Source organism: Anastrepha obliqua, chromosome 5 (assembly GCF_027943255.1).
Source record: "Anastrepha obliqua isolate idAnaObli1 chromosome 5, idAnaObli1_1.0, whole genome shotgun sequence".
Classification (NCBI taxonomy): domain Eukaryota; kingdom Metazoa; phylum Arthropoda; class Insecta; order Diptera; family Tephritidae; genus Anastrepha; species Anastrepha obliqua.
In genome coordinates this window covers 50,417,203-50,489,291 of record NC_072896.1, presented here as the reverse complement: position 1 = coordinate 50,489,291, position 72,089 = coordinate 50,417,203, and the positions used below count along the sequence as shown (strand labels likewise).

The following is a 72,089-nucleotide window of genomic DNA, read 5'->3' as shown; positions in this document are numbered from 1 at the left end:
CTACTTGCAAAAAACTTAGTTAGTGTAAAGATGACTTGAATTATCTTAAGAAGTTCGCAATGACTACGTAGGTTAGGAGAAGTAGTGCTGACTGACCTGTATTCATCACTTGTACTTCTAGGGCCCATTGGGTTCCCAGTGATAAATATTTGGAGTCCAAGATATTCTTTTATGTAATTTTTAATGCCATCAGCAATGCCCTTCAAGGATGGAACCTTTTTTGATCTTAGGCACATTTTCCGAGTGCTACAAAGAGCAGGGCAGAGGCAAAGTGGGTGTTCTAAAGTACCCCTAACATTCGCTTCGATCCATGTGCTACGCGCATCGCTCTGGACTAATCGCATTTTGGCTGCGTGATGTGGGGTGAGACAGTGTCCCGCCAGTACTCCAACCAATATTTTGCAGTATTTCTTTGACAGTGATAAAATAAAGTTTGCAGTTTTCGTATTCCAAGTCCTTAGCATAATTTTGGCAGTTTTGTACGAGATTGAGTGTCCCCATATCAACTGCGTTTTCAGAGCTAGTTCCTCATTTAGTTCCGTTTTTAGAAAGGAGAGTGATGGGTATATGTCTGACGTGCTCAATCACGACAAGTGAGTACTTGCCTTTGTGGGGTATCCAATAAATAGTGACCTGCCCATTTCCGCAGAGTTCATCCATTTTGGATTTGGACTGTTGAACACATAGTGCAAGGAGCCATAATTGCTGTATAGCCGCTTGGCGATAAATGAAAAGGTTTGTCCCATATTAAATGGAGTTAATTTCAGAGCTAACCCAGCTGCTTTTGTGCTGGCATAGATTTTAGCTTGAAATACACTACAGTAATTAGGGATTCTGAAAGACTTTTAGATATCAAATTGCGGACAAAAGACATCACATTTTGGGCCCATCTGTAAAGAAATTGAAGGAAATTGTAGAAATGGTATGTGGATTCTAGACCGTTCTATCATCCATATTACTTTATAATGACACTATCTTTTTGCCAAATTTAACTTGTGGAATTATGTAACCTGGCCTTACGTTTTTAAAGCTTAAGCTGCTTAAGTTTTTAAAGTAAATTTAAAGTTTAGCTAGCCGCTGTGTTGGCTTGCAATATAAGAGGTTGTACAAAATACTAGTTCTCTAAGTCAAAATAGCGGTAAACGACCACTCAATGCATTGGAAATAATTTATTTTAAATAAAATAAGCTAATTTTACTATGCAACTTTTTTGGCATGGAATCGTATTTTCATTTCGACGGCTGAATAACAAATAAAATTTGTCGAGGAACAGTCCGGAGTTTTTAGTATTCGCTTCGTAAGCTCATTTTTTAAATCGATAATGCTTCAGAAACAATTCCTCCTTTGAGGCAAATATCGGCTGAGGCATTTGTAAGAGAAGCCAAAAATCTCCAAATAAAGTTTTGCCAAGTAGGATTGGCGGAATGCGCTATTGGGAAGGCAAGTGAGACAGCCAAATGAATTTCCGGGGGCTGATATGCTCTTTCTAATAAAACCAAAATTATAGAAATAAAAATATATTTTCTTGTATTTTATTAATTTTATTTAAATATATTTTGAAAATTAAATTTCCAAGTGGACCATTCGTATATACCACTTGGACTACTGTAATATAGTCTATTAATGATATAAAGTATTCGTACATACTTGGGAAAATTAAAGTGACTGCCATTACCAGTGAATTACAGTTTCAATTGTAATGGAATGATGTGCAGAGGGCAAAAAAAATTTTAAAGCCGCAAAGGTTGGTAACCGAAAAACACTGTATACAAATACTTAAAGGCGTTGCAAGTAGAATAAGACAAAAATCATTCACTTAGAGGGTCTTTGAGATTAAGGTCCAATTAACCTATTATTATTATTTTATTTTTTGCTGGGTTTATAGAGTTACATAAGAGAAAGGAAATTCACTAAAAAAAATTTGGTTTACATATATATAAATATTTGAAGTGAATATGAAGTTTATTAATATGATGTGATTTTTTCCAACTCCTTGTTGATAAAAAAAACTATTGCAATTTTATATAGCTGCTCGAAGCTTTTTTCTTAGTGGGTTTTAAAATATTTAGAACAAATATAGGCTACAGAAATAGATTGTATTTTGATTTAAAAAATATTCACAATTTACTATTTTTATGACCTGGTTAGGAGAGTAAGGGGTTTTTTAATGAGCGTGTCCTATTTATTAACTGCAATCAAAACAGACGAAGTTTAAAACGTGGAATCTTTTATGATTGAAATTTGGTTATAGGATTTTTTCCATTACGTTATTGAGCATACGATTCCTTCCATATGCACTTCGTGCACTCTCTCGAAAAACTTTGTCCAATGAACCTCTTATCTGTTAATTTTTTCTAATACAGGGTGGCTGATGAAAGCCGCTACCAAAAAAAAATTGAATAACTTTTTTTCTTTTTAAGTTATCTGTTCCATTTTTGTTTTAATTTGCAGATTGATCTTCAAAATTTATTAAAATGGATACGCAAACAAGAATTTGGATAGTCCGCCGCTATCACGCACTGGAGTCCGTAGTTTTGGTACAGAGAGAGTACAGGCGGATGTTTGGCGGCGATCCCCCGAGCAGATGGACCATAATGAGACTGGTGAATAATTTTGCTGAGCAAGGAACAGTCGCAAGAAGGCCTTATCATCGAAACCCACCAGTTCGGACGGAGGAAACGATCGCTGCTGTAGCTGCAGCTATACAAAGCAATCCAAGGGTTTCAACAAGAAGCTTATCTGCTCAACTTGGTGTCAGCCGACAGTCTTTGCAAACAATAATGTACAAAGATTTAGACTTATTTCCCTACAAAATTCAAATGGTTAACAAACTGAATGCAGCAGACTTGCCGATTCACTTGGAATTTTGCCAGAAGATCCTGCAAATGGTGGAAGAAGACCAAAACATGTTAAACTGCCTTTTCATGTCTGATGAGGCCCATTTCGATTTAAACGGCAATGTGAACAAACAAAATTGTCGAATATGGAGTACTTCTAACCCACAGATACTCCACGAGCCGGAATTGCATCCTCTTCGCGTGACAGTGTGGTGTGCGGTTTCTTCACGCTGTATTGTCGGGCCTTATTTTTTTGAAGAAAATGGTCACACCGTTACGGTTACTGGAGACCGTTATTTGAAAATGCTGAAAGAATTTTTCTATCCAGAACTACGCCGAAAGAGAATTCCTTTCAACTCTGTGTGGTTTCAACAAGATGGGGCAACGTCTCACATAGCCCAGACTGTTATGACAGAGTTGCGACGAAAATTTCCCAATAAACTGATTTGAAGAAACTCCGAATTTCGTTGGCCCTCCAGGTCGCCTGACCTTACTGCACCTGACTTTTTCTTGTGGGGTTTATGTAAACAAGAAGTTTATAAAACAAAGCCAACAAATTTGGATGAACTAAAACAAACCATTCGGGCAACAATTGCGGCTATTCCTGTCGCAACTCTCAAAGCAGCAATGAACAACTTTTTACTAAGATGCCGCACTTGTGTCAACGAGCATGGGGGCATTTAAATTCAATTATTTTTAAAACTAGTTAAGCTACATAAAATAAAAATAAATAAAATTTAATGACCTTCAACTTGAAAAAAAAATAAATGAATTCCATACACTAAAAAAAAAGTTATTTGAGTTTCTTAATGTGGCAAAATTCATCAGCCACCCTGTACTTGTGATCTCATTTGTGGCGGTAATAATACAAATATCTCCTATGTTGCTGATTTGTCGGCAAATCCTACCAACCTTCTCCGTTACATCAACAGCTCTGGTTGGCTATAGATATCTGCCCGTTGGAGGTCTCATAAGGGTATCAAAATGACCAGTCTGGTACTTAAATCATTTCACTACCTACCTACCAAAGTACCGATATTTATTTAGTACACGATACTTTGTTCCCACGCCAAAAGCAAGTAGAAGTATCGATATCTAGGTGGCATCAACAAGTACTAATTTGGATGCTGAAAACAGACCGGTATGCGGCTCTGATGGAATTTGACAGAATCTGCTGATGGGCTGACGTGACTTGGGATGTGTTTGCAAAAGAACTGAGATAGTGTTGGTGATATATGAAAAAGTATGACACTGAGTGCCGTCTGAACAACGACTAATTGGACGAGTGTGTGAATACTTGTGAAATGATGGTGCAGACTTCGGCTGCAGGATCGTGACGTGACAATCGAAGCTCCCTCACAATTTTCTTTTTCACCATATTTAAAGGGCAAACCTTGTAAATCTATCATCCTTGCTAGTGGACTAAGTAGAGAGTTTGCTCCCGGCGAAGAAAAGTATACACCTCATGCACATCCCGCACAGATTCCGATGAGATGGGCTATAAAGCTTGAAAGATGCTAAAGAAAAAATATTAAATTTTACGCATAAGCGGCTGCGAATATCGCAGAGGATGCAAGAACGAACGCAAGAATAAGAAGAAGATCACGAACGAGCAGCGTTATTAAAATTCTTTTAAAGAGGTTCTAAGTCGTCGATCGCCACTTTAAGTCGATGGCAATAATCGGCAAATCGGAGTAGTCACTTGTGCAATAGTGGATAAATTAAAGTAAGTCAGTATTCACAACAAAAATATCGCAGGCGTGAATGCGGCATCTCTTTCTTTTTCTTCTTCTTATGTGGTGTACAATTGTGTGTCTTGTTTGGTCGAATCCAAAGTAGCGCTCGTTGGTGCCAGTTGGAAATCTCGAGTTACGACAGGTCCTGCAGCACTTGGTCTTTCCAACGGAGATGTGGTCTTTCTCTTCCACATATTCCACTTTGAAATACCGTGTCGTAAATTCTCCTTGCTGGAGCGTCTTCTTTCACACACCGTACACTGTTGCACCGTACATCGTAGCCCTCACTAACACGGAAGGAGGCCAAAGATCTTATGTAGAATTTTTCTCTCAAAGGCTCCCAAAACTTTTTCATCTGCTCTTGACATCGTCCATACTACTGCCCCATATAGCAGGACGGGAATGATGCGCGATTTGTAGAGTGCCAGTTTGGTCCTTCGAGAGAGAGAGCTCTACTTCTCAGTTGCCTATTGAGCTCAAATGAACATCTGTTGTTACATAAAGTAACGCCAATAGTTATTCCCCGCTTGATCTCCAGGCTGACGTCATTTCTGTTGGTCCCAAGTAGACAAAGTCCTTCACAACATCGAATTGTTGGTTGTCAACACTAATATATTTTCCAATACGCGAAGAATCCCTGTGTGTTGTCAGCAGGTATTTTGTTTGTATGTCGAGTATACGGCGTGTTTGGTTTCGCCGAAAATATCGATGCCATCGGCATATGCTAGTAGTATGGTATTCTTATGAAAGAAAGTGTCAGTGCGGTTTTGCTCGGCAGCGCGAGAGATTTTTTCGAGCAAGAGGTGGGAAAAGCCACAAGATAGAGAATTACCTTGTCTGAAACCTCGGTTGGTATCGAACGGCTCCTTACCGGATCAAATTAAATCAAAAATAAAAAAAATATGAGGCCTCCTAATCTTTGGAAATATCAGAACTGCTTGGATTAGGCTGTGCAAAATTATGTTAAACCACTATTTAAAAACCGCGTATGTATGGCTGATATGGCATTTTAAAGATGGGACATCTCTATTGGAAAATTCCTTATTTTTCTTTTCTTTTCTAATTCTACTCTATTCTATTCTACTTCTACTTCCACTTCCACTTTGTTTCGACGATGGCTTTACACTATTCGACTGACTATAAAATAAATTCCTTCCATTACCGAACCTCGAGTACTTTGCTCCCACCTAAACTTTCTGGGTACAGTATTTTGAAAAAAAAAAAACAACAACATTTTTGTTAAAACAATTTAAATTCTTAACTATTCTAATTATTAAAATTTAATAAGCTATTGCATATATTTACCGTTTTCGATGACGAACGAAAATTAAAAACAGCCCTGGGAGGTAGGAAGTGCGACTGGTTGCAGGGTTGCATTTCCCTTGTTACGCATATTAGTATTGGTACGCTTTCTTTAATCATTCTATGATTAAGGGGGGTTGTGAAAATAAAATAAAAATAAAAAACTGCAATGTGTCTACGCACACAGATATGTACCTAAACTTGTTATTCTTAAGCCATTTATTCATTCTAACATTTAAAAATAGTATTTGATAGCTGTTTAAATGCATACGTAGATATATCTTTTCATAGTTTAAGATATGTAAGTAATAATTTAGTTAATAAATGTGTACGAGTATATTTGCGTATTTATCCAAAAATTATTAACTTCCGAAAAAGTGATGTCTGTTAAAAATTTAAAAACTCATTGTTGAATAAAATTATGTATTTCCAAAGTCTTCCTAAGAATTAGACCGAAATTTCAAAATATGTAATATTACTTGCTTCCATTAAAAAGTCACGAGCTTCAAGTAGAAAGACTTTTTATACTTGAAAATGATTTGTAAATTAATTTAATTAAAAAATGAAATTTAAAGAGATTTCTGAAGCTAATTGCGATAAACAAACCAAACGTTTTTTTCTGTTAAGTATTGAAAATTCTTAAATGTTTAATACTAGTTTAAGTGCGGCAAGGTTTTGAAATCCTCACTCGCCACTTCTCCATCGCCAGCTGATGAAAATTTAGTACTTTAAACTTGACTTATAACTACCATTACTTTTGTATGCATATATATGTATGTACATATAGATACTCGCTAATACAAACCATTTGAGAAATCGACTGTTGAAAATTTGTCAAATTATTGTATGTAGTAAAAGTAGTTGTGCTCCAATGGCTTATGACCAGCACCCGGAAAAAAATTTTGCGCGTGATCTTGAAAGAGATCTGATTAGATCAGCTCTTGAAAAATCATATTACTCTGATAATAATATCGTTGTCTTGAAAATTTGTATTACTTGCAGGTTCTTCATCTTCCATTAATCTTCATTACTGTCATCTTCCCAACAGAAAATGTTGTGCAGAACACATCCACATATAATTATTATAATGGTTGAGTCCAAGTCTGTATTTTCCTTGAGATTAAGTAATGGTCTGAATCTTGTTTAAGTATACCGAATGCGTGAAGAATGCAACATATGGTTTAAGTTCCTTCTTCTTTATATTACCAGAACCAAAGTTTTATATCAGTGTTGCCAAAGCCCATACAAATGATCCGGATCGTTCTCGTGATAGCTGATCGGAATACTGAGCTGGATTACTCAAGAAAATACGTTAACTGATCATCGGTTGGTATCCACTTACATATATTGCAATTTTTTTTGTTTCTATTTGCTTTCATAAAATATTACCCCTGTCGTGTCGACAATAATTGGTCAAGATTTCTTTAGCTTTCGAACGATGTTAGCACCGTGTATAAATAATTTTTAAAACTTAAAAAGAAGGTGTTGACGTATTTGGTTGAATTAGCATCGCTAAAATGACTCGAAAAACTCGAGCTCATGCTTGAAAATTTTCTAAAGAGCATCAGACAGGTGTGCGGATACTTGTTGCTCATACGCCCGGGCTGTTCGAGAATTTGGGAACAAAATTGAGAACTGTCGTCTGAACTAAGAAATGTAGCTTTGTGAGAAAAAAAGGAATGAGTTAGAGCGCTCTTTAAAGGTTATATTTCATATTTTACATTTTATATTTTATATTGGGTATGGCAATAAGTTTCCGTCCTTTCTTAGCCAAAGTTACGAATTATTTAAATTATTAAATGTTATCTGGCATTAGAGGCTACAACTTTACTCCATCTTTCAGGCAGCATACGGATTCTTTTCACAAAAAAATCGAGTTCTTTTGACTTGATTCATTCATTGGGCCAGTTGGCAATGCTCTCGTAAGAAGTGAACCGCTCTCCAATAAGGGCTGACTGCATTGATCGGAACATATGATAATCCGAATGTGCAATGTCTGGGGAATACGGCGGGTGGGACAACATTTCCCTATTCAGTACCTTTAAATATTTTTGTACCGATTTAGCAACATGTGACCTGGCATTGTCATGCAGCAAAATCAGTTTGTCATGTTTAGCTTACCATTCCAGCCGCTTTTCTTTCAGAGCTCGATTCAAACGCATTAGCTACAGTCTGTAACGATCGCCAGTGATGGTTTCAGGTGGTTTAAAGAGTTCATAATAGATGACATCCTTCTGATCCGCCATATCAGGCGAATACGGTGCTTGCGGAACGATATTAACATTATTTTTGTTCAAATAATCGCGAACAAGAGGTGATGTGTGAGCTGGTGCATTATCGTGATGCAAGAACCATTACTTGTTGTCCCACAATTCCTTCCTTTTAAGACGAATGTTCTCGCGCAAACGCTTTAAAACGTCTAAATAATATTCAGCGTTAACCGATCAGCTTGACTTATTTACAGTAGCACAGAAAACAAACTATGTGACATATCACGCTGAAATTTGCCATGTAAGCTTATAACAGTCCTACCAAAAAAAAAAATTTATTTTTGCCATATGTCATCCGCGGACCGTTTTATTGATAACGTCTCGTTCATATTTGAGTAGAAGGTATATACCTTCAAATCTCCAATATATTACATTACCAGAGCTGATACTATTCAGCAGCGACCCCTCTTTTACGAGGGCAAAAACTTATTTCCATATTTTGTATTTCATATTTTATATTTTACATTCTATATTTTATATTATTTAAGAACCTACTTGTTATACTAATAATCATAAGAAAGGTAATTTGATCATTTAGAGTATTATTTGGCCAAAACTGATAAGGGCAACAATGAAAGAAAAAACTAAGCTAAGAGCGAATTTTCAGTTCATTGCATATAAGGGTTTCACATTTATAGGTTAAAACGTGAGCTTAAATTTTTTCTACTCATTTGGTGTTGGTGGAGATGGAGTTGGAGGAGAGGGGCTGCACTAGTTAGAAAACTATGGCCACCATCACTTTTTTGTCATTTCCAGTGGCTCAGCTTTATTTTCGAAGGATATTTTGCAATCAAAGCGTTTGCTTGCATCGTTTAGAGTTTTACAAGTAAAGTTTTTCTTGTTTATCCTTCTATGATAATTAAAGGCTAGTGCTAACTTTACAGCCATGAAATTTCACTAGCAACATGCATTTGGCTTGCCGTGAAATGTTGTTAGCAACATTGATTGTGAAATGAAAAGAAACGTTGAATTTAGGCGCATCGCCCCAGTTGAAACTGGCAAATTTTGATAAGAAAAGTGTTTTTAAACTAATTAATATACCTACAGATACATATATTGACACAAAAAATATATAAAAAAGATTTACTTACGCTCTGTTCGAAGTCAACCGTATAACTCGCACTTTTCGCTCAATTTTAAATGACATGTGCATTTGACATGTTGTTAGCATCATGTTGCTGGAATGTTGCGCAAAGTTTTCCCGGCGTGAATTGAGTGTTATGTACTTTGCCGCGACATACATACGAAATTTCCGCACATTTCACGACAATGCAGTTTGTATGGAATTTGACAGATATTTCACGTGAAATGCGAACTTAGTACTCTGCTTAAGTGGTGAATGATGGATGAAGTCTAATTTTTTTGAACATAGGATTTTTAGTCATAGAATAAGAATATAACTGTGGTGTGTATCCATTTAATGAAGCATCTTTTAAGTAGCCATTGACAGGCTTTATGCAACCAAATTTCCATTTATAGAGCACTACGAAAAGGGTTTAGTATTTTATTAAAAGTGGAGTCGGTATATACCATATACCGACGGTTCTACGCTCAAGGATCAAGTTATGGCGGTGTCGATCCGGATACTATAGGCAGCAGAATTTCGCATACCTGATTGCAGCGAATTCCCAGCTGAAGTTTTGGCGATTAAAGAAGATCTTTTAGCGCTAAATAAAGACGCATCTACAGACAGAAATATCTACATATATTCCGATAGTCAGGCAGGAACACTCTTCGAAAACAGTGGTAGTGTGTTATGAACAATTAAGAATACTCGCACAGTTTTTCTCTATAACTCTACTCTGGGTACCGGGCCACAGGAACATTGAGGGTAACTGTAAGTCGGATGAATTAGCTAGACCGGGCACCAAGCTCCAAATCACTCAAGACAAAGTTGATATATGGATGTATGCACCTATGCCCTTGGCAACATGTAAGTTGCAAATAGATAGATACACCTTAAGTATTGCCAATAATCGCTGGAGACAGTTGCAACTTGTAGCATTAGTAGACAAACATGGCCAGAATGGAATATGGGCCGCACTAACATTTTACTTAAATGTAATAGGAAAGAGTTAAGAATATTAGTAGGTGTCCTATCTGGACACTGTCTTATAGGAAGGCATGCCAGTATTATTGGGGCACCATATTTTGAGTCTTTGCGTGTATCTGTCAGGATGTATGTGGGTACATGGCTCTATGTAGAAAAATATTGAATTTATTCGGAATCGTTTTTCCGAGCAGCATCGTGGATGTTGCGGAGTAAGGAAGGGATAGTTCCGCTGATATCACAAAGCCCCTCTATATGGCCTAGGTGCACCGTAAGACAGCCATTTTACCTCGTCTAACCTAGCAATACCCCTTCTTAGCAGATCCCCTTGCACGTTTGTCATATAAACTAATCGTATCTAAAGCTACCTTAAAGCACTGGCAGATAATAATTGAGTTGATTAGTCAAATGTTTGATTCGTTGGGCTTCAATTAGTTAACGCTAATTTTAACACAATGAAAAATTATAATCAGTTTTACTTCGTTGAATTAAAGGCTTGAAATAAACACTTTGTTTAGAAATTTTTTGGTGAATAAAATGGAAACATTGCAAGTACACAAATATGTATATTGTGTGTAGGTAAAATGTATTTGTTGTGATTTTGAGATGTTCTAATGATATATAGAACCATAAAAAATCGTTATCGTGTAGCGTAATTATAAATATTCTAGTCAAATGGTTGTGAAAATCGCAATTAGAGCTTAGGGTTCAACAACATAAGACAAATGAAAGAAAAAAAAATAAAATAGAAAATACTAAATTGAAAAATTGTGAGGTGCAAAATTTAATTAACATATAAAACAACCACGTTTAATAAATTATAATTAAAAAATTCAAAATTGTATTTAAACTAGAATTGTATTTATACAGTAAAAACATGATAATATTGTGCAAATCAGTTTTGTTTTAGTCAAAATTTTAATTAACATTTACATAAGAATGCTTCAAAGTAATTAAATAAATCTACTTACATTGATGCATAAAACGAGTGGATTTTCATTGGTGCGCTATAAAAATCATACTGCAGACATGCCCATATCTTTTATTATCGTTTGGGGAAATAGAAATCCGTTATTGATTTGTTGATGGACTTTTAATTGTTTAAAATATTAGTTTGCTGAAAAAAATCCATTATTTTCTCGGTAGATGGCTGTAGTAATCGATATTTGGTAAAGTATCGAACAAGCAATTTAAATTTTATGCTCGTTGTCAAGGTGCCATTTCACACTAAAAAAAATATTCCGCTGTTTTTTTGTTTGTTCCATTCCGTTGTGAGTTACAGGGTGTTAACAATGGAAGTCAAACAAAAAAAACGGTGAATTTAACATTTATTCTTTGATAAAGGCGGAAATACAAGCCAGGTCGCTGAAATTGTACAGTCTGTGTCAGAAAAAAAGAACCGCGATTATTCATGAAGTATAAAAGATATATATTTAAAATTTTATTTACATGAAAGTATGTACAAAACTACGAGTCGCAATTACTCACTAAACCGTGTAGTCTCATCGTTGTCGAGTATAGCCTGACATCTTCTTCATGCTTTGAACCAGCTTTTCTGCGTACCTCGTCGACAAACAGTGCTAGATTTTGCGAAATTGACACACGAGTTGCTTTAAATCGTAGACTATCTTTTCTGCAAGATGCGTTTTCATAATTTCCCACACATTTTCAATGGGTTGGCATCTGGGGACTGAGAAGGCCAGTCCAATACCGTGATGCCATTTTCTTGTTTTGTTGTTTCTCAATGTGTTTTTCTGAGAGCAGTGGTTTTGATAATGTGGGCTGGTGGGATATGTTCGCCTCCTTCTGTCGACATTCGATGGTGTTAATACTCACATCTATTCACGTTTTAGCAAGAACTGATCGGGCTTGGCGTAGCCACAAAGGAGGGTCCTGCTTAAAAAGTTGAACGATCACTTTATCCAGCTTTTTTGTCGTCACTCGCTTCAAGCCGCCCTCGGAAAAGTCATCAACATTTTTGTGCACCTGATACCGCTGATTCCACTTCACAACAAACTGTTTTGATTTTTTGATTACTTTTGCAGCAAAAAGCAGAACGAAATATGTCTTGAAATTACAAGAAAAAAACGGTTCTTACTCTTCTGACACAGACTGTAAATGGTGTTTTGGTACCGATTCTGTAACAACTAATAATTACCAGCAATTTTGATTTCATCGATTCCATGCAGGCATTTTTGATGTTAAAGGAAATGTCGATGACGTCGAAAATGTCAATAAAATCACAGAAATAATCGAAGTTGACCGGTTTTAGTTGTCGCAGCATAAAGCAGAATAAAACAGTTTTAAGCCATTTGCGCAAAAATTTTACGCAAAATAAGTGGATTTCCTTTTCCCCAAACTATGTTTTTTTAAACAAATTAAATATTTACAAAAAAGCGTAGATTTCCAAGTTAAGGTTAAGCTATGCAGTATACAACGAGCGGTTGTTGTAATACACAAAACAAAAAAAAAATATTTTAAGTTTCAGGTCAGTTTCAGTTTGAGGTCAGTTTTGAAATGTCATCGTTAAACAACTCAAAATACTATTTTTGGTGTTGTTATACTAATAATATATTCTATATATAATTTGAAATTCATTCGAAAAAATATATTTATATGTAAAATAATTTTGAATAAATCTGTATATAAAATATATAAAAAATGCTATTTAGATAAATATTATAAATTATATATTAATGTATATGTATATGTATATCAATCAATCAATCAAACAATGCCTTGCTAGTTAGTATATACATATATGAAAAATATTATTATCAACCAAATTTGGAACTGGTGTATTCGTATTCGTATTCGTCAATGTATTATATAGTACTCGTATATTTGTTCGTATGTATAAGTATGTAATTCGCTGTTCTACATATACTAGTACATGCAATACGAAATTTGAAGAACTAAAAATTAAAGTAAAAGAAGACAAAAAATTCAAAATATGCTCCATAAACAAGGCATGAAATGAACTTATCATACAAAAACTAAAAGGTTAGAATATCTTGAAATATAATTGAGCGCTTAGCTCAGCAAAACGCTTATTAGTCGATCTAAAAATCAATTGACGCTTTATTAACAACGTAATATATGTAAATGTAAATATAATTATGGTTTTTTTGTCATTTTTATAATTCACTTCTTTATTATGTACATATTTTTGTTTTCATATTATTTCAGTAATTACACAAATGAGAAGCGTGTATTTGCAATGGGCACTCATACGTATGTATGAATGTATGTACGTATATATGAGTGTATGTGTGTATGTACGCTTTTAGACTTTTTGTCACAGTGGACAATAGGTGAGCTAATTCCAAGTAATAAAGGCCTATCTCCTACGTTCAATCTGTAAAACCGTTAGTTTCAACAAGAAAAATGTAAAACAGAGAATTAATCAGCCCTATCATGCAATTCATCGTAGACTCTCTTTCGTAGAAAATAAGAAATTGTAATGATACAATTCGAATACCTCCGAATGTACATTCGAAATTCATAGAGTAGCATTCATCGCATACACTCGTGACTCTTAGAGTTTCGTACAATTTTTTTACGACGACGTTAGACTAACGGACAAAATACGAGATTAGAACGAGAAATAAAAAAAGGCTGTAAAATATAAGTCCTATATTACCTAAACTATAAATAAAAAATTTTTTTTGAAGTAAATGCACTTTTATGTGACCTCCACGGGTGTAAAGTTGTAACAACACGGCAGCAGTATGCCTTTTGTTGGAGCTAATAAAGGAAAAATCAGTCATGGCATTGATACTGTAGTAGGGCTTCCGCTTGTAGTAGAGGAATTTTTCTTTAGTGGGCGAAATCTTTCTGCGTCCCATCCACTCACAAAATGATGCCAGGAAATCTAAATTTTTGAAAAAATTCCACTTTGCTTTGCCGTTTTTCATTGCCACTCATGTGGAGATTTGCCCACTGAGGACATAATGGTGTTTATAGTGACGCCAATACGTCTTTTAATATAGTACATACCTACATAGCTAAATGTCGACTAGCCCATTGGTACCTGGAAATTTTTGCCAACTCCGTGCTGGTAGTCGGAGAACTGGAGTTTGGAGGACGACCTCGTTTCAATGTAAGTGCAGCTTTATTTAACCGGTAATTTTTGATAAACCTATTTTAAACCGTATGTAAGTCAACTTTTTCTTAAAAAACAAAGGCAAGCACTTTCATTGGTTCGTCCATATCGAGAAGGTTGCTAGCATCTCTCAATATTTTCCGCTCAATTCTGAGACTCCGGTTGCTTCTCTCACGTTCCTTCTCCATTAACACAACCGCACATGTCAACGAATACATTTTAATTTGAAAATTCAGCAAACTTGACAAAAAACTTAAAGATTATTTGCTAAATTGTCTTGTTTACATTGAAGTGAGCTGTTGTCACAATATCAAAATTTGACATTTGAGTTTGGCAGCACTTTTTTCGTGCTCACATGGAACTCACGACTACGTCGGCTATTTTTTTCGGGGGTAAAATATTTAGATTCATTTCTATTTTTCCCGCCGCATTGAAGAGTCAGGGTTGTTTTTCTGAGCGCTTTGTTTGTTTTCAAGCAACAGCAGGTAAATAACAAGTAAATAATCTTCGATTTGCACAAGAAAACCCGCAAAATATCAATAATGTAGAAAGAAGTTGTTCTTTGTAACAATGAGCCTCAAAGAGTTACTTCACAAAAACAAAAAACAAAAAAAAAAACTAACGACGAGATTTCACTACAAAATTACAAATGTAACCAGCTGAAATCCGTCGCGTCGCAATTGAGTTTAACCAATCGAATTTTCCGACAGCAGTAGATCAGCTGTTCATCACTCGTCAAACTGTTAGCCGCTGCCCGCGGCAATTCTGTTTCGGTCATGATTACCTCAAAAAGGCTGGATGAACCAAGAATTTCCTGAATGTTATCTGAGTTCCGGGCTGAGCTCATTTGTGACTTTATTTATTGAAGCTTGACTGCTCGTAAGGCTAGCTACTGCACACTAAAGTGGTACAGCTAAATACCTTTCATTACTTTGTGCCGCGATTGACTCTTGTAATGAGTCCTACGCTTAGTTGTAGTAGAATGCACAAATTTTTGTTTATTATTTGCATAAGGATGTATTCTTCTCTTTTTTTATGGTCTCTGATATGTTAGCGCGACACTGTTCTTTTAACACGTACACTCTTGCTCGTTTTTCCGCCAGTATATTGCTGGGCATCGTGCCTGCTTCATCCGAGGCGGTTTTGTCTGCGCTTAGTGCGCAAAGTCTGTACAAGGCCTCGTATGGTTTTCTATATGCTTTTACCTCCAAGACTTTTTCCATACTGGAGCTGCATATAGCAGAGTGCATCTGGTGTTAGTATGTAGTTAGTACCCACCCACATTCGAGAGCATTTTAGAGAGCGCATCGAAGATTATTGATGCTTTATGAGTTTTTATTCCGCATGTGGCCGAAAACTGTGCCAGTCGTCAATTATAACACCCAGATATTTAAGCTGACGAGACGATTTAAATTCATGTTTGCCTATGATGAAAGAGGCTCTCTCTGGTTTCTCACGGTTACTAATGAGGGCTGCTTCAGTTTTCTCTGCTGCAATGGATAAACCAACGCTATCCAGCCAGTTTGTTACTTACGTACATACATACATAGTACATACATACATATGCACATACTCGAAAGTATGTACGTGCATATAATTTTTATCCTTAATTTTTTTACATAACATATTTATATATAATTTCACTTCATATGCTAATATATCAATTGAATCAAAATCTTTAGCAATAAATCTGTACCTAATCGTAATTTAAAAAAATTACAAAAATAAAAAGTGTGCTAAAATTAAGAAATTAAAGTAATAAAACTTGTACTTTCAACTACACACACACTCATAGGTTCCCTTTTTTTTAATTTTTATAAAGTTTTGTTATGTATGTATTATTTTTTTTTTATCCTATGGTAATATTTTTTCGAAAATTAAAGTAGAAAATATGCATATTTTTAAAACAGAAATTTATCCTTTTCCAAATATTGACCGATTTCTAAAACAAATTGTGTTGCGAGTGAAAGATATTTAAAAAGATTGGATTTGACAGTGCTCTCATAAGAAAAGTACTGCAATGTCGAATTGAAAAAAATGTTGGCCTTTTTAATTCGTTTGTTTATAGTTTTTGATGTTGTAGTTCCGCGCCGAGTTGTAGTTCACTCTTTAATTAGTGTACCTTTGTTGCGATATTCAAAATGAAATCGTCGAATTTATAATACAAGACGGCGTATGATGATTAATTTTGCGCGAGCTAAATGGACGCCCTTTGCGCCAGATAGGGGTTGGTGGAGTAGATAGGAGTCTAAATATATATGCGAGTATGTATTATAGATGCTTTTTTTTCTATGGCAACGAGGTTCAGTTACGTCAAGGCGAATTCATTTACTCGTAAACTGGTGTTACTATCACAGCTGATTTGACCCATTGCGAGCTTGCTTTGCTGCGACAACTGTCATTAAAGATTAAAAATGTACTGCCATAATATTTGGAAGTTGCCCAAGTTGGCATCTTTGCTTCACGCACATGAAGCGGTTCAATGTTTCGAATCTCGCGTCCCTTCGTTTGTTGCCGGTTATTCTGACAGCGTTCTAAGCTACCATTCGGCCATAATTGCTTTCAGAGTAAAGCAAAACAAAAAAAAGTGAGCAAGGCCAGTAGAGACAGCCTCCATTAGGCTAGCACTTTGAATATCAAAGTCATTTGTTTGGTTTACAATCTGATTGCAATCCGTGGAATTAGGCGTCTAATTTTATTTCCACAAATAAATCTCCATGGCAGCAATCAGCTAATTTTGACATTCAAATTGCAGAGACGAAGTACATCTAATTACCTACCTAATGACTTCACTTTGAATGACGTTTTATTTTATTTATTGCAGTATTGCTCTGAAATTCTAGAGGCTAGTCAAACATCACAATTTTTTCAAATGTTTTTTCTTTGCTAAATATTAAAATTCGATTTTTCATTTCTAAGATATTTTTTTTAAGATACAAAATTGAATGCTTAAATAGCGTTGAGAAAAAAATACATAATTAAATACTTATATAATCGTATTGTAAGTGCTTTAGTTTTAACCTGTGTAAATTAGAATTATTAGCATAAATAACACCAATTAATTAAGTATAAAAATAAGTAACTGTTGTCTCCAATAACAATAAAAAAGTTTTTAAACATTCAATAAAAAAAAATACAAAAATGCGCATGATAATTAAGCAAACGTCAAAACGTCTTCTGTATAAATCAATAAAAAACTTAAAAACAAAAAAGAGCGTTCGTTTTCTTAGAAGTATTCAACCCTGGTGAGGTAACAATAATGGGCAAAGAGTTTTAAAAAAATTTAAAAATTTGCTACCTCTTTTTGCTTTAGTCTATTTTTACCATGCTTTTTTATATCATTAAATTTATGGGCAGCAACGATTTGTAACATGATTCAATACTAAAGGATGGTGTAAAGTTTGTCAATTGATTTCAAATGCGACTTAATCCATTGGTGCAATTTGGAAGTAAGGAGAAAAGAGCAAAAGTTTATCCCCTTTCGGAAAAGGTAGTAAAAAATTTAAAAAAGATCGATGTAAACCATAGAATAATTTTATGTCATTTTGTGATATTATGATATATTTTTAACTTAACCATTTCCGTGGATTTGTCACACATGTATACATTGATTATACATGAGCCTAAAACCAAAAAACCACGTCAAAGTCGATCAAAAGTCATATTACTCGTTTCCTTTGATTATCATGGCACAACACTCGGAATACGTTTTAAATGGTTCTGCGGCCAATAAAGAATATTACTTGGAAGTTATGCTACGTTTAAGAGAGAGAATGTGGATCTTGCACCATGATAACGCCCCGTCTCACAAGGCGCATATACTGAACACTTTTTTTGACCAAAAACTCGACAAACATCATGGAACAACCACCGTATTCAACAGATTTAACCCCCTGAGACTTTTTCCTTTTCCCAAAACTTGAATTGCCACTCCGCGGACGCCGCTTTGAGTCGATAGAGGCCATTAAGAAGAACTCGATGGAGGAGCTGAAGAAGATCTCTTCAAAGGCGCTGAAAAGGTGCTTTGCTGACGGACTAAATGTTGGCATTTGGCGTTGGTTTATTGTTTCGAATGGAGCCTATTTTGAAGGCGACAAAATAAATTTTGATGATTAAACAATTATTTTGCGTTTTATTAAACAACTAGCATCACCCAGTGGGCTTCGCACCACCATACATAAAATGTTTGTTTTATATCGCAAGTAATTTTTCATATTAAGTTTTCTTTATAGAACTCGTAAAATGTTTAAACAGTTGAATTAGTTGATTTTTTTCATTCAACATACTTTCTAAAGATGTCACAATAGCCTTTTTTGTACTTTTTTAAAATTTGATTGTGGTGGTCACCTATATACAGGTAAGGTACCGGTTCAAACACATCCTAGGGTTATCCAGGTCCACGTTTTGGATTATATCTCGAGACCCTAGTCACGGAACGGTATGAAAAATACTCTATACTATAGAAATCATCAACAGCTTCCATTTGCTACCCATATTGTACGAACACATCCTTAAGTTATCGGGGTCCACATTTTGGGCGATATCTCGAGACCCTAGCCACGGAGCGGCATCAAAAATACTCTATACTATAGAATCATCAGCAGCTTCCATTGGGTACCCATATTGTACAAACACATCCTAGGGTTACCCGGTTCCACGTTTTGGATTATATCTCGAGACCCTAGTCACGGAACGGTATGAAAAATACTCTATACTATAGAAATCATCAACAGCTCCCATTTGCTACCCATATTGTACGAACACATCCTTAAGTTATCGGGGTCCACATTTTGGGCGATATCTCGAGACCCTAGTTACTGAGCGGGATAAAAAATACTCTATACTATAGAATCATCAACAGCTTCCATTTGCTATCCATATTGTACAAACACATCCTAGGGTTACCCGGGTTCACGTTTTGGCCTATTTCTCGAGACCCTGGTATCCGATTCTTAAAATTTTAAAACACAAACCATCTACTGAATAGTCCAAACAGGTGAGCCCGTTCGCGAGTTTTAAGCGAATATAGGGACAGATTTTCACATTTATATATATAGATTCCCGGTACTTTTTTGATAGAATTTATATTGACATGCATGTGATTGGCATCTATATTTAGTAATGTTTCCCTAATTTGTTATACTTTTTTCAGGTTTTAGAAGGAGTAATATCGCAAGTCCAAAAGCCCGTAGTTTGACAACCCGTGGTATATCTTAAAAACTATAAATTTCGCACAAAAAAAAAAGATATTTTTCCATTCTCAAAATACCCATGTTCATCCGTTTGCGAATTTTGAGGACATCGTTTGCTCGCTAAAAAATTTAATTCCATTTCTAAACCTACACCGAAGTAATAAACAAAACCTCATTAGATTAATTGCAAAGTTCCAAGTTTAAAATCCGTGCTAGAAAAAGGTAAATAAATGTAGATATACGCAAAAATATATGTAAGGAGACGCCGAGAGCAATACATAGTTGACTTACAACTATCTTATCGTCTGTTCATTACAGGGTCCGGCAGTCGAAGTGTAACAAATTAAAAAGGTTATAAATTTAGTTTGACATATTACTTTTATTTAATTCAAAGCAAAAAATGTGTGAAAATAATACAGAATTAAGGCCTTGACTATGGCGTTGAGATGGTCCAGAAACAAATCGCAAGCTGCCCGAATGAGTAAAGGTGCAATAAACAAAGACTTTATTTATGTTAAGGGGCTGATTCCGATTTTCCAGTCAAATATAATGCAATCACACTATTACGTTTAAAATCCATTGCTGATTTTCTTTTTTCGCGTTTACTCTCCCCAAAATGCTTCCGGGCGCTTGTAATCAATACTCTGGACTGTAATTTAGCCAACTAACAGACAGCTGATGCACGGGCAACAGCGCGAGCGCTCTGAAGTTGGTTACATTTCGAGTGCCGGACCCTGTATTTTCTTTTTTGGCTTATTTACTGGGAATGTAGGCTCATTGCACAAACAATCGGTCAACTTCAATTTTCGTATTATGCATCCGACAATGTACTCAAGGGTATCTTTATATGAACTGTCAAAGTCGTCGACCTCACGTAAACAAAGCAGAATGGGCAAACAGTATTGCCTGTTAACTTTTGTAGCAAAAGTTTTAATTTCTATGGTTTTTCTTTGGAATTTGCTCTCAAATAAAAAGTAGTAGTAGAGGATATGACGGATTTATTCTAGACCTAGAAGCTCAAGATGGCCGACACAGGTTGAAAATTAGGCATCCTAATCACCTTTAAATTGTGGTTCATAGATTTGCAAATAACTATTACGAAAAAAATGTGCCAACGCAAAACAGAATTGTTCAGCCTATGCGAAATTATTTTATGAAGAGGCTATATTTTCGAAAGTGTATTCACAGAGTAAATAGCTTCAGTAGGCATTTTCAAATTGTGTAATTATAAAAGATGTTAGTTATGTAAATTATATATAAATGCAGCGGTAGCTGATCGGAAAACTGGGTTGGGCATAGTGCACTAAATAATGAGTGAAATAAGCGGATTTAGTGAATTGAAGATTTAGTGATAATGAAACCCCTATTTTAACTACCACTAAAAAATTAGTGATAGCGCCATTTAGTGGTAGTGCAAAATGCCCAACCCTGTCGGAATGTTATTTCTTACGCAAATACACTGCTTTTCGCCATCGAAGCGAATGCCGTAATTTATTTCTTAGGCAAATTTTTCTAATTTTTCCAGTTCCAGCCATAATGCAGATTAAGTCGAACAAAATGCCAAGTTGTCTGTACAGGTAGTTTAGAAAGGATCCCACGCCTGCTCATCATCTAAATATTCCCAGAAATACAAAATTTAATGCGAGGTGGTAAACAGGCCGTGGCTGCAGGATCAAATTGATTGTATATTCAAGAAAGAGTGCTTCTCTCAATTTTGCCGCGTTATTTCTCTTCTAGCTTGCTACTATAGCTGTTTAACTGAATTCTTCGTTCCGGAAATAAATAAATAACACGCAAGGGTCTATGCATTTTATCCTGTACAACCATTTTATTGAACATTAAAGAAATATGGTACAACTATATTAGAAGGGTTCACGTCTTGTAATACGAGGGCATAATGAGTGACAATTACACACTTGGGTTTGGTACATTCGGGAGTGCGTAGATTCGAAACTCCAAGCATGAAACAGCAAAGCAATTGAAAATATTTTTTCTAATAGCGATCTCACTTCGATAAGCAATGGCAAACCTCCGAGTGTATTTCTTCCATGAAAAAGTTCTTCATAAAAAACCATCTGCCATTCGGAGTCCGCTTAAAATTGTAGGTCCCTCCATTTGTAGAACAACATCAGGAGCTCGGCCAAAGACCTAACAGAAGTGTATTTCTTTTTATATTCTAGTCGAGCTGGGGTTGTCGAAAGCTCTTAAAAGTGATTACGGTAATATCGTCTAATGATATTTTTCGAATTTATTTTTGTTGCAATCGATGCATGAAAGAGCTTGTAAGAATATTTTCACCTACAGCCGGGTCATCTATATGAGAGAAGAAATTATTTTAATGATTCACCCCATATTGGCGTGGAACTTACAACACCGAGTATAAATGTGTACCAGTGAAATGATTACAAAGTTACGACCTGGTTTTCTTTCCTTAAAAATCAAAAATTAAAATTAAGTGCAAGGCTTCACTAATCTAACAGGACTTTATAAAAATATTTTTTTCAGACAAGTTTTGTAAGAAAGTATATTTGATGTGTTCTTAAAATTATTCGAAATACTTTTCTTTTATTTTCAACCCCATGTCCCACCATTTAAATTCAATATTCTTAAGTCTTATTAGGGATTCAACTCAATTTAATTGTATTTTTTTAATCTCAAAACATTCCAAATATCATTATCAACGTACTTTATTAATAACTTGAAGTATTGTAGCAACAATACGTGTTTGTGTGACTGCCAAACTAAGAGATCTTTAAGCTGTAAAATATTTGAAATCAATTCCTCGTGCGGAAAGTTTCTCGTTGATCCAGTTACGCAGGTAAGGCACATTGGCGTAAACTCCGGGAACATTCTCTACGCCACAACCTACACCCCAAGCAACAATACCGGCTTGATAGTAACGATTGGGATTCATTGGATCTGGACAAACTAACGGTGAGCCACCATCACCCTTGCAAGTGTCTTTGCCTTTTTCACCACCAGCACACATGAAACTCTTGTCCAAATTGAAGAATTTACCCAGACGAGTTTTGCGTAGATTGGCTTCACAAGTATCTCGTGGTACAGCAGGTAAATCGATTTTCTTTAAAATCAGTTGATAAGTGCCATCTTTGCCGAACTTGTCCTTACCCCAGCCAGTGGCATAACAACGCGAGTGATCGAAATTAGCATCCGGTTCAGGTAAACATATAGGACGCACATTTTCTTCCCAATAGTATGGCGTTTCTAAGATGAGCAGTGCTACGTCATTATAAAGTGAACCCTTATTGTATTGTTCATGACGGATGATCTCTTTTACGCGCGCATCTTGATGTGGGAGTACTTCTGTTTTGGTTTGTGTGTCCCATTCACCAGCACGTGCCACCAATACACTTGGGTCCAGATTCAGCACGCAATGTGTAGCTGTCAAGACTACATTTGGTGCGATTACTGCGCCACCGCATTCATAAATGTTTAAAGTTTCTCCGCCAATCACTTCGTCACGCAAGATTGCTACCATCCAAGGGAACTCGCCAAACTGTGATTCGCCTTCTTTGTCGCCTGTAATTCTGAATCCGACACCATCTGGGTTACGATAGCCACAACCATCATGTGTCACGTCTGGCTTGATGGGTACCTTCGGTTTCTCCAACTGAAATGAAAATAATAGTTATATTTTCTCATATCTATAGATTTCACATTGAAATGGCAGGCGCATACTTTGTCTGGTGTATTACAGCACACTTCCAAATAAGTGCACTGCTCTTCGCCATCAAAACGAATGTCAATCAGGGTCGAACCATCCGTGTTGACTGCGCCATCTTCGTTACATAGGAAACGCGCAACGCACTCTTTGTTTACTCCACAAATTTTGCCACTGCCAGGATCCGGTTGCGGTTGAGGTTGAGGTTCCGGCTGAAGAACGGTGGTTTTGGTAGGTGTTGGTTGGAACGGTGGTGGTTCTGTGGTGAAGATTTTATTTAATAAATCATCTAGATTTGGCGTTGATTGACCGTCGGAAGTGACTATCCACAGAGATAGCATACACACAGCAAAAACCGCCAAGTTAGAAGCCATTTTGGATATGCGGCTGAAATTAAGATATAAGAAAATTGAATTATTGAATACCGGCAAGAAAGAAAAGAGCAGACATTTTATAAATTAAAAGCATGGATTTTTAAACTGATGCCGCATTATAAACGAGTTCACCAAGCACACATATGTAGATATGTCTGCTTTAGAAGAAGTGGCTAGCTATAGAAATGTTTACAACTTCAGTTTACCCAAACTTTGAGTAATGAATGTGAATGTTTGGCAAAGGAAGGCAAGGCAAACCAATTATATTCACATTTCCACGATAGAAAAAATGGAGACCATCAGAAAATTTATTATACTTGTTTATTTTAGACTAAGGTCTTATGCTGGGAGCGATTATTTATTACACTTTCCCCGACACTCACGGCGCGGATTTATATCCAACCAAGTACTTCAACAGTATTCTCCAGAATTGGATAGGGAATTTTTTATACTGACACAACTACAACAAAACCTACTAAATTTGGACACCTGTGGATACAACCTGAGTAAATTTGTATAACTTCATCAATTTATTTTCAGTAAAATATGGTACTTGCCAATTTCTCGTCGTTTATGGGAAGTTTTGCTTTCTGCTTCCATTCGAAGAAAAGTACGGCTTATCGAATATTCTTAAATGCTAAGGCTAAGGCTGTAATTAGTGGAAGAACGTCTTGAGAGTTGTTTTTTTTTATTCAGGACAAGAAGTGCAAGTACAGCATTCAGACAACATTAAGCCCATTCTACTGCACTCGGGTTCCCTTTTTGATTTTCTTTAAATCTACCCGACCTCCGAAGAAATCTGAGTAGAGCTTGTGGTGCCAACGAGCCAAGGTGTTTGCTTCTGAACACATTAGTGCCAAAGACCTCAAGCCTGGTTCGAGCGAAGGCTGGGCAGACGCACCGTCTCATCCTTCTTCCCACATGCTGGGCAGAGAGCATTATCTGAGATGCCTACTTTTTCATCAGTTCAACCAGGTGCCTACAGTCCCTTTTTTCTTAATGACATGAGGATCAGCGGCAGTCAGTCGGATCTGACAAGTAACATCAGGTTTGTCCATCTGTAGCCCCTCTCAGCCTGCCAGGCTCGGTTGTGGGTTAGAGTAACCCGTTTGCTAACCGTGGCTTTGATGGAGAATGGATGGAGATGGATGCAGAAGGGAGTGACAACTTCTTTGGCTCGGAGCCCAACCTAGCTAAAGAGTCAGAGATATCGTTACCCGCGATACCCACGTGTCCCGTCTACAAATATTTCAATAGTCGCGATTTCAATATTGACGACCGGCATATCCGATAGAAACAGAAAATTATGAAAGCCATAAAACTGGAGGCAATACAACAATCATTTCGAAGCGTCTCAAATACATGCGAATGTTTCAGAAGCAAGAACAATAGGTAGAGTACGAGTGGAGGCCGTGAAAACTTTTTACTTGCAAAGATAAAGATGGAAAGGGTTTCTACATCACATAGATACTGACGATAAAAAATTGGTCCAATGAACACACTTCCACGTTTATGGAAAAGCCGAGTGTTCACAACGCCAAGATTATACTTTTATTTGGTTGAACCAGTCCGGTATAATATACCATGAACTATCTAAACCGAGTGAAACCATCGGAGGAGATTGGTATCGAATGTGTTTAATGCGTTTGGGCCGAGCGCGGATTGTCAAGGTGAAAACAACAAAACTCTCAGCTGACACGATACGCTAGGTCTCGTATTGCAAAAGGAGTGAGACATGCTTGGGAACACTGAAAATGGAGGTCTCAACTCACTCGCTGTACTATCTAGACGTTGCACCTATTCATCTTTGAATTGTTTAAGGGTGCAAAACTAATTCTATAGCCGTTTTAGCAGGTAGAGCCAGATTCGTCACGCGGCGGCATCAATGGAAAATATCCACTCTCAAAACTTTAAACTCATTTATCTCAAAACTACTTTCTTCGGTCTGTTGTTGTCAAAAAAAAATCCCACCGAATCGTCTGAAATTTTAATATAATATGTTGTTCACTTCACTTCAATGGCTATCGCCCGTACTAGAACCATATTATTATTTCAATTATTTCGTTTTTTTTTATTAAAAAACTGAAAAAACCGATTTTTAGAGCGTCAAATTCAAAACTGCGCCATTTTGTCAATTTTTGTGTTTTTTTATTCTAGTACGGGGCATAGCTACTGTCATACTGATTAATATTATATTGGTTTTTGTGTTTCAGATAAATAGAAGAGCCAAAATGGACAACACCATTCAAGTCCAATTTTTCAGCAGGGTCAACTTCAGCACGATTTTAAAAATAATTAAAATAAAAAAAAAATCATTTTTGTATGTAAAACAATTTAAATAAAAATCCTAAAAAATTTAAATATCGTAAAATAAAAATCCTGAAAATACCCTAATGTTCGAGCTTTAGACCACCGGGGCCCCTAAACACGAAATAATGCGTTTATTGTCCGCACGCTAAGAAAATCCAATGAGATCTCCAGTTCTATTCCGCTTGACTATTCGGTGTGAAAAAAGGAATTTTATAAATTTCTCAACTATTTTTTTATTTATTTATTTAACTATCTGTAGTAATTTAAGCTTATATTAGATCTCAATGATCTGTAAAAACTATAATTATTTTTTAGACTTCAAATAAATGAAACGAAATAAGCTCTTGCTATAAGAAGCAAAGTTTTGCTCCCGAAAAAAACTAATTTTTTTTTTTCATAATCACTCTTTGCTCGATTTTGTATAAGTAATATCTTAAAAGTCAAACTGAAATTTGAAAACCTTTATTAGAATTTTATAATGCATATTTTGAAATTTTTAAGAAAGAATTTAATAGCCTGAAATAGTCTTATTTGTGCTAAAATATATTACAGTTTTATTGAAATCGGAAATGTTGATGTTAAAAAAAATTTTTAGTAAAAAGTTTAGCCTAGTGTAGCACACAAAATTTTCACAATTTTTTACATTCGTTTGGTTTCTAAAATTCGATCATCTAATCCCATAATTTTCCCGACTTACAGAAAGTTTTAAAGAAATTCTATTTGATTTTTAAAGGAAATCTATTTGATTTTTGCATTTCAGACGAATCAGATTTGCAAAATGTTGGCCACCGCAAAACACATTTCTCCAGAAAACGTTGCTTTGATCTGCCAACTACTTCCACTTTCTTCACATTTCAAACTTTTCATTTTCATTAAGAGCTCAAATTACCCACTTTTAGATACTAAATCGTTTTCATAAAACTCTTGAATGTTTAATGAAAAAAAAACTTAAAAAAATCCCTTTCTTACGATTTAACGATTTTTTAACATAAACAAATTTCCATTAAAATTTTAATAAAATATAAAGTATTGTATTTTTTATGAAAAGCTCAATTTTTTGGGTTATATCTTTATTTAGGATTCAACAGAATCCAGCTCATGTTGTGCGAAAATATTTCATTTCGTTTAGAGGTAGTTTTACTTTGTATAAAAATTTAGGTACCTATGACACCAAAATATACATATATACATACACCCATACATTCCCATTTCGGAGATCAATAATAAAGAAAAATATAAATTGATAAGAAAATGAGAACGTCAGCGCTGTTTAAAAACCTATTTTTCGTAATCACTTGTACTTTGTGTAAAAATATTCTTATCGGCGTATTAAAGATTGACCTTCCACCCAATCAACAAAAATTGTATTTGCATATGTATGTTTGCGTTCTATGTACTCATTTGTAAATAGGGTTTGCATGCACAAATCGCGCACTTGCTGGAAGAGTGTCATAACTCAAAACCGTATATTACCTGCACTCAGTGCGAGGGCAGCAAACAGTTGCTGCTGTCTCACGGCTTACTCAGTCTTTCCGACAGGAATGCTTGCCACTAAAGTAGTCAAGATGGGATTTTCCATATGCCGGTAATTTTCAAAAATTCAAAAAAAATTGATTTTATCAAAACCAAGGAAGACCTGATGTGATGCAACGGATGGCATCAAAGAGAGTTCGCATATTTGAAGAACAATCGCCAACTTTCAGTATTTCGCATTATTTCATGCCTCTAACTCTCTATAAGAAATGCATTCACAAAGCATTTGAGTTCAGAAAAAAACATTCATGAGTGCACTAAGCACTAAACCTTTGTCTTGTTTTCAAAAATTATTAAGTCTAGAGCTTAAAGCACTAAGTTGACAACTATGAGCTTGGATAACACTCCCACTATCCATGTCCTCTCTACTCTCCCTGAGCTAAACAGAAATATCAGATATCACGATTTTACTTTCCATTTCGTTACCTTTTGCTAGCTGTGTACGCAGAATTTTTCTGTTCCGATAGAATTGTGTGTGTACAAGTATATTTACATTTTCAATGCAATTTCAAGAACTGAGTATTTTCCTGCGCCCTGGAAAGTACCCCTAGATATGGTTTCCTCCTTTCGGTCAATAAGCCTACTAGCCGCGTTATCACAAGCTTTCGAAAAACTATTCTTAAAAAGACTCAAGCCGATCATTGGACAGATGAAACTAATCCCCACACACCAGGTTGGATTTCGTCAACACCATTCGACCATTGGGCATGTTAATTCTGTCTATAACTTCGCTAGAGCAGCGATAGAAAAGAGAGAATACTTTGCAGCTGTCTACCCTTGACAAAAACACGCACACAGCTAGATATGAGATCGATATGTTTGTAATGGACGAAAATTATATTTTGCCTTAATTGCAGCACAACCTCGGCAAAGTTAGTACCTGGTCGTATAAAACCCCATCACACCAAATCTCCGTTCTAATCCGAAAAAAGAATTTGTAAACATATACATATGTCATCCAACTCGCCAAACTCGTCTTAAGAAACTGAAAAAAAAAATATTCTAGAAAAACGATATTAGTATTCAAATTGTTTTTTCTTGATTTTCATGGTTTTTAGATCGAATTACATAAAAAACAATTTGGCAGTTCTGGCTGAAAACTTGTGTTACATCGGCCCAGTTTTCAAGTGCTTTAGTAAATGCGTAGCAACCACCTTCCAGAGTTAAACTAATAGTGCTTTATTTTCCCGAAAAAAACTTCACCTCATTATATAGAAGAATTATATAGAGAATAGAATCGGAAAAATGCAACATTCCATCTCTGACAATGATGCTAGTGCTGCTGCTTCTTTATATTTGTATAACTAGTTATTATACGAATTTAACATTAAATAAATAAAAAAAATAATGTAATTAAATATAAAAATGAATATTTGTTTGTACGTGTTTTAAAGGCAGCCAAACCAATCATTCGATTGCAATAAAACTTCGTCAACTTATTATTCGCAATTGCCGAAAGGATATAGGCATAAAAAATAATTTAAAATAAGGGGGTGTGGCACCTCCCATACAAACCATTTTTTTTTAATATTACATATTTTCAGAACCATTCCTACCTGAATACTGAGAACTGGTAAAATGACATAAAATATTAATACTTTAACAGATCAGAAAAGTGGGCGGCAATGGTAAAGGAGGCGTAGCAGTCCCCATATAAACCAATTCCTTATCATTGTATAGTTTCCATACCAATCATAGTAGAGTATTATGATTTCGCAGAGATGTATACAATATCAATGCCTAAATAACGCCAATAAGTAGACGATATTTGTAAATGAGGTGTGGCACCTCCCATACAGGCCATTTATTTAATATTGCATAGTTTCGAAACGATTTATGGTCGAGTGATGGGATTTGGCACACATGCATACATAATATTTCAACGCCCTAATAACTATGAAAAGTGGGCGGTTTTGTTAAAGAAGGCGTTGTACCACTCATACAAACCAATTTTTAAAATTGCTTGATTTCAAAACCATTCAATATCAATACCTTGACATTGCCGAAAAGTGATCGGGAATTGGTAAAGGGAGCATAACAAACAAAAAGTATGTAAGTACTGCAAAAACTTGTTTTCGGGAGCATAGGTCCTCGACAAGACATTTGTCTTGCGTTGGTTACGTTAATCCATTTGATTTCTGACAGGGTAGGTGATTAGCCTGCCACTACAAGTCCTCAACTTAGGAACAATGCCATCATACTGTTTGGAGCGCTATTTGTGTTTTACATTTTTCTGCCAGAAGGATCGAAAGAATATAATCCATCAATATTTATCCAAGGGCAGCTGATGAGCTTAATGCTTGCCTCAAAGCATCGCACCTTGCTTGAGTCAAAAACAAAGAAACTGGTCCGGTGTTTGCAATGTAGCAAAGAAAATCATCGCAAAGTTGCCTTGTGCGGAAATTTTCACAGAAGGAAAAAAAGCCACTACCCCTCTGCGAAGTACTACCTAACGGTAGTTCCACGCACAAAGAGAAACGAAGCAGGGCTGAGTTTTTAGTGGGGGGCAAGTCCGAAACTTCGGTTTTCAATGCTTTGGGCAACGTCTACATTAATAAAAAAAAAGCTGATGCGTCGGGACAAATATTTTCATAACATCTACTAAAAATTGGTGAAGGAAAAGTACCGATTGATGTTGCCACGCAATCCTATTCATTTCCATTAAACTTTTGCACCATTGTGCCATCCATTGAACGACTTATTCGAAAAGTTATTCCGCAAATTGGTACAAATTATAAAAATCATAATCAATCATCAATCAGCTTTGCAAATATGCTATTTTGACACCAAAAACTCCGACGTCAATGAAATAAACCAGCAATCATCCATAAAAAGAAAATTATAAACGATTTTATGATTTTATTACATACAAATCCATTGAAAGCATCATGAATCAGGACGAATTGGTAAATTTTTCAATAGAGTTTTCAAACTCCTATGCTGATTGATTTGTGTTCTCACTTTTTGCGGACGGCAGAAAATGCCACAAATTCGCCTAATTAGATTACAAAAGTTTGGCGAAAGAAAAAAAAAGAACATAGAATTTGGGCTTATTTTTTAGATTTAATTTTCTTTACGACCATATTCAATTTGACACAAAGCTGTTACATTCTAATCTCGTCTGATAAATGACAAAATAAGAGTTTATTAAGTAGAAAAATGTTACAATATTTATGTTATCGCACAATTTACAGAATATGATATAAATCTTAATTCTACATCATTATATTTATATATTTATCACAGGTTTCGGTTTTTTAAACGATTTTTTCTTTTTTCGAAGGAAAAAACTACTATGAAAAACCTCCGCTTTACATCTTATAAGCTAGGGTTAATCTATACGCATTTAAGTACCACGGCCTAATTGAACATTAAGAAAGTTCAGTTATTATCTGATAAATGAATGTTTCTAAATTTACATTCAAATATTTCTGCTTTCCTGTTAATTATGCAGCCGCAGTATACCAACAAACAAGAAGTAATGGAACACGTTAATTTGCAAATAAAGATTTCCATCACCCAAAATCATTTTTTACTTAGTAAAAACATTATTCAAAAACAAAATTGATGACAAATTTTACGCCATTCTGTACTTTACATTAAATTGTTTTTTAATTTTTTGTATTTATAAAAAATATGGTTCATACAAGTACTGGTATAGGTGATACCACAAAAAAACCATACCCCTTAAGGAGTTTCGGTGGTATGTAATTTTCAACAAAATTGATTTTGATATTTCAAAAGTACGCGCTTTTAAGAATTCACAGTATTTTCGATTCTGCAGCCGTTTTATCAGGTAGAGTCAGATTCGTCACGCGACGAAATCAATGGAAAATACCCACTCTCAAAACTTTAAACTCAACTATCTCAATACTACTTTTTTCGGCCTGGTGTTGTCAAAAAAAAATATTCAACGGAATCGTCTGAAATTTTAATATGTTGTTTACAACATCAATGGCTATCGCGCGTACTAGAATCATATTATTATTTCAATTATTTCTTTTTTTTTGATAAAAAAAAACTGTAAAACCTGATTTTTAGAGCGTCAAATTCAAAACCGCGCCATTTTGTCAATTTTTGTGTTTTTTTATTCTAGTACGGGGCATAGCTACAGTCATACTCATTAATATTATATTGGTTTTTGTGTTTCAGATAAATAGAAGAGCCAAAATGGACAACACCGTCCAGGTCCAATTTTTCAGCAGGGTCAACTTCAGCACGATTTTAAAAATAATTAAAATAAAAAAAATCATTTTTGTATGTACAAGAATTTAAATAAAAATCCTAAAAAATTTAAATATCCTTTTTAATTTGTTTATTTAAAAAAAATCTGAAAGTACTCTAAATTGTCGAGCTCTAGACCACCGGGACCCCTTAAAGTATGACACTTTGTACAAAATAAGAAAAATTCCATATAACCTTCAAACTTTTTAATTAGAATGTTTAAGAAATTTGCAAGCCATTGAATTTTGGTATAATGTCAGTTTGAAATGGTTCAATATTCGCCCTCTCATCGAACCCAATTCTTAATAATTTATTGTATCAAAATCTTTTTCAATGTCTTATAAATGAAACATTTTTATCAAGTCAAAACGGTCAATTTTGCAGTTTAACAAATTCACCACAGTTAAACTAGTGCTGAAAAACCGGCCCTTGGTGTTATCATATTTAGAGTAAAACGAAAAAAGAAATTCGTTAAATAAAATCCCCATCAAAACTATTCTCAATACTCTCATACTCAATTGCGGAAACTGGTTTAACCAGCAATGATGCTACAACCAACGTGCATATGTATGTGGAGATAAACAAAAGGCTACAAGTTTAGGCAAATGAAAACTTGTTTTTTTGTGAATAGAGATTTAACCGCTACTTTGATCTTGGCAAATTTAATAGAATCAGCTGCTTTCAGCAACGAAAATAAACAAACCTTTGTGTGCAAAGTGAATTGTTTGTGAATTAATCAGTGAATACGGGAATTGCAAGAGTATTGAAATTAAACAAAATCATAAAAATAAAGCGACGCCTGTTAAATTGCGTGAACACTTGCTTCCATTATTCTTCCACTTCTATTCGTTTTTTGTTTTTTTGTGTTTCTGTGCTGACTATCATTTTGTGGTAAATCTATTTACCATTATTAATTAATTTGATGCATCCGAATTGAAATATTTATATGAATATTTATATAATAGAAGTATATTAGCATAAAATCTGTAAATGTAAATCACATCCGCTCCCGCTTGTAATTCGGCATCTCGATGTTGTCTTCCAAATGAATGCACCTACAATTTTATTCCGCCGTCGGAAGACAGCTGGTTCTTATGAGAACTAATACATTTGTAGGCGATTATTGTAGGAAAATATGTAGCTTTTCTCTCTTGACCACTACGAACACTCACCGAATGGCGACTGCAAACGCATACGTTGTTTGTAGTAACAGAGTAAAAACAAGTGCGAATAAACAATTGAGAATCAAGTTACTTCACACATCCGTTAGGAGTGATTCCTCGATTTCAACCACGTCGTGGGTCGTCATTATTTTACAATTCATTTACACTAAACGAAAGACTACGAAAACGAACTTGCTGCCATTTGTGCAAGTTTCCATGTACTACGCGCAAGTTTCTATGTATGACTGCTTATTATTAAATAAAAAGCAACAAAGTCGATGAGATTCATAATGTGCTATGAGAAATTTAGTAATTGATTGATCACTGCAACAGAGCGTACGACAAACAAGAGCTAAGCTTAATGAAAAATTCAACAAAAAAAAAACATTTTTCCCAACCCTAGGAACTTAAAATTTAAACCGGATTTTCGAAAAGGCCTTCATGTTACGCAGTGACATACACACATATAATCTTTTCTATGAACTCGAAGCAGTATTCGAGGACCGTTTTTCTTTTTTATTGAGTATACTGAGGTCTCACGGAGCGAAAACAGACAAAGGCATGCTTATATGACTGCATGGGTCGAATTTTTGGTCAAATGAAAAGGCGTATTATCGCACTGTAAAACCAAAAGTTTGACGCCAATGTAAAAAGCTGTACACAAATGTTGCTTACCAACAAGAGGCGCCCAGATTTTGTTTTAAAATGAAAAATATAAAAATTTAGATTCCTTCAGGTTGCACTACCTTTATTTTTTATACGGCTTATATATAAAAAATAACATCAGTGCCACGATCACTTCTACAGGCTGTCACACGAGAATTAAAATTTTCAAGGACTCGCTCACACATTATCTCATTTAGTTTAGCAACCTTGATCCAGATGTTGTGTTTCAGCTCTGGAGTCATAGTTGGCTTATTCACAGATATTCTATTTTTCAAAAACATCCCAGTCTGGTCAGCCAGCCCTTTCTCTATCCTCGATAGAACCAGTTTTACCAGAACCAAAGCTTTATCCCACCTCCTAATGACAGAAGGGTTTCATGAAAATTTCATTTGAGTCAGAAATACAACCGAAAATTTGAGATAGACTGCAAAAAGGGTAAGCGTTTTTTGAAAAACTTCTTTTCTCATTTGATGTTTCATGCCCACAGTGAACATCCCTACGAACTACTCACTACAAATCTTCTCAGCTGACGAGCAACATTTTTCTCTTACTTTCTTATTTCTTAGTACATATATGTAAATTTTTCTCTCATTCACTTACTTCCCACAGTTTCTCGTATATATGTGTGTCTATAATAGTTAGACAGTAAAAAAAAACGGCAGCAACAGAAATATTCTCAATCAATCGATTTTGATTTATGTGTATTGCCCAAACACGACACGAACGCGATGACGATCAAAAAGCAACTGATTGCCAATGAGTAGAATCTTCACATCAAAACAGGAAAATTTGCCAAAAACTTTGTAGCTTAAGCTGTGATTCCCGCTCTGTTTTCTAGCGGAGAACCCAATCGATGATAGTGAAGATGAGATGCATACATATGTGCATATATATGTATATGTATATATACATACACTTGTATATACACTCTCGCACATTTCTGATGAAAAGCTTTCATTGGTTTTTTCAGTTTGTTTGTTTGTATTCGCACACATTTAAAATGAAAAATATTAATATTCATATTTCGCTTGTTTGTATGTACATATATATAGGTATATAATATATGAGTATATGCATAAAACCCCACAAACATGCCTGATAATTGTTTCATATATTCATTACACGCGATCGACCGACCTTATACCGGCATTGTAGGTACATATTATATGTACATTGTACATATATATGTATGTGTAAATGTATGGAAAATGAACAGGATTTACCAGAATTGATTACCAATAAATTTAAAAAAGTAACATTAAAAAATTTGAATTCAAAAAACTGTTTTTATAAGTAACTCAATAATTAAAATATACTATCACTGAATTAATACTTATAAATTTACTTTCGTATATGTTTATATATTAGGGCGGGTCAATTTGTATGAAACTATTTTTTCCGTGTTCCTTCTTGGCAGATTCGAACTCTACATGAAATTATAAGACAAAAATTTTATTAGAGCATAACTCTAAGACCAATTTCGGGTCTCCTGAATCTGAAAAATTGAAATTTATACAAAGATTAATATGAAAATAGAATGAAGTTAGAAAGTGTTGAAAGTTAAAACTATGCATCATCACTATGCATCAATTTCTAGTCTATTTGCGATCTACAGGATCAGTCCAACATAACCTAAGACTATTTAAAATCAAATTAATAGTAAATGTTTTTAATTAAAGAAAAAAAAAATTATAAAAAAATTATAAAAAAATTATAAATAAAAATTATTTTTGATTAGAAAAATATGTTAAAAAACAATGTGGCGCAAAATGAATCACTCAATTTCATTTTCGAATAACTTTTTTACTAAATAAAAACCAAAATGATGTGATGAGTGATGGAAATCTTTATTTTGACCGTTACGCGCTCCAATGCTTGCCTGTTTCGATACCGTAGCTGTCGAGTTCACAAGGATCAAGATCAAATATTATTGGCGCACAACACCATTTGCAAAAATTATAAATTTTCGAAGAATTTTTTTATTTATTTTTTCCAAACTTTAGTTTGACTTACATATCAAAAACTTACATGCAGCAACTTTCCCCATTACAATAGTAAAAACCAACATATATTAGGTAGTGCAATAAGTTTTGCGGTTCAATAGGAAAAACGCAATTTTTTGGTTTTAAATACACTTAATTATTCAGTATAGTCTCTCTGAACACCAAAAACTCTTTCCAGGCAAGATTTTTTTGGTCTGGAAACAATTGGAAGTCGCTAGAGGCCAATATGTTGAATGCTGTGGATGCTCCAACAATTCGAACCTTAAATCTTGGATTTTAGCCATTGTCAAAATGCTCTTGTGACACGGTGCGTTGTCCTGATGAAAAATAATTTTTTTCTTTCCCAAACTGGATCTTTTTTACGCAATTTTTCCTTCATAGGGATGAATTGATGCACAAAATCCACTTAATCCTTTGAAAAGCGCTCTAAATGGTGCTGAGATAGCCGCATTCGAATATGGTTTTGCTCCATTGTTTGCGAATGCGGCACCCATTGTCCACACAGCTTTCTGAAACCCAATACTTCTGTCAAACTAATGCTTACCTCGCCCAATGAGATGCCTAGCTTTTCCTGGGTTCTACTAAATGGCTTTCAATCACGCGACGTTTTTACAACGCGATATTCTGTATTTTTTCTACGATTTCTGGTGTTGTTGCTATTTTTGGACGTCCTTCCTTGAAGCGGACTGTATTCAAGGCTTCAGCCCTCCATCACCCATCTTTTTATTGTATTAATTGATGGCGAAAAGTTCGTATGCACTTTCAACATTTGCTCATAAATTTCCTTTGCTTTTAAACCTTCCCAAAATAAAAATTCAATCACTGCACGTTACTTGATTTTTCCATTGTAGAAAACACTGTGACACGTCGATATTAAAAGGCTTGGTAACAAAGAATAAATTTACAGATTGAACTGAAACTTCACATACGTTCGCATAAATAGTGTACCAACACAGAAAAAATAGACAGGTGCCAACGCTCTCCCCTATCAAACCGCAAAACTCATTGAAAACCCTAGTATTTTACTTAGTAGCGCAATCTTTGAATTCTTTAAATAAAAAATATAAATTAAAAATAAATTATTTGTATCAAAAAATCTTTAAGTCTTATACTTGATGTATTAAATAACATAATACTAGTCCTAAGTAAATATTAACCTTCATAAATTAATATAAAATAAAATAATAAATAAAGATAGCCTCTTCTAGAATACGGGAGGCTCGAAAGACTTTGAGCTATGTTCTAGGACTTTTTTTCTTATAAATCTATGTGAATACGAATCTGGTAGAGATAATGCCGAAAAAAAATTCACCCGCCCTAATGTACGAGAATATGCATACATATTTTCTTGAACTTGATTTAAATTCAAGTTTTTGGATATACAAATGTATGTATGTACATATATTTGTTGATATAGGAGTGTGCACACACACAAATGTAACTCTGTAGAGAAGCTTGCTAGCTCAATAGTTTAGGACTTTTTTCATGCTTATCTATTTTGACCTTGGTTCGACACAAACTGCTGACATCCTACTAATACTGTACTTTAAGTTAAATAAAAATCCTAAAAAATTTGAATATCGTTTCTCATTTTTTTATTGTAAAAAAAATCCTGAAAATGCCCTAAATTTTCGAGCTTTAGATCACCGGGATCCCTTAAAGTTCGCTGCCTACGGCGGTGAACCCATCACTCGTCCTAATCAATCTCATCTAACGGCAGGTCTAGGAAAGACGCTGTTTTGAATGAGAGAAGAATGAGAATGAGAGAGAATGAACTTGACTGGATGAATTCGCAGCAATGACACTAGTATACGCCTTCGTACTAATCCAAAGGAGTTTCAAATGCATTTTATTGAATTTCCTTAGAAGAGATTGTGTGTCAGCAGGAGATAGTCGCAAACAGAATAATTTATCGTACTATTTGACTACTAAAATCTCTTTTTTTATTTGGAATTGGACAAATAACACGTGTAGAGAGCAGGATTCACATTCTACATGGTCCACTGTATAGAATTTGTGTTCCTTTTTATCTGTTTTAAATCAAACGGATTTTCGAGTGAATCGACGTATATCGCCATAATTTTAGTGAAAATGTTTGGAAAATAGTGCGTTATTTCGCAGATGGCTTAGCTGCCTAATGTTTCAAAACTTCGAAGCAAATATTTACTCCGATGCCCTCTCCTTCTCCCATGGGGCCATCGGATTATTATGATAATATCACGATTTTGGTGACCAAATGCGACACAGCTTAGTCACAATATTAGGGTGCGTTCTTTTTAAAGGCGTTTCTTCACAACTTAAATGCTAAATTTGGGGTGGCAGCGCCCTCTTATCTTATATACAGGGTCCGGCATCTAGAAGTGTAACCAATTAAAAAGTCCATAAATTTAGTTTGGAAAATTACTTTTATTCAATTCAAAGTAAAAAATGTGTGAAGATAATACAAAATTATGATCAATTTACTTTTGCTCGATATGACCATATTTTGCCTTGACTATGGCCATGAGACGGCCCAGAAACGAATCGCAAGCTGCCCTAATGTGGCTTGCAGGTATTTTGGCCCACTCGCGGACAATGGCTTTTTGCAGCGCCTCGAGACTGGCGAATCTATTAGTTCGGGCCTTGCTCTCCAAAATGGCCCAAAGAGAATAATACATAAGATTCGCGTCTGGCGAATTTGAGAGCCATTGTATGGACGTTATGAAGTTCGGAAAGTAGTTTTTTAGTCATTCTTGGTTCACTCGAGCTTTGTGAGACGGTGTCGAGTCCTGTTGAAATGGCCATGTTCTGCCCCCGAAATGTTTGTCTGCCCACGGCTTCAAGGTAACCTCTAGAATACCTTCCCGATAGTATTTCGCATTTATCTTGACGCCAGGCTCGATGAAAACGATTGGGTTAAAGTGGCTACACTTCGAGTGCCGGGCCTTGCACTCTCTACAAAGTATTTGGTTGAAAACCCCGAACGATTTATTGTATGATAAATTTTACAAACATCTTTATCAATTACATGCTCATCACTTTGCCTCATTATCACCTTACCCACTTAATCAACCGTCCTAATACTATAGAAACCAACATAATTTTTGAAATTATCAATAAAAATAAAGCCATTTTCATCATCTTAAATATATTACACTTAGCGGCATTTGGTATTTGGCTCCATTCCCATCTTGTGTGCCAAATAATGTTTACTTTGTTTATGAGTAATATTTTGATTGTTTTACCCATTCGCATATGCTCTTAATCAAACATATGTGCATATACAGGGTGGCGCCATGGTAATCATCTAATCTTGTTTTTGCGCGTTAGTTAGTTCTGCCTTATCCAAATTCGATAAAGAAGCAAAGCAAATGGGTATGGTGGTGTATGAGGACAAAACAAAGTACCTCCGGTCATCAAACACTTGCACACGCACTCGCGTATCGGCACCCACACCACTGTTGACAGTTATGATTTCGAGGTCGTAAAAGAATTCGTTTATTTGCGAACACCGATAACAAAGTCAGCCTCGAAATCCAACGTGTAATCTCTCTAGCCAACAAGTGCTGCTTTGCACTAAGTAGGCAATTGAGTAGTAAAGTCCTCTCATGACGAACAAAACTCACACTCTACAAGGCTCTCATCATGCCCGTCCTAACGTGTGACGCAGAAGCTTGGACGATGACAAGGCGTCTCTTGGAGTGTTTCAGAGAAAGATTCTGTGCATGATTTTTGAACCCTTGCACATTGGTGACGGCGAGTATCGTAAGCTTTTTGAGCTTTAGGACGGCATAGACATAGGGCAACGAATAATGATCCAGCGGCTTCGTTGGCTGGGTCATGTTGTCCGAATGGATACAACGCTCTGGATCTGAAAGTAATCGATGCGGTACCAACTGGTGGTAGCAGAGGAAGAGGAAGACCTCCTCTGTGTTGCAAAGATCAGGTGGAGATGAATTCGACCTCACTTGATACATTTAACTGGCCTCAGTTAGATCGAGAAAGAAATGAAATTATAAAATTTAAACAATTGAGGGTAATCTTTAAATTTTGTTAAATGTTTGTGAATATTGTAAAAAGTTTCTAACATTGACTGACAAGGCTTTTGTTGTATTATGGGGTTAGGGGTAGTCAGAGACCCGAAAAACTAATGATTTTCAATCATTTTTTTTGCTAGTTAATTTCTTTATTATACAAAAATAAAAATATAGCATTAATGCATCATGTTTCGACTTGACTTTAGGAAAATTTCAAAAAAAAAAAAATTAATAATTGTGAAAGTTATCGCTGTTTGTGCTTTAAGAAAATGCAAAAAAATAATAGAATTTTTTGAAAATTCCGACTACCCCAACCCCTTATGAACTACATATATTTTGATAAAGAGTTAACGAAAGAAAAATTAGCATAAAAATAATTGCGAATATTGTAAAAGAATGAAGTACCTTTATTATGTGACCACAGGTATATGTCTCAACTTGTTTTTTTTTTCTCGCAATAATTTCGCATGTATTCCGCGCTGTCTAATTTTCGCATTCTTTCTCAGCATATTCATAGTGTGCTGTGCGTTCTATGTTCTAGGTGTTCTCTGCCACTTCTCTGCTCGCTATCTCTCTACTCGGCTCACCTGACGAAAAATTTGCATGTGAAAGTAATATAACAACAAAGTTGTCGAGCAAGATTCGCCGCTAATGAGTAGGGTTCCACCCCATAAAACTGGTATAACTCACTATTTTACAAAGAAGTATAATTTTAGGTAACTCAATTCCAGCTCTGCCAAGATATGTCTATTTATACCAGTTGCTTCATCTATTCGCCACTTGCTAATGTTTGGCGAAGGGAAGAGGCCTATTAATTATCTTTTAACGCTCGCGAGTGTAGATTGTAGACTAGTAGTTGGAGTACTAACGGCACATTTTTCTACAACATCTCACGCGGCCAAACTAGAATAGAAGCATCTTCTGTGCCAATGCTTAGCATCTTGCAGATCGTGACTTAGCTGTTTCGGGTTGGTATTCTCGCCCTCTTAAAGAGCCATTGCGAATCACAGAATAATCAATTTACTAAACCTCACGAAACTACACGTCACAAGTTGGATCTGAATCATCCGCCTCGATAAGATCTCCTAGCATTACTAGGGACCAGTTTAGGTCTCATTGAAAACAGTACTAGTCAGCCGAGTTTTAATCTTTGCCTTTTTTCAAACTACTTATAGAACCAGATTGATGTTAATCATTTAATTGTTTCGTTAAAAATACAAACAAATTCAAGCAGTCACGCAAAGAAACAAAAAATATCGTATTAAACTATTGTTACTCTTGGGATATTCCCATTGTTGACTGTTCACATTTATACATACGTTAATATGCGTATAATCGTATGTATATATGTTTATGCATATATCAGTATATAGGAGTATAAGTGGGCCTTCATAAGCACTGGTAAAACCGCAAACAAACCAAAGCAAATTTAAGTAGTATAACACGTCGCCTCCGCCAGATATTTTTCATTTGTAATATGTATGAACGGTGGCTGCCATATTCTTGTGCGCTTATGCGGCTTTTATTGGCTGCTGATACGAAAGTACCTGTTTTCAATTTTATTTAATTTTTTTAAATTAAGTTTATATGTTTTTAAATTTATTTTTTATTTTAAAGGGTGATCAGTGTGGAGGTACTTTTTCCAATCGCTTTTTTCTTGACAGATCACGCGTGACTACTGTCGAACTAAATACATCATTTTATTCAGTATCCATTGACATTTCATCATGGAAAGACTTAAGTCTTAACAACGTTTACAAATCGTACAATTGTATTACGAAAATCGACACTCTGTGAAAAGTGTTCATCGCGTGCTCAGGCCATCTTATGGTGTTCAGCGATGAGGCCCGTTTTTGGCTTAATAGCTATGTCAATAAGCAAAATTGCCGTATTTGGGCTGAAGAGCAACCCCAAGCCCCAAACAACCTTTTGGTGCAGCCTATGGGCTGAAGGAATCATCGGCCCATATTTCTTCAAAGACAAGCCTGGCGTCAATGTAAAAGTGAATGGCGGAAGCTATCGCGCCCTGATGAACGACTTGTCGCGAAGTGAAGCCCATGATCTCCACAAAAGCACGGCGCTGGTTCCAACAAGACAGCGCTACTTGCAACAGCCCGTGAACCAATGGATTGCGTCGTCGTTTCGGTGAGTAATTTATCTCTCGTTTCTAACCAATGGATTGGCCACCAAAGTCGTGTAATATAACACCTTTGGACTTTTATTTGTAGGTGCATTTAAAGTCTAAATGTTCGATTGAGTCATTGGAATCCAATATTACTAAAGTTATTCACGAGATACCGACCGAAGGCCTTCAGAGAGTCACTCAAAATTAGTGTTTACGGATGGTCGAATTACGGCGCAGTTCCGGCTAACATTTGAAAGAGATTATCTTTAAAAACGACATGCCATGAATGGTTTTACACAAAAATAATAAAAATTGCCCAACCAATTTGAATTTTCGTTGTTTTATTTCAATTAAAAATCCGATACCTCTAAATTGATCACCCTTTCTATGAATAAGCATGTCGGGCAAATAGTATCTGGGTTGCGGAGAAATGTTCAATAGCGCAAAGTTAGACTTTTTGGGTTCTTTATTGGTGTTTTAACTTCAAAAATTGAGTTTTATTTACCTACAAAAAATTATTTTTTTCAAATTGAATGGCTTAAATTATTTTGAAGAGTTCTGTCAGCGCGCAAGAAATTGCAAAATGTTATTCGACGCTACGTCTTTGAGTATGGAAAGTTTGTTGAAAGAGCAAAGCGTAAGTGTAATCTAAACTATCAAATATGTATGTATGTATGTGTAATGCCATGTCACGATGTACAGAATGCAGAGGTGTAGTTAATATCAGACCGTTTTGAAGGTCAGGGATTTTGAAGGAATCCGCTGATTTGCTTACGTAACTGGGGTTATGACAACGATATGCTTACGAAAAAACTGAAGTTGGGCTGGTGATACATGAAAAAAAACGTCTCTTCCTCTTCTTTGTTTACTCATGGAGCTCGACGACACAGCGAATTTGGAAGGCAACCCCTTTTATTTCTCCTTGATCGTCACCCATGTTGCTTCGTTGCCGTATGAAGAACACTCATCCAGTGTGTGAGTGCGTGTAAAATGAGCGGGTAGACTTCTGTTGCCACCGGGTACTTTGTAGCCAAAGTTCTTCTTCTTATTTGTCCGAGTTTAACAAAGCCCGTCGTGTCTTTCTCATGCTAACCGGCGCCAGTTGGGCACACCAAGCCAAGCCAAGTCCTTCTCCACCTGATTTTTCCAGCGCTGAAGTGGCCCTAGCAGAAGCCCCAGCTGATACCGCTTTATTCGCTTCGCTTTGCCTGTGTCGTCCGTCGTAAAGCTCATACAACTTGCGAAAAAGTATGTAAACATGCCCCCCGCATTTTAGGACAAAGTAATTTGGTGGAATGAGTCTAAACTCGAGCTGATGAACTCAAACAAACGTAAACGAGTGTGGTGTAAGCCTGCGGATCGCCTGAAACTAAAGTACGTATATTTAACGGTAAAGCATGGTGTCGGGTCTCTTATGGTTTGAGGCTGTTTCTCAAAATTCGGTGTGGGTAATTTGGTAAACATCGATGGAAGAATGACTACAGCAGCTTATGTTGACGTCGTTAGCGAAAATTTGGCAACAAGCGCGAAAAAAATGGTCGGGTCGTTTATCTTCCAACAAGATAACGATCCCAAACCCATGTCCCGCCTTGCTACTAGCTTTTTTGAAGAAAACGCCATCTAAAAGCTGATCTGGCCAAAGCACTTGTATTTCGATGCAGCACTTGTACTCGATTTTGGACTCCAAGGTACCAAAAAGCAGACGCAAAAACTTAGAGTGGGTTAATATTTCATCGGAAATTTTAGAAAACTTGGTTCAAAGTATGCCAAAACGTCATGTAATTCAGAGCAAAAATGTGATTACCAACTACCAAATTTAGTTTTGCCAATTTATTTACGGCCACTGTTGGTGTGTGACTACTATTCGGGAGTGCGTTGTTATGGATCTGCGTGCCTGAAACAGCAAAAGTAAAGAAAAAGGTTTTCCTAACGTTTTCTAATAGCGGTCGCCCTCGGTAGGAAAAACATAAAAACCATTTGCCGTTCGGAGTCAGCTTAAAACTGTAGGTTCCTCCATTTGTGCAAAAACAACAAGCGGCACACCACAAATAGGAGGAGGAGCTCTGCCAAACACCTAACAAAAGTGTACGCGCCAATTATTTTTTTAAATTTAATTTACACTTTCATTTTGACCTTTGAAAAGGATATATGAGGGGGATTCAGTAAGTACCCGAGACACCTGTTTTTTTTAATTTTTGTTTTTCAACATAGCCTTTTAGTAAGATACACTTCTCCCAACGCTTCGGTCATTTTTTAACCCCTCCAAAAAATAGGATTTGTCGAACTCTCCAAAATACGCATCTGTCTCGGCGATGACTTCCTAGTTTGAATTAATTTTTTTGCCGCGAACCATTTCTTCATGTTGGGGAACAAGAAAAAGTCGCATGGAGCCAGATCGGCTGAATGTGGAGGGTGCGGCAGCAATTCATAACGCAATTCATGCAAAATTCAGCGACAACTCCCGAATAATGTGCTGCTGCATTATCGTGGTGAAACAGCATCTTCTTTTTCGCCAAATGTGGCCGTGTCTCCTTCAATTTTTCTGTGAAAGCGGTCCAATAACTCACTATAGTGATGAAATGAAATTGAAATTCTTTTTCTAAAAAATCTATGAGGAAGACCGTTCGCATCCCAAAAAATTGTCGCCATGACCTTTCCGCCCGAAGAGACTACCTCCGCCCATTTTGGAGCAGATTCACCGGAAGGAATCCATTTTTTTGATTGTTGCTTAGTTTCTGGTGTGTAATGATGAATCCAGTTTTCGTTCGGATCTCACTTAAATTGCTCCAAACACTGCTTCGCAGTTAATAGCCGCATACGCTTGTGGTTCCCCATGAGCAATCGCGGCACCCATCGGGCCAACAATTTTTTCATCGCCAACTTAACATGTAAAATATTAATTTCCGCTCCGGTCGACACACCTATGACCTCTGTTACTTTGCGCACTTTCGTTCGTCGATCAGCGTGAATCATGTCGTGGACTTTTTGGATGATTTCTTCGGTAACCACGTCTGACGTGAGTCTTGGTCGCTAATCATCAAAAACGGATGTTCCCCACTTTAAATACCTTGAACCAATATGTAACTGTAGTCATAGATAGCGAAGCGTCCCCATTGACAGCATTCAGCTTTGCTTTTATCTCCTCGTATTTTTCCCCATCCAGAAACAAAAAGCTAATTATCGAACGAAGCTGCCAAATATTTACAAACTAGCCTATCATCAGTCTGAAATTTTTTTTGCCGTCGTTTGATAGATGACAGCACACGATGCTGACACCAACTTCCCTCAAGAACACCTTCTGTCATCAAACATGGGTAGTTATTAAACCGCCCTCGTACTCTTTTGTTTTTGTTATTCATACACCTATATAATGTGATAATATCGTGTGAAGTAATATTCATTTGTTTTAATAAATCGGCACTGGAACAACTAATGTGACATTTATATTTTCATTTGATGCCTAGTGAATATAAGTGAAATGAAACCTTTCTTCAAATAAAACTATAGGGTTTTCGAATAGAGATGTTATTTTGATATTCAAAGAAAAATTCTATATTTAATATATGTAAATGATCGGATGGTTATTTCATTATAAAGAAGAAGGTATGCCGTTAATAGCGGAAAGTAACATCAGGCAAATGACCACCACGACCACGCCTACAGCACAATATCCTTTTCATGAAATTTTTCATAACCGAATTGCAAAGTGTCTGCCCTATGTCCTCGATACCCTCACGAATCCCATCTTTGAGACTTTGAATCGACCCTGGGCTGTTGGCGTAGACCTTCTTTTTCCCGTTGTCCCAAAGAAAAAAGTCACAAGGTGTTAAATCACAAGATCTCGGTGGCCAATTGTGATCACCTCTTCAAGAGATAACACGGTCCGGAAACTTTTCCGTTAAAATATCAATGGTCTCGTTGCTTGTGTGGCACGTAGCGTCGTCTTGTTGAAAATAAACGTTGTCCAGATCAATACAATCCAATTTCGGCCATAAAAAATCGTGTATCATCTCTCGATAGCGTAATCTATTCAACAATAACACCTCTTATTGGAGAACCCTTTATGTTTGTGTACAATTTCATAATTTTAAAGCTTAGATGTACCAATGAAAAAAGATCAACATTTATTTAATATTCAAATTAAACCCCTTTTGGGACGTAAAATATGGCGGCACTCATACCATTTACGGCAACAAAAGCAGTAAAGTACAAAAAGATTTCCACAAATTGTATACTACAAATATAGTTTCTACATGAAGAATTTTACGGCGTAAAATATTTAAAATCAATTCCTCTCGCAACAAGTTTCTCATTGATCCAGCTGCGCAGGTACGGCACATTGCTATACACGCCTGGAATATTTTTCTCGCCACAGCCGATACCCCAAGATACAATACCAGCTTGATAGTAGCGATTGGGATTCTTTGGATCTGGACAAACTAACGGTGAGCCGCCATCGCCCTTGCAAGTGTCAGAGCCACCCTCTCCACCAGCGCATATGAAACTCTTGTCCAATTGAAAGAAACGACTCAGACGTGTTCTACGTAAATTGGCTTCACAGGTGGCATGTGGTACAATAGGCAATTCAATCTTTTTCAGTATAACCTGATAATTACCCGCTTTCCCAAACTTGTCTTTACCCCAGCCGGTGGCAAAGCAACGAGAATTATCAAAAGTTCTATTAGCATCTGGCAAGCAGATGGGTTGCACATTCGGAGCCCAAATGTAAGGTGTTTCCAATATTAAAAGCGCGATATCTCCAGCTATTGTGCTGGGATCGAAATCTTCATTACTTATTATTTCCTTGACACGAGCATCTTGATGTTGCTGCGGTTCTAGATTGGTCTGTGTATCCCACTCACCAGCACGTGCCACCAACTTTTCCGGTCGTTGGTTCAACACACAATGTGCAGCTGTAAGGACTACATTCGGTGCGATAATTGCCCCGCCGCATTTGTAAAATTGATAAGTTTCCTCAATTGTTGAAATGGCAACCATCCACGGAAATTCAGCGAATTCTGCCTCTCCATTTGTAGCACCAGTAATTTTGAAGAACACGCCCTCCGCATTGCGGGTGCCACAATGACTTTCTTGTACATGTGGCACTATCTCTGGTGTGGCCTGCTGTAACTGTAAATGTAATATATTTATTTGTATGTATGTATGTGCAATTATTTTAAAAAGAACATTGTGGGGATCGCTTACCGTTTCGTCTACTTTACAACATATTTCCAAATAACTACAAGGATTTTCAATGCCGATTTTTAGGTCAACTATACCCTGACCAAACCTCTTAACGGTACCATCCTCCTTACAGAGCGTACGTTGAACACATTCTTTGCCAATTCCACATATCTTGCCTTGTGGTTCTAATTTTCCATTTCTTAATAGATTTCCATCAGCATCATTGAATATTTTATTTAATAGACCTTGGAAATCTGTTTCAGATTGAGTTGCATTTATCCAAAACGATAATAAACATATAGCGATAATCGTCAGTTGAGGCGCCATTGCGATCGGACAGTGGATATTCCTAAATCTCGAACCAAGTAAAAAAAATACAAAAGGAAAAATACAGTTATTTTTCACATACATATTTATAATAAACCTACTATATTTTAAAATAACTTTTTCCACGAAATTAATTTTGCGATAAGATTTTTTTAAATGGCCGGTTATAACAAAAAATTTGCTCTAATTGAAAATTTTTTAAATGGATACTTTTTAGGCAAAACATATTTATGTTTGACTAGCATTCGGGAGTGCGTAGGTTCGAATATCCATGCGTCAAATAATAGAAATTTTTTTTCTTAGTGTATTTCTGCCATGAAAACGCTCCTCATAAAAACCCATCTACCAGTCCGGGGCGGCTTAAAACGGTAGGTCCCTCCATTTTTGGGACGACATCAAGACGCACGTCACAAATAGGTGGAGGAGCTCGGTCAAACACCTAGCAGAAGTATACTCGCCAATTATAGGTATGTTATTTATTTTTTATATCTACAAGACGAAGTCCAAAATAAACAAAGCTGAGCTAAAATGGAAATAACAGGAGCTTTGTTCTGATAACTTCGAGTTTATTTATTCAAAATAGTCCTCTCAGGCCTCGATACACTGTTTGGCGCGATCTCAAAGCTTTTCGAAAGAGTGTTTCAGGTCATTGACCGGAATGTCTTTCAGGATGTTGGTTCAAGAATTTTGGATGGCCTATACGGACGCAAAACATTTTCCTTTCATGGCCAAATGCAATTTTCCGAATAGGTAGAAGTCACAAGAAGCAAATACGGTGAGTGATTGATGGCTAAATGCGATTTCTAGTCAAAAAATCAGTCACAAGAGTGGATCGATGAGATGGTGAATTATCATTCAATAAGCGGTATTCAGCGCGAATTCGACGAATGCGATGCAACTAACGCTTCAAAACGCCAAGATAGAAAATTGTACTGACAGGTTGGCCCGTTGGAACGAACGCCTCTTCGATAATTCCCTTGGTGTCTTAAAACCAAATGAGCATCGACTTGATTTTTGACTTGGATATTTAACTCCAGTTCCATGAATTTCAACAATGATTTCGGTTCATTTTTGATACATTGACGAACAATTTCGATGGAGTTTTCGGTGGTTACTGATTTTGGACGGCCCGTATATTCATTGTCATTTATGTCCTCACAACTGTCTCAGCTAGGGATGTAAATTCTAACGCACTAACTCTTTAAAAAGATGGCGCCATCAAAAACATTTTTATGACACTAGCCTTGTTTGTTTTTGACTTCTCCTGGTATAATATCGATTTTAAAGCTTTTAAGTCCCCTTCCCGTAGCATTTCGTCGTAGTTATGAGCGAATTTGGCAGCGAGCGCCCTGTACGTCCTTTGTGTCAATTTCCCATTCGTGTCATATTTTGGAGCTTCCAGGTATTCTTGTAAACATGGCGTTTAGGTTTATTTATTTAATTCTATGATTTAAAGACCCTTACAGACTAACACATGGACTGAAAAGTCCCGGGCATAACACATAGATGGCACTAGTTTTTTTGCACTCGCCTCTTTTTCAGTTAGTACTAACCTTGAAAAGATAGCTGTTAAAATTTCATGATATTCTTTTCATTAGTTCGTGAGTTATTGTGCTAAGAGTGACGCTACTTTTCCTTTTTTCAAAACAGTGGACCAAAAAGTATTTCGTGTCATAATTTTTCACTGCTTCTGGATGGACAAAAAATATCGTTGAAGCGAAGCAATGGCCTGAAAAGTGTTATGGGGATTTCGCTCCATCAGACACAACAATAAAACGGTGGTTTGCTGCCTTCAAATGTGCTCGTAGAGACACCGAGACGTCGATGATGCATAACGCAGTGAACGTCCAAATGAGACGGTAACACCAGAAAACATAATGTCGTGTTGAATGATCGAAAAGTGAAATTGCGTGAGTTAGCTGACCTCGTAAAGATATCACGCTTTATATTGCATGATCATTGCACTATGAGAAAGCTCTGTTCAAATTCGATGCCGCGTTTGTCAGTAAGAAATTTTGCTTGGATGAAGAGGTTATCGCCGAAACCAAAGAGCGGAGACCTAATTTGAGGCAAAAGATAAATCATTCTACAAAAGCACAATAATATTGAAATGTTAGAGCGGCGCTGGACTGAGTGCGTTGTTCTTGATGTAAATTACGTTATGAATAAAGCTAATTTTGAACAAAAAAACGTGTTTTCTTTGTTAGGACCGGGACTTTTAAGTTGTCTGTTTGATAAACAAATAAATAAATAATAATAAATAGTAAATAAACAAATAATAATAAAAAACAACTGTTTTTAAACAACAAATTACGATGTTTCGTAGTTTTTTTCAAGAAAGCAACGAATACTCGGTTTTCTTACAAATTATTGTACATGGCATTGCAATTCTTATCAACAATTATAAATAAGAGAATAAATTGCATACTAAAAACAGTGGCTCCGAAAAATGCTTTGTATGTGAAAGCGAGTAAATAAGTCTTTAAATATTTGTATTTTTTATGATCTTTATTTGAGCCGTTTTCTTTGAAAGTGGGTTAAGTGTATTTTACTTAATGTGGAGATATTTAAGGTTTTGTACTTGAATAATTTGAAAAAAGGGTGCATATTATTACACTAGTTTAGTGATTTTTAAACATTACATTGATTTAAATTCATAATTTATATACAGTTAAAATTTTCAAAAAGTCGATTTTTTTATTTTTTTTTCTTAATATAGGTACATATATTTAAGAATATACACAGAAAATTTAATATCGTTCCCATGAATATTTTCGAAGTTACATGCAAATTTGAAAAGGCGTTTCAGGGTACAATGCCGGAGCGGCAGAGCAGTACGTTTCAAACTTTAAACGCGTTTTTCTCAAAATGGTGTTTTCAAAGTCGGTGACCAACATTACTCGAAAACGGCTTAACCGATTAGTCTCAAACTTTAACACGAGCTTCTTAAATATATTTTTTAGTAACTAAACGAAGACTTTTTCTCACCGATAAATATTTTTTTATAAACAATTTAAGGCCGAAATTTTGGTCAAACATCCGTTTGGTTTTTTTTTTGAGAAACCGCCATTTTGTCTAAAAAATTTATTTTGCTTATTCCTTCGATTGGTTACTAGATTTAACATTTATAACATAACTTTAACGAAATCGGTTTGGTTTTTTAATTTCAGAGAATACAGTTCAGAGATATAGTAGTCACCTCAAAACGTCTTTTTTGAAAGAAGCTCCCGGATATTAGCTGTAGCTTCTTTCCAAATAAATATTTTTACCAATACTAAGTCCTAAAATACAGTTAAAAGGTAACATAATATGCGTACAAATTTTTAGCTCAATAAATTTATAAGTTTTCTCAGAAAAAATTCTAGAAAATTCGCTTTTTTCGGCCTTCTAACTGTATATAACCCCTTAACAAAAATTTATACTTTTATTGCCTACACAAGGACTATATCACTTTCAAAGTCAGCAAAAAGTAAAAATCTTACATTTACAAAATACTAACTACGGGATTTAAATTCAGTTTATTTTTATGCAATTCCTATTAAAATCCGGAAGAACTAAAGTAAAAATGAAGAACTAAAAAGGCTTTATTTCAACATTAACATTGAACCAAAATTATTTATACTCGTACTATTAATATATTTGAACTTTCCTCATTATGATCAAATTTTCGAAAATAGTCCTGATGTATTGGAAGTATGGTATATGGCAATAAATCAATCATATCTGCAAATTTTTGAATTTTATTAATCTGGATCGATGATATAAGCGCGTTAGTACTAATATTCTAAAGTTCTGTGGTGATCCCCGTGAGAGCAATAAATTTTGCGATTTAAAATCCTCATTCTCATTAAATGCAATTAAATGCAAAAATTGATATAGTGACTTTTTAAAACCCTTATCCAACATATCTTCAGCCACCATTACTTCTTCACCATTCATATTTTTTCGCCTTCTTAGAATCGCATCATCTAGTGTTTTGTAGAAATAAAATCAGCTTCTTTAATTTCATGCAAAATAAAATCTTTTATTGCGACTCATCAGATTGGAAGTACCCTTTCCAATGGCGTTTTTTTGACAGATCACGCATGACTACAGTCGAACTAAATACATCATTTTATTCAGTATTCAGTGACATTTCATCATGGAAAGACTTAAGTCAACAACGTTTACAAATCGTACAATTGTATTATGAAAATCGGCGCTCTGTGAAAAGTGTTCACCGCGCGCTCAGGCCAACTTATAGGCTACTTAACCGTTCAGCGATGAGGCCCATTCGCTACGTCAATAAGCAAAAGCAATAAGCTGAAGAGCAACCCGAAGCCATTCAAGTACAGCCATTACATCCATTGAAAACAACCGTTTGGTGCGACCCATGGGCTGGAGGAATCATCGACACATATTTCTTCAAAGACGAGGCTGATGTCAATATAACAGTGAATGGCGAACTCTAACGCGCCATTATGAACGACTTTTTGATGCCGGAAATTGAAGTCCATGATGTCCACAAAAACACGGCGCTAGTTTACTTCTAGTACTTGTCACACAGCCTGTGAAACGTTTCAGTGAGCAATTTATCTCTCGTCAGGGACAGGTGAATTCGCCACGTCGATCGTGTGATATCACACCTTTGGACTTTTATTTGTGGGGGTATGTAAAGTCTAAATGCTTTATGGATAAACCAGAAATCCAGCTTGAGGCATTGGAAGCTAACATTACTAAAGTTATTCACGAGATACCGACCGAAGTCCTCAAGTGAGTCATTCAAACTGGGTGCTTACGGATAGCCGAATCACGGCCCAGTTGCGACCAACATTTGAAAGAGATTATCTTTAAGAAACAAACATCATGAAAGGTCCTACACAAAAATAATAGAGATTGTTCAATAAATTTGAATTTTCGTTGTTCTATTTCAATTTAAAATCCGATACCTCTAAATTGATCACACTTTAGTTCCCCTAGTAACCTTTCACTATGCAGAGGTACTTTTTTATGGCAGAAATTTAGCTGTTTCCCTTGAGTTTCCAGATAGACTTTCATATTCGAAACTTCTTTGTCTTAGCTGTGTACAATATTTTTACAAAAAACTTCAGAAAATCGTTACATTGAGTGTTCACTGTATTAATTCACTAGCCTAATCGATAAATTTTGGTTATTTTGATTAGTGTTAAAATCAAAAATATATATTTATATACATTCGTATGTATTGAGTTTACCGGAATGTGATTAACTCACTTAAATGCGCTTATGCATGTAATTGCAAGTACAAATAGGAATCAACAACGGCTCTAATCTGATTGGATGCAAATGAAGGTTGAGAACACCGCGGATTTTCAAATTAAACTGAGAGGACAGTGGTAGATTGCTGCATTTATATGACAATCGATTGCGAGTTATATGTACGTGTGCTTTCATTACTGATTGCTGATTTATATTTTATATTAGAGGGGCTCCGAGAAATTGCCGTTTGCAAGAAAGTCTTGAGGCATCCCTGTGCAGTCCTGTCAATTCGATTGCCTCTGTTGCTACAAATAAATTTTACAATTTGATAGATGTTTGATAAAGTTACTTTCTAAGAGAAAAGTATTAAAGTTGAAGAAGTTCCCTTAAGTGGCAGAGGAACGGCTTAAGCAATCTAAACCGAACATAAGAAAGCACATCAGCCAATAAGCGGCAAACAGCAACTACCGAGTGAAGCGAAATGCTTCTGCGATTGGTCGACCCAACGCAAACCGACCCTTTCTCTTCCTCTGCGGACATCAACAAATACCGTATACTAATATTTTCAGAGGTAGAGCAATGGCAATCGCTGTACTAAATTCGCTGCAATATGTCTATTTTAGTCACTTTAAAGGTCACAATACACACGTCATAAATACTTTCGGAACTACTCATATAATCATGCATGTTTTTTGTTTGTCGTGAGAGAACTTTCTATTTCAATGCTCACAACATTATCGGGCTTGGTTGACCAGTTAAATGAAGTAATCAACATATAATTTTCGACAGTGATTTATCAACCAACTTGCGAAATGATGATTACAGTCTTTTACTCTTGGACAGTACCTTTGCGATTTAGCTCCTTAAAGAACATTAAGCTTTGATTCTCTTTTCTGGGATTAGAAAACATAAACGACGCTTACACCATTTTTTACGATTAGAAAAAACATTTTCTATAATTTGGTATTTCATGTACGGAGATTCGAGCCGGCGCACTTCCGAATATTAGTCGCGCATCAACCCATCTGCGATACTTTCCAATAACTTTCAATGGGTTCATTGAAGGTGGATAAGCCGATTTCATGAAGTTGGTTGCCAGGAGAAATGCATTTGTTCTGCCTTATTCTGCATGGGTGTTAATGTACTCGTATACACCTTATCAGCTCCTCGTCACCAGCTACGTTGTTCTAGTGATGCTAAATCCAAGTGATTCCAGTAACATAGCTACGTCCGGAAATTGGGATATTGCGACCTTCATCTTTTCAGCGATTTGCAATTTTATGACTATTCAGCAGATTGAACTAGGTTTCTTTCCACAATTTAAGCCTACTCTCCACCCCATACCCTTGGTAGCCGTTTCAGGCTCTGTTCCTGTTTGCCATCATCTCGAATTCTTCGCAGTCACATATTTCGGCCTCTAACTTCTTGCTTCAGCAGTCCCCAACACAAGTACATGCGCCGATTATTTATTTATTCATTTACTTCTTGCTTCAAATAATACTATTCTCTTTTTTTATAACTTCCAGTAGCTTTACAGAACGGCTTGAGTTACGCCTCGAAGTGTTAGAAGCTTGTTTTTCGAAGAAACTGATTGAAGTCGATATTAAGTCCTCGTATGTATATTAATGGCGGCTTACAGAAGGTTTTAAGACCGGGGCGTTGTCCTGTAAGAACAAAGACGGCGATCTGGTGACTGACGTACAGAGCAATCTTAAATTATGGAGGGAACACTTCTCGAACCTGTTAAACGGTGACAGCTGCGCATGTCATAGAGAATGTGAAGATCCCGATACCCCAATCGTTGACGACGGAATTGTCGTTCCGTTACCCGACCATGACGAGGTGAGAATAGCAATATCACGGCTAAAGAACAACAAAGCCGCGGGCGCCGACGGACTGCCGGCTGAGCTATTCAAACATGGCGGCGAGGAGCTGGTAAGGTGCATGCATCAGCTCCTATGCAGAATATGGTCGGATGAAAGCCTATCGCCTATAAGGTTCTAGCGAGCGTATTGTGTGAAAGGCTGAAACCCACCGTCAACCAACTGATTGGACCTTATCAGTGTGGCTTCAGACCTGGAAAGTCTACCATCGACCAAATATTCTCAATACGCCAAATCTTGGAAAAGACTCATGAAAGAAGAATCGACACACACCATCTTTTCGTCGACTTCAAAGCTGCATTCGACAGTACGGAAAGGAGTTACCTGTATGCCGCTATGTCTGAATTTGGTATCCCCGCAAAACTAATACGGCTATGTAAGATGACGTTGCTCAACACCAGCAGCGCCGTCAGAATTGGGAAGGACCTCTCCGAGCCGTTTGATACCAAACGAGGTTTCAGACAGGGTGACTCGCTGTCGTGTGACTTCTTTAACCTGATGTTGGAGAGCATCGTACGAGCCGCAGAACTTAATCGCTCAGGCACAATTTTTTATAAGAGCGTACAATTGCTGGCGTATGCCGATGATATTGACATCATCGGCCTTAACAACCGCGCTGTTAGTTCTGCCTTCTCCAAACTGGATAAAGAGGCAAAGCGAATGGGTTTGGTGGTGAACGAGGACAAAACGAAGTACCTCCTGTCTTCAAACAAACAGTCGGCGCACTCGCGTATCGGCACCCACGTCACTGTTGACAGTTATAATTTTGAGGTTGTAAAAGACTTCGTTTATTTAGGAACCAGCATTAACACCGATAACAATGTCAGCCTTGAAATCCAACGTAGAATCTCTCTTGCCAACAAGTGCTACTTTGGACTAAGTAGGCAATTGAGCAGTAAAGTCCTCTCTCGACGAACAAAATTAACACTCTACAAGACTCTCATCATGCCCGTCCTAACGTATGGCGCAGAAGCTTGGACGATGACAACATCCGATGAAACGACGCTTGGAGTGTTCGAGAGAAAGATTCTGCGTAAGATTTTTGGACCTTTGCACGTTGGCAACGGCGAATATCGCAGACGATGGAACGATGAGCTGTATGAGCTTTACGACGACATAGGCATAGCGCAGCGAATAAAGATCCAGCGGCTTCGTTGGCTGGGTCATGTCGTCCGAATGGATACAAACGCTCCGGCTTTGAAAGTATTCGATGCGGTACCAGCTGGTGGTAGCAGAGGAAGAGGAAGGCCTCCTCTGCGTTGGAAAGATCAGGTGGAGAAGGACTTGGCTTCACTTGGTGTGTCCAATTGGCGCCGGTTAGCACGAGAAAGAAACGACTGGCGCGCTTTGTTAATCTCGGCCAAAATCGCGTAAGCGGTTATCGCGCCAATTAAGAAGAAGATGTATATTAAAAATTTTGAATTAGTATATTTTTCCTCGCGGTTACTGAATTACTGAGACTCCTAATAATCTTTTTTTGCATACCCTGATTTGAATGTCGCACCGATGTTGTCGCTCATTAGTACAGTTATAGAAGCAGTTGTTGGACACGTACCATTTTCTTTCGCCGATTGCGCTAAAGTGAACTTTCCAGGGTTCGCTTTCTCACTCTTGCATGCAAAGGGAGCAAACGGCACCTTGGTTATAGAGAATACTTTGTCGAAGTCGGAAATTGTAGATAACTTGGATTGAATGCAAAGGGTAATGTCTAGCGACTCCCAGCTGAATGGAAAATCTTACTCCATCTGTGAAACATTCCTGGCTCGCTAATTATTACATTCCTATGCACCTATGTATATGGTTCACCTTTATAAAATATAAATTTTTACTAATATATATTTGATTTCATGTTTTGCTGTAGTAATTGTATTTAAATAGAGCATATGCACTAGGTTGCTCAATAAGTGTTGCGGATCGATAAGAAAAACACAATTTTATAGTTTGAAAAACACTTCATTATTCAGTAAGTCTCCCTGAGCATCAATACACTTATTCCAACGACATTCCAATTTATGAATTCCATCCCTGAAGTGTGAATCTGGAAGGGTTGCAGAATATGCTTCCACAGCTGTTATGACCTCATCATTTGATCAAAAACGCTTTCCACGCAAGAATTTTTTCAGGTCTGGAAACAGATGGAAATAGCTAGGGACCAAATCTGGTGATTGCGATGGATGCTCCAGCAATTCGAACTTTTATTCATTGATTTCAGCCATTATCAAAATGATCTTGTGACACGGTGTGTTGTCCTGGTGAAAAATATTTTTTTTCTTTTGCAAACTGGGTATTTTTTCACGCATATTTTCCCTCAGCTGGTCTAAACGGTTACAATATATTAGTATTCAGAATTTATTCTTTTACCAGTTTGCAAGTAATCCGCAAACAAAGTTGCTTTCGCATCCCAAAAACTGTGAACATCGGTCTTCTTGGCCGATTTCTGGATACGAACTCGTTTTCGAGATGAAGAATCCAGTTCACAACACTCTATAGCCTCTTATTTTAATTCATGATCATGGTGATAGACTCAAGTCTCATCCATAGTGATGAATCGACGTAAAAACTCCTCTTTAGTCTTTCGAAAACGCTCTGAATTGTTCGACCACGTTTAAATTCAGCAACCCATTTTTGCACTGCACTAACAGATGGCAAAAAGTATACTTTCAACATTCGTTCATTAATTTCCTTTGCTTTTAAACCTTCCCAAAATAAAAATTCAATCACTGAACGATACTTGATTTTTTCCATTGTAGAAAATACTGTGACACATCGATACTAAATGGCTTGTAAACAAAGAATAAATTGACAAATTGAAATCAAACGTTCATACGAAGTGTTTACGAACATAGCAAACAAAAATTGAGGCTAGTAGCAACGCCCTCTCTCATCGAACCGCAAAATTTATTGAACAACCTAGTACTCGTACATAATTAAAAATAGATCTACATTTGCATGCTTGCGATTGCAAGTACATGCCTTCCTAGTAGTGATAAGATTATATTAATAATATGTATGACTTCGGTTGAAAATATTATATTGACTTCTAAGAAAAAAAAAAGATACACATAAAATTTGTACTTTTTTACAAAAACAAAACAGTTGGGCCGGCATTATCGAACACGGATCCCTTTTTTCTTCGAGAGAAATCTGCTTTATGTTACAAGTATATAAGTATACCTATGCATATACATACATACCTATGCATTATAAATCTCTATTTTTATATTAATAAAAAACGTGGTTGGATTAAAGAGAAAAAGTTAGATTGTTAGAATTTCCTATACCTGGAGAACCCACTAACTGATCAGAACAAGTGCTGTACCAAATAAAAGGCAATTAAATTTGCTATTTATCGTACCTATGAGAAAGACAAGCTCATTAACTAACTAAAGAATAAGAAAAGTAAATGACAAATTTCAGATTTTAAAAATCAAATATTTTTTAATTTATTTTATTTATTTATTACGACGTGGCTTAGTCAATTACAACCTTTTACATTATGAGGAGATTTTTTATTTATTTATATATCTCAGTTATGTGGTTGACTTTTAATCCTTTATAATACATCCCAGTTACAAAAATTTAGAAATTTAATTCTAATACAATACCTCGCAGGAGTAGCCTCACCACCTTGAGTGTAAACGATAAAGTTACCTTAATTTGGGTCCCGGGACATCGGAACATTAAAGGTAACAAAAAACAGATGAACTGGCAAGAGGGGGATCTACCATGAATAATGCTCTTGCAGAATCGCCATTCACACCATGCAGTCAAGAATATAATTTCCCAAAAATACCTCCGGATCGCGGATTTTAGATGGAAAGACCAGACCTACAACCTCAAGCAATCGTTGACATTAATAAGCATGAAACGACGGGACGCCTGGAGAGACGGTTGTAACCAACCGGAGGAAAAGGAAAAAATCTTCCATTTCCTCTGTAAATGCCCTGCCCTATGGAAAGGCAGAATGTTAACCCTGGGTCAACCGCTGTCTGGCTTAGACGTCAACAACCAAATAAGGTTCTTAAACCGCACAAACTGGATATAGTCATGCTGTAAATAACCATTAAACAAGTTGGTAACGGGGATGGGACAACAAATTGGTGCGGAAGCGCTAGTTGGATTCTGGAACAATCACCACTTTAACTAACCAACAATACGTCACACGAAAAATATATAAGGCCAACTAATTTAATAGGAGCTTTGTAATTTTTGTTGGATACTCCTTTGATTATAACTTCCTGAAGTCATCGAGGCATCGATTTGATTAAGTTGATTTCCCTAACATCTCTCTTTTTTCTACCGAAGCGCCAATCAAATGGCGAAAGAACTGAAAATATGTGGCCGTAGCATCCACCGCATACTGAAAAATTATTTTAAAGTCCAGCCCCACAAGATCCAAAAGAAACTTGATCTCACACCAAAGCAGCAACAAGTTAGACTTGCGAGAGCGAAGAAGTTGCTCCGCGTGGCCGAAAGCGACCAATTTCCGACCATTCTGTTTTCCGACGAGAAAATCTTTCAAATTGAGCAATTCGTAAACTCCCAATAAATAAACGACAGGGTTTATTTGACCGACCGTTCACACGAAAATTTGAGTTATCGATTGGTCACCAGGAGGCAGCACCTGCCACAGGTAATTGCCTGGGCCGCTGTAACTGCAGATGGGCGCTTTTCAATCGTTTTCATCTAGCCAGGCGTCAAGGAAAATTCGAAATATTATCGGGAAAGTATTCTGGAGGTTGCTTTGAAGCCGTGGGCAGCACGGGCCATTTTGGAGAGCAAGTTCCGAACTAAACGATTTACCAGTCTCGAAGTGCTGAAAAAAGCCACTGTTGACGAGTGGGCCAAAATATCTACAAGTCACATTCGGGCAGCTTGCGATTCGTTTATGAACCGTCTCAAGGCCATAGTCAAGGCAAAATATGGTCATATCGAACGAAAGTAAATTGATTCTTAATTTTTTATTATCTTTCCAAACTTATTTCCAAACTAAATTTACGGCCTTTTTAATTGGTTACACTTCCAGTGCCGAACCCTGTAGTATCGAAAAATATTATTTTTTCACTCTTTTCACATCTTGGCAAATTAATCCATTCGCGCCCCAAATTTTTTTGTCGCAAATATCACTATTCTGATTATGTATGTATAACAAAAATTTTAACATTTTTATGCCGACCTTTTAAGCTTAAACTCTATCATCTGAGGTGATTTTTTGAAAAAAAAAAACTAAATAACAAATTTTAAACGCTAATTTTATTTAAATATTATATAAAAACAAATAAATTTTTTGAGGTACTTTCAAACCGGTACTGATCACGTAAGTCTTAATATTTTGTTGAAATAATTGTCCAAAATGACAAAATAACGTGACAACGTCATAAGAAAATACTGATGGAATGTTGCATTTTTCAAAAGAAAATTTTATTTTTATTTGTTTGATAGATTTTTGTATGGATATAGAGGTAAATGGAATCGCAATGGAATAGGTCAAGTTACATTTACACAAACGTGATAAATGACGAAACATTTATCAAATTCATGAAAGATATGTATGTATGTTCAACTTCGATTTTGCATCTGACGTTAATAAGTCAACAACACTAAGAGGCACAATCATCGATTTGACTTTTTCAAGGCTCTTTACACTCGAAACACTCCCTTTCATTTCCTACTTTTCCTATCATCGTCCTATTCTCAACAGAGAAATGGTTCATTACCATGCACACAGGAAGAAGGCATATGCAAATACAAATATGTGAATTTATATATGTACATATGCGCATATACATACATATATATGCTAACTCAAATAAGAGAGAGCCAGATGTCGAATGTTGCCGAACGCGGGGGCCGATTGTACCTCTTTGTCGTTCGTTCCGCGCTTTCGCTTGCAATTCAAGCAAGGTAACGACGCATGAGCAAGATAACGACGCATTTTTTGGTGCGTGCAGCCGGCTACATCGAACAATTTTGCGGCTTAAAACTGCTTAAAATTGTTTTGTGGACGATCTTTAGCTCCTGCGCGATGCAACTACTAACATGCCGGTCAACACTTTCTTCAACATCAAAAATGTCTGAACGGAATCGATGAAACCAAAATTGCACGTAATTAGCTATTACAGTATCAGCACCATAAACACCATTAACAATTTCAGCGGCCTGGCTTACATTTTCGCCTTTATCAAAGAAAAACTGTGAAATGAACCAAATTTTCTCTTTGTTGACTTCCATTGTTAAGGGGGAATACCACTATGATTAAAAAAAAAAATCGATTTTTTTTTGCATTTTCTTAAAGTAGATATATTCAAAAATATGTAAACAAAAATTTTACTTAATATAAAATCTTGAAAATTTACGAAGTTATACTTTACATACCATTTCAATTATCGCTTCTTAATACTGAGCGCTCTCACTGAACGCCGCCAATGACAACTTTAAACGCATTTTTCTCAAAACGATTTTTCTGAACACGGTGGCCTCGATTTCTCGAAGACTTATGAACCGATTTTAATTTTTGTACATGTATTATCTACAGTCGTACTATACATAGCCGTTTTTAAAAATTCCAAAAATTACAATAATATTTTTTCAAGCGTTTCGAAAACCAAAAAAGAGTAAAAACGCAAACTCATTTTTCAAACCTGCACTATTTTCACAAACAAAAAAACCCCCGCCACGTACGACAAGAATTCTTTTGGTTTTTTGTTTTCAGATGATTTTTCACCGCTGTATCGTGGCCGCATACCGAATGGGTTAGTGCGTGACTACCATTCGGAATTCACAGAGAGAACGTAGGTTCGAATATCGGTGAAACACCAAAATTAAGAAAAACATTTTTCTAAAGCGGTCGCACCTCGGCAGGCAATGGCAAACCTCCGAGTGTATTTCTGCCATGAAAAAGCTCCTCATAAAAATATCTGCCGTTCGGAGTCGGCTTGAAACTGGAGGGACTTACTTGTGGAACAACCTCAAGACGCACACCACAAATAGGAGGAGGAACTCGGCCAAACACCCAAAAATGGTGTACCGCCAATTATGTATATACATATGAGGCATTCTTCGCCAACCGGACACCCCCATCTGCCCAGAACAGTTTTTATAAAAAAAATTTTTCCCTATGCCGAAATAAAAGCTTATGTCATGTACTTTAATTTGTCATGTGGCACTTTTTAAATACTAAAAAGCCATTCCTTCCAAATCTCAAACAAAAAGGAAATGATTATTAAAAGATTTTCCAATTCTCCAGAAGAAAAAAAGTTTTACTGTGAAAAAAATCCTGTATTATGAAAAAAAAATTCCAATTTCAGCAATTTCCTTCAATATTTATATTCAGCAGCGAACCCAGAAACCCCCGAGCATCATGTTTGAGGAGAATTCACAGTAAAACTTTTTTTTCTTCTGGAGAATTGGAAAATCTTTTAATAATCACTTCCTTTTTGTTTGAGATTTGGAAGGAATGGCTTTTTATATTAGTATTTAAAAAGTGCCACATGACAAATTAAAGTACATGACATAAGCTTTTATTTCGGCATAGGGAAAAATTTTTTTTATAAAAACTGTTCTGGGCAGATGGGGGTGTCCGGTTGGCGAAGAATGCCCCATATATATATCGCGGCCACCAGAGTGCATCAGTTTTTTATGACGTCATTGCCTTAATATTAATATTATAACAATTGTAATTTTTAATATTTTTTAATAAAAATTTGTGTCAGTATGTATGTATGTGTGAATATATGTTAAATAAATAATAATTTGTCCGATCTTCAAATAAAAAGATCCATGAAAATCACTTAACTCAAAATCTGAACATTTTCAGTGGAGACGAAAAACTGTTTCCGTAAATATTAATAATATAGGTATTACAAGGGAAAAAATATGTAATGGCACGAAAATATCATTAAAAACAATATAACGGTTATTTCATTCTTATTTGTTTAGTAGTTGCGCTAAAGTAACAAATTTTTGAGTGGTTACTCTTTTCCTTTTCTTTTTGAGTTGTTACGCTTTAACGTAACAAGTGCGATATGTTTGATTGATATCTCGTAAAGTACAGCCATCTATGGAGAAAATAATGGATTTCTTCTTTCCCCAAATTCGAAAAGCAAACACCCATTACGTACGCTTGCACGTACAATAGCGTCGCTAATTGGGTATTGACAAATATTTAATTTTCGATTTCGTTGAAGACCAAAATATATTCATACAAAATCTGCATACATACAAACATATAAACATAGACACACTTATACTCGTATATGAGGATGAGTAAGTAAAGAAAGAAAGTTTAATTCGCAGAATGAATAACACGTTTGGTTTCTTATTTAAATATTTGTATTTTTTCACATGATTAACACATTTCTATTCGTTTTTATTCCATTACATTGCATAACTAGGAATCCCCACTTTATACACAGTAAACTTGGCATAAATATTACAATTAATTTATATTATGAAATTTACAACTACACTTAATCAAAATAAATAATTTATTCTACTCGTATTTTAAATTTTTGGTTACTCTATCTTTTTTTTTTTTATATAATCTTCACTTTGGCCTTTTCATCATTCGTAACTAACTCAGATTTCATTCGGAATATATTCTCCTTTGTCTTGTCTTTGTCGTGTCATTGCTTTCTAGATATCATCAAAGAGCGCACCCAGCGCGCCATCATCTCCATCATCATAATCGGAGCCACCGAAATTGAAAAGGCCCTCATCAGCATTCGGCGGCACAAAGGCGCCATTGAATGCATCCTCTAGCCGGTCTTCCAGCCCCATAGTTGACGCCAGTCCGTAAATGAGACGCATCACAACCAAGCGCACAAAGTCTGGCGGACTCGTCTCTTTACCGCTACCAAAGACAAATAATTGTTTGCTGTTCTCTTCCAGTGGCGCACGCGCCGTTTTCGAATTAGCAGCGCGACCCCAAGCCACACCAACAACACTCAGTGTAAGTAGAATCTTAATAAAGTGTTGCAAGAATGAAACCATTGTATGGCGGTGTGTGTGTGAAAACGAAAGAATCGGGCTTGGCTAATTGATTTCGGTTGGTAAGTGGAAGTGTCTGCTTTTCTGCGTATGCAACACTTCTTCGTACGGTTTTAAGTTTACGAGTTTGTAAGAATTCCTTTAGCAACGTAACGAATTTATCAAAAGTAGACCGTAAATAATTTGAATCGTGAATTGTTCATGCGCACGCGCGTCGCGTCTACATGGAGTGGTATAGCATAACAAACTAACTATTTTTTGCACCTTAGCAGCGCGCAGCGGTTGGGGCTTCTGCTGCTATCGCTGAGTCGTTCATAAATTTCTCCACACTTCCATTTACATTCGACTTTAACATTTTTCTTTTACGAAACTGATGCGGCGGATGGCAATTTTACATACAGTACGCACAAAATGTATTCGTCAATAGTTCTATGTATCGGTGAGCAACATAATTTACAGGAAAATTTGATGCGACATATCTAAATTTAGAGTAATGATATGTTAATAGTTCCAAATATCTCATTTTTACTGTAAATCAAACATCCAAAACTTCTCAGATTTAGTACGATTATAGCCACACATCGAAGTTCCATGTAAGCTTGCAAAATCCCATTATTCCTCATTGCCTGTTGGGGCGGCAGCAAAAACAAAACATTAATTTATTTGTTGTTGTTATAGCAGCTTTACTAATGCTCCCTAATTCTTTGAACCTTTTAAGTATTACACTGATCGAAAAAAATTAACTTTGTTAGATTCACTATTATGATATTTTTAAATTTATTTTGACTCCCCAAAGTGGAAAATAGTTGTGCGCTTGAGTATAATAAGAAACTGAAAATGCTTTGAAAAGAAAACAAATCATAATTTTGAGATTTATTCAACGTTCAGATTATTAATATATTGGGAGGTTGAATTAGTTTTAAAGGTTTTTTTCGAAGATTTGGAGCTTTATTGTGAAAAAACGGTACAAAATATTTTATTCGAAGTATTGGCCATCGCTAGCTACAACTTTCGCCCATCTTTCGGGCAATTTCCGGATGCCGTTTCTCCAAAATTCTGGCCGCTGCTTGGCTATCCATGACTCAACCCATATTTTGGGAGCCTCGTACGAGGAGAACCGCTGGTCCGCCAAATCGAGGCTCATATGCCGGAACAAATGATAATCGGAGGGAGCTATGTCTGGACTATACGGCGGGTGGGGTAACACTTCCCAGCCAAGCGTTCCAAGGTATTTTTTGACAGGTTGAGCAACATGCGGCCGAGCGTTGTCATGTTGCAAAATAACCTTGTCGTGCCTTTTTACCGTTTCCGGCCGTTTTTCTTTCAATGCCCGGCTTAAACGCATCAATTGCAGTCGGTAACGATCCCCCGTGATTGTTTCGCCCGGTTGGAGCAGCTCAAAATATACGACGCCGACCTGATCCCACCAAATGCAGAGCATGATTTTCTTGCCGTAAATATTCTGCTTGGCCGTCGACGTTGATGCGTGGCCGGGCAAACCCCATGATTTTTTGCGTTTTGGGTTATCGTAGTGGATCCATTTTTCGTCGCCAGTTACCACCCGATGCAAAAAACCCTTCCGATTTTGTCGCTCGATCAGCAATTCGCACGTAAAAAATCGCCGTTCGACGTCGCGCAGCTTCAACTCGTACGGGACCCAATGTCCTTGCTTTTGGATCATTCCCATCGCTTTTAGACGCTTGCAAACGGTTGATTTATCAACGCCCAATGATTCAGCAAGCTCTTCTTGGGTTTGGCACGAGTCCTCGTTTACCAATTCCCCCAATTCCGCGTCCTCGAACTTTTTGGGCTGGCCAAGACGCTCCTTGTCTTCGGTGTGAAAATCACCACTTTTGAATCGTCGAAACCAGTACTCAAATGTTGAAATCGACGGAGTATGGTCTGGGTAGGCCTCCTGCAGCAATTCACGGGCTTGGGCTGTATTTTTTTTTCAAATTGAAGCAGAAAAGCAAAGCTTCCCGCAAATTGCGTTTCGACGGCACGAAAGTTGACATACTCGGAGCACGAAAACACTGCGTTGTTTATACTTCAGCGAAATGACAGATACTGATAAACAAAGCCTAGGGATGAGGCTTTGTCATGAATATATTTTCAGTATTGCCAACGCGATAAAGTGATAAATAGCGCCATCTGTGTGTCACCTTTAAAACTAATTCAACCTCCCTAGTTTTTTTAAAATGAAGTATATCCGGTTCTGCTTTTCAATAAATTTTTCTTTATTCCTAAGATAAAACATACTTTTAAGTTTTTTTTAATTTTATTTTCGTTTAAACATTTTTCGTGAACATTTTTTATTCCCATAACTTTTCGATTTATATTCAAACGAGAGGTGAGATTCAGTGCAATAGCCCTTGGTCGGGAAAAGCCCTAGTCATTCCGGTAGGTAGGATCGGCTGACATGAATATGCCCCCAAATGCCGTTATGGGAGTACAACCACATCCTTTTGCATACGAAGAGCTTCAGCTGCCTCTTGAGACCCGCATTACTTTGGCTCAATTACGGTCTGGATATTGGAGCAGGTTAAACTTCTTCTTATTCAGATTCGACACCGACATACCCAATATACTCGTTTGTCTCGGATATGAAAGTACATAGCAAGATACTAAAGACCTATTCACATGTTTTATTAAATCCCCTCATCTAACACATCACTCCCTCTGGGTCCAACCTGTCGAAACAGCACGTTTCCTAGACCTACCGTTATATGAGCTAAAAGATGACAATGGGGGACTACACCGCACTGGCTGGACCTACCGAACTACTACAAACTTTACACAACAACAACTTTCTATGTACGTAACGACGTTTCGAGCGATTTTCAAACGGCCTAATATACGAGTACGTATGCGTCGAACCACAAGAACGTATGCTAGCGTTTCGCCAAAGCAGTATTTTGCTCTGATATTAACATGGAATCACTCAGTTTTGGAAAAAATTTGACCCTCACATTTTTTGTTTTTTTTTGTGGCAGGAACTTTATATTTAAAAAAAATCTGCTACGTCACGTCAACTACAACTTAAAAACATTATTTTAAATAAAAAATGTGATATTCTTCTGCCTTGAGTTTGGCCCTTTGCAAGCGTCCAACGAAGATGGCCCAACATATCAGGATTGCATTTGCTCTGGTATCGTTTTTTCATGCAGAAAATATCCTGATGGAACCTTTCTCCATGTTCATCGCAAATATTCGCTAGGTCCTGAGAAAGTCTTCGAAGCGGGAGCATGAAAAGTGAGTTTTCCGTGACATTTTACAACCCAATTGTTAATACGACTTCTTCTGTCAGATCTCTGTGGTTGCCCAAAAAGTTTTGCGCAAACATTCACAACAAAAAAAATCTCAATATTTTATCGCTTCATCTTGGATGTAATGAATACATCAACCCGGTACAAAATTCAGAACGCTACGAGCCATATACAGCTATGGTCAAAGAAATGACGCATTTCTCGTCATAATCACATTTAATGATCATTAATTTTTCTAGATGGCCAGCAAAACAGTTATTTTTGTACAAACCTATTCTTTTTAGTATTATCAAAAAAAAAAAAAACACAAACTGTACGCTGAAATAGCACACTTGTATTAATCGGCAAGAAAAACAGAAATTAATTAGTTATTACGAATTGTTTACATTTTTTATTAAGGGTTTAGGAGTAGTCAGAATTAAGAAAAAAGGATTTTTTTTGCATTTACTTAAAGTATAATATCTTAAAAATATTGTGTGTTTAAAAAAATTGTGTGAGAGTTATTCAATAATTAACAAAGGGCGCTCGGGCGCTCCGGAGCGTTCGAGAGCAAGTAGCTAAACTTTAAATGCGTTTTGCTCAAAGCTATGTATGTTTTTGAAAAACATAAAAAATTCGTGCCTGATCGAAAGTTTTTTTTTCAAAAATTTCAATTTTTTTAACAATTAATTGTTTTTTTGAAAATCTGAAAAATATTTCCGGAAGCCGCCATATTGTTAATTTTAAAAAAAAGCTTCGATCAGGCACAATATTATCTATTAATAAAACAAATTTCTATTGTCCGATTGATTTTAGATGAATTTCCAAGGACTTGTGATGATCACCGCAAGGGACTTCTGGAGAAACGGGCTCCACACAAACAGCGATAACTTTCACAATTATTAATTTTTTTTTTTTTTGAAATTTTGCTAAAGTCAAGTCAAATCATGGCGGCCGCCGTAGCCGAATGGGTTGGTGCGTGATTACCATTCGGCTTCACAGAGAGAACGTTGGCTCGAATCTCGGCGAAACACCAAAATTAAGAAAAACATTTTTCTAATAGCGGTCGCCCCTCGGCAGGCAATGGCAAACCTCCGAGTGTATTTCTGCCATGAAAAAGCTCCTCATAAAAATATCTGCCGTTCGGAGTCGTCTTGAAACTGTAGGTCCCTCCATTTGTGGAACAACATCAAGGCGCACATCACAAATACGAGGAGGAGCTCGGCCAAACATCAAAAAACGGCGTACGCGCCAATTATATACATATAAAGGGTGGTTAAATGTCAAGGGCTGATATTGAATGTGAACCACACCTAGACGTTAAGCTTTTTTCTGCATTTCATTTAACATTTTTCAATTTCAGACTAACTCAATTTGAACCATGGAAAGATACGCAATCGAGCAAAGCGTTAAAGTTATTCAGGCTTATTATGAAAATTTTTGAAGAAAATCATCTTCAGTGATGAGTCACATACCTCAGTAGATTCGTCAATAAGCAGAATTGCGGCATTTGGGCGAATGATAATCCAAGAGTGATTGCCGAAAAACCAATGCACCCACAAAGAGTGACTGTTTGGTGCGGTTTATGGGCCGGCGGCATCATTGGGCCGTATTTTTTCCAAAATGAGGGCGGTCAGGCAGTTACTGTGAATAGTGTTCGCTTTCGTGAGATGATAACGAACTTTTTATGACCGGAATTGGAAGATATGGATGTTGACAATATGTGGTCTCAACTGGACTCTTTTGCGCGAAAAATTTGGTGGCCGAATAATCTCACGTCGCGGCGATGTCAATTGGCCGCCAAGATCATGTGATTTGACACCGCTGGACTTCTTTCTTTGGGGTTATTTGAAAGAAGAGGTGTACGTCGATAAGCCAGCAACAATTCAAGAGCTAAAGGATGAGATAATTCGGCACATTAACGGCATAAAACCCCAATTATGCCTCAGCGTTATCGAAAATTTGGACCATCGGATAGAGGTGTACCGCCGAGGCCGCGGCGGCCATTTGGCCAATATTTTGTTCTATACGTAATTGAGCCTGACCAATATTATCATAATAAAGAGATATGACAATAATTTATTAAAAAAATTGTATTGTACAATATTCAAAATCAACACCGGCCCTTGAAACTTAACCACCCTTTATATATAAGTCAAATCATGATGTATTAATGCAGTGCTTTTATTTTCTAGCAAAAAAAAATTATTGAAAATCATCATTTTTTTGGGCCTCTGACTACCCCTAACCTCTTAATTAATTACGTTAAGAGAATTTGGTTGAGTATCTATTATTTTTTAAAACTGCTTCACACCTACGAGATAAACTTTCTATTAACTTTTGGCACATCTCAGATGCCTTAGTGAGTTCTGTAGGCAGCTGTATAGCGACAAGAGACAAACCCATGTTGTGCTGGATTGACCTGACTGCAAAATAAATCTTATATTTTACGGTGAAAATTAGTGCCATCTATTTGTTAGGCCCGGGACTTTTCAGCCCATGTGTTATGTGGCTATAACTTGCCGAAACCGTTATTTTTCTTTTTGCTCTTTTTCAGATAAGACATAGATGACTACAACTTAACTCATGGCAGAAATATACTTCGAGGTTTGGCATTGCCTGCTGAGGGTCGACGGCTATTAGCAATATTTTTGAGTTTGTTATCACCATGTAAGAAAGTGAGGTATGAAAATGTATCAATATGTAAATAATTGCTAAAAATTGTGCAAACCATATAAAATTATATCTTTAATAATGTTTTCAATATTTTATTCATATTCAAAGTAAAAACCAGCAAACTGATAGTAATGCTCAAAATTGTTTTAAATAACTTTGTCAAAACACTTTTCGGGCGCCCCACAAGAAAAAATTTTGACTGCCCAATTAGTTGAAAAATCATCTAGGCATTTAACTTTACAATACACCTTTCTTTAACACACATACCCCGCGCCTTAAAAATACTAATTTACATTATGACTTTTTCATTCACTTCTACAGACAATTTTATGATATTCAAAATGAAAACTAAAATTCCTCAGGGCTGCAAAAAAATGTCTCATACTCTGTGTAATAAAGACGAATACTCTTTGCGCTCACTATATTGTAAATCAACGCCAGTGGTTGGCAGTCGTACGCGCTTGCGTACTTGCTATGTGCACACTTGGTTGATGGCTCAGAGCACAATATTTTGCTTTCTTTGGCTGTGGCTTTGGCCTTGCCCACACACATACGTACTCAGCAATGTAGCAATGTGAGTCAGAGAAAATTGAAAAAGCAAAACTGAAAGCTTCGAATTGATACTAACGATCAGCAGCTATAAACAATCACACCTTCATTCTGTGCACATACGAATGTATGTATTTTTGTTTGCACAACTTTTGGTTATTGTAATTGTAGTTATCGACGGAGGGGCCACTTAACTGTACGGCATATCAATCGCTTTAGTTTCACTGCCAATAACAGCGGCCCCAAATTCGGTGCAAGCAACAGCTCACCAACTAAACGACTAAGAAGTCAGCCAAGTGTGCTCAGATGATAGTAAAAGTTATTACGTGAGCACCAGCACCTCACTGCCTTCGACCAGGTGGCATTGTAGGTTTTAACGGCATTGCATATGTATGTATGTGTGTAAGATGTATTGACAATTCAACGCCCTTTGACCTCGAGCATCAGTTATTAAATGGCTTACTCTACAAAAAGATACATATTTACATATTTATGTAAGGGGTTAGAGGCGAAGAGATTAAACGAAAACTCAGAAAGCTGGTGTTAATATCCATGATTTTAGTTTAATTTTACTTATATAATTTTGTAACATGAATTTATGATTAGGAGCTCGTGACCGCCACGACTTGCGCATAAATGCGTAATCTGGAGGTCCATTTCCACACCCTGTTCACAGTAAGATAGGCTTTATTTCTGCAATGACAGGTCAAATGTTAACTTCCTAGAGCTCTTTGCTCATTCATTTTGAATTAATTGAATTTTGATCTATCAGCGTAAGCAAGCGACAAACATAGATATTCCCAGAAAATAATCTAAGGCTACGAATACTATGAACCCTTAGGGGGCGTCCATAAATTACGTGAGATGTTTAAGGGGGGGAGGGGGTCGAGTCAAATCTCATCTAATCTTACGTTGGAGAGAGGGGGGGTCTCGGCAAATATCACGCAATTTTTTTTCTGATTGAAACAAAAAAAAATAATTATACTATTTTGGTCCAAATTTTTATGCGTGCCTATTTAATTTTTTTTTTCTAGTTTTTTAACGAGCGCGAATGTCAACAAACTTTTATTAAGAGTTACAAAGGGAAATTGTTTTTAATTTCTTTTTAGGTTGTGAAATGCGATGACCAGAAGTGCTGCAGCCCACGCCGGAGTGATCTGCATATGATTCTTCACGACCGTTTTCTGCCACCTCCATACCCTATCACTCAGGTTGATGGACGTTTGACAATTCCGGACTTTAAAGAACATGACGGAAAGTCATTTGCTCCATTTCTAATAGGCCTACCGATTCAACCGCTGAATGCCTTTATCAGCACGCCTTATGATCTCTATTGCCCAAGTATACGTGATGATGTAGAGAAAAGATGCTGCAGTACATGCGGTATTTACTTCGCATCTATCACCAGAGCTGCAGAGCACAGGCGAGCAGCTCACATTGCACCAGCTAAGCAAGCGCGTATGTTCCGCAAAGTGCGACCCTCACGGATTGTCACAAGACGAGCTAATGAGTTACTGTGCGCAAGCGTCAACGGCTTAGAGTGGATAGATCAGAACGAAGTTGAAGGAGCAGATGATTTTACTTAAAATCATATGGACATGTTGGTCCCAATCGTCTCTCTTGAAACCGCGCATGATTCTCCATGGACTGAATTAGAGTAGATATTCTTTTTTTAATCGCAGTAGTTACGATTTAAGTCTTCTATTGTTAACTTTTTATTACACTTATAACTGTCAGCAATATTGATTACTAGTCTTAACTAGTCGTAAATAAAAGCACGAAGCAAATTTTTTTCTTTTTACAATAACAATCCAACGCGTTTACATAAGAAACCCACATTTTGAAAAATCTCACGTGAGATTGGGGGATGGGGGAGGGGGTTGAATAAAATCTCACGACATCTCACTAGGGGGGGAGGGGGTACAGAAAATTAAAAAAAAAACCTCACGTAATTTATGGACGCCCCCTTATTCTGACGAACTGCTCGTCTGAACAAAGTAGTTACGATGTGTACATTTTCTGATAATCGAATGCTTCTATCTCGCAACAAATATAGACGAAATTGCTGAGTTTTATTTTCTAGAAAATCCATTAATAAAATTATTGCTGACAAGTGGAAAAACAGTAGATTTGAATGTCTTTTATCCACAAGGGGTGATAAGGCAGGGTTTCAAACCTTATTTTAAGATTCTTCGAGAAACCTCAAAAGTTTTTTAAGTGTTTCAGGTTGCGCCCAACTACATTTGAACATACAGAACTTGCTCACCGAATTACGACGCAAAAACAAATTTAAAAAACACTTACATTAATTTTATAAGAAACAAACAAATTGAAACAAAAATAAAATATTACTTTATTATTTTAAGAAATTATATTTTAATTTTAAGGGGGTATTCTAGTGTAGAATTTTGAAATAATCGAAATACTTTTTT

General features: G+C 36.4%; 2 protein-coding genes across 2 annotated transcripts; both read right to left on the bottom strand.

Annotated features, from left to right (window-relative positions):
• Window positions 1-22,105: 22,105 nt before the first annotated feature.
• On the bottom strand, window positions 22,106-47,120 carry LOC129248737 (uncharacterized). The gene is made up of 4 exons (XM_054888353.1): window positions 46,794-47,120; window positions 45,856-46,718; window positions 23,192-23,561; window positions 22,106-23,123 (listed from the first exon to the last, which is right to left on the bottom strand). Exons 1-4 carry the CDS (start codon window positions 47,097-47,099, stop codon window positions 22,245-22,247), a joined length of 2,418 nt encoding a protein of 805 aa, XP_054744328.1. The 5' UTR covers window positions 47,100-47,120; the 3' UTR covers window positions 22,106-22,244.
• A 15,713-nt stretch (window positions 47,121-62,833) lies between these two features.
• Window positions 62,834-63,190, bottom strand: LOC129248736 (uncharacterized). The gene has a single exon (XM_054888352.1). It carries the CDS (start codon window positions 63,188-63,190, stop codon window positions 62,834-62,836), a length of 357 nt encoding a protein of 118 aa, XP_054744327.1.
• Between the last annotated feature and the right edge of the window lie 8,899 nt (window positions 63,191-72,089).

Bases quoted from the DNA above. Each gene is read 5' to 3' on its own strand.
- LOC129248737 (XM_054888353.1), bottom strand. From the start codon at position 47,099: ATGGCGCCTCAACTGACGATTATCGCTATATGTTTATTATCGTTTTGG. The intron at 23,562-45,855 runs GTAAAATTCTTC...TCTTAATTTCAG, and splicing joins GATTTTAAATATTTTACGCC to CCGCATATCCAAAATGGCTT. The intron at 23,124-23,191 runs GTATGCGCCTGC...TTTTCATTTCAG, and splicing joins GCTGTAATACACCAGACAAA to TTGGAGAAACCGAAGGTACC.
- LOC129248736 (XM_054888352.1), bottom strand. From the start codon at position 63,190: ATGGTTTCATTCTTGCAACACTTTATTAAGATTCTACTTACACTGAGT.